We start from the raw sequence: 72,089 nt of genomic DNA on the forward strand, positions 1-72,089 counted from the left end.
TATGATCCATAAACTAACGTTTAAATATACTTTTAAAATACAAAAAATTTGAAATTTAAATATATTAAAATTATGAAATATATTTAATGGTTATTAAGAGATTTGATATTGACAAAAATTACACCATGTAACTTAGGTCTAAGCTGGCCACACATCTTGTAGCTATCAAATATACACACAAAAAAGGACATAGACCTAAGCCTATATAAAGCTTGGTATGTTTGTAATAAATAAATATAAACAAGGTTTTTTTTTTTTTTTGGTACGTTAGATTCTCTAGAGAAAATATAATTAAAATAACATTTTAAGGGCTAGATAGTGTTCTGAAATTGATCACCCAAAATTATTCAATTTCATTTCCAAGCATATTGCATTCCAAAATTTGATACTGATAGATAATTTTTCTGATTCTAATTATAATGAATATAAAAAAAATGATAATCGCCACCTGTAGAGAGGAATTGAGGAAGTTGCCAAAGAAAAGATCAAAAAGACTGTAGCCAATGATCACTTTGACATCAAGAACCTTACAAGAGTATTCTCTTTTTTGTTGTCACATTTTATTGCAAGTGAATTTTATTTGGTTGGAATAAAGCTAAAGTCTAGTAATTGTTTCGCTTGAGAAGGACAAACAATACAATCGATTTATCAGCTTCTGCATTTAAGAAGAAGGAGGACTTTGCAACTTTCTCGGTGTAGCGATTAAACAACTCATCCATGATATCATTTCCAAAATGCTTTTCGAGAACTCCTTCAAATGCGGATCTTAGGAATAAAGAACGCATCGAGGGATTACACAAAGTAAGATACTTTGACTTGTTATTCAAAATTTCCATTCTCTCAAAGTTGAAATGTCGATTTCTTTCAATCAATGCCTTCAATTCTTTTGGGGTTGTGACATAAGCAGGCAAATTGAATGCATCCACTTTTGCTTCACTACCTAATCCCTGCAAGTGAAAACCATGGTCTATAATTACTCTCATGTAAGGAGAGAAGACAATAAGCTAGCTTGTAGTTTGGCTTGGCTAGCTGTTAATGTGCCAAGTTTTTTAGTTTGAATGGAGGATGTTCCATCCCAATCTAATTTTGTACTTCAGGCTAATTTAGCCGGTTTTTCTTAATTATGCAGTTCTGCCTTTCTTCTCAAAAAAAAAAAAAAAAATTGTAGGCAGTTAGCTTAAAATTTGAGACATTTGCAATGCAATCTAAACAATAGAATTTTAAATAAACTCTCTAATTCGAGAGTAATTTGCAATTAATATCCTTCATCATCAACATCAATGTAATATATTAGGGGTAGATTATTGTCAAATCGGGATTTTGATTGTAGAATTTTGTGGTTTAGACTTTAAAGTGTATGTTGCAAATGCTTTTATAATTTAGGAAAGATAAGTATACATTAATTTATTAATTTATATACTGATTTGGATGGCAGAGTGGACATTGGAAATTACTTGTTAATTAGGGTGTTGATCATAAATCTTGAAGTTTCATATGAATGATTGTAATTAATCATTTTTCATTTCTTATTTCAAATTATTGAAAGTTATATCTTGGTTAGAAGTTCCAAACGAAGGTTAATTATAGTATTCTAAACAATAGAATTTTAAATCAACTCTATTGAGCTAGGTATAACATTTTTCAAAACTTTTTTCCACAATTGGGCATGGCTTGTTATGATTATTGAAAGTTATATCTTGGTTAGAAGTTCCAAACGAAGGTTAATTACAGTATTCTAAAAAATAGAATTTTAAATCAACTCTATTGAGCTAGGTATAACATTTTTCAAAACTTTTTTTCACAATTGGGCATGGCTTGTTATGATTGTTGCAATAAAATAAAATAAAAATAAATTAAAAAGCATCAATGGTTAATCCAACTCCAAATGATGTTGCTTCAAATCATTACAAGTCATGTTATTGTAAACTTACCACTTTAGCCATGTCCATTAAGCAAGATCCTAGAAGGTCCAGCTCTGTACCAATAAACGTGTCAGAATTGCTCATCACATCAGGGATTGCAGGTATGAAAAGTGCCAATAGACCTCCAACCACAAGCTCTTGAGCTCTGGCAAATAGGAAGGAGTCGATGTCCTTGGCAAATTGAGTTGCATAGGCCTCCACAACTTCCTTTTGCGCATTTGTGTAGAAAATCCTCCCTTTATTCCAAGCAGGAGACCCTTCATCCATAACTTCTATTGGAGCCTTAGACAGCCACTGTAGTGCAAAAGAAGAGTGAATAAAATGAAGAGATTCCTTGGGAAACAAGCGGCCATGGAAAGAACCCGGTACTCCAGCTGCAATGTATTGCTTGTTGGGAGGAAGAGACTTGAAGAGAGTGTTGAAATCATTGGAGACATGGTCATTGAAGAACACTATAAATTCTGGGATTTCAGTATGTACTCCTTTTGATATGTATTGGAGTTTTATGGCTTCTATTATGTTTTGCACTGAGATAAAGGTATTGGGTCCGGTAGAACAACCCAAGTCTGCCACACATACTGAGTTTAGAGTAGCTGAAAGGGTCTTAATGTCAAAGTGATCGGCTATTGCCTTGTTGATCTTTTCTTTGGCAGCTTCAGCAGCCTCTCTCTACAACACAAGTGGTGATTATAATTTTTTTAATATTCCTCATAATTAGAAGCATGAAAATAATCTAACAATAGTGTTTGGAATGCAATTTTCTTGGAAATAAAATTAAATAATTTTGGATGGTCAGCTTCAAATCACTATCACACCCTCAAATTGTTATTTCAACTATGATTTCTACTACTATTTTTTTTTTAGGATCAATGATTTCTTCGTAGCATAAAAATACTTATCTTCTGCAATTAGTTTTCTTAAAGCATGTCCTTAAAAAAAAAAAAAAAAGCAAGTCCTTCAATTATGATAAATTCAACTATTCTCTTGGAAGCTCTTAAAAATAAAACCTATTTTCTTGGATACTAATTATGATAAATTCAACTATTTACTTGGCAATCTATGGTAGAATCCAAAGATTCCAAACAAGAAAATAGATCAAAATGTAGGCTTGAATATTTAAGAAGACCTGATAGATGGAGTTTTGAGCATAGCTATAAGGGCCCTTTCCTCCATTCATTGAATATGATTCAGGCGATGTATATGTCCTCTTGTCCTCCATCTCTCTCTCTGCATATATCCTCTTGTCTTCCATCTATCTATATCTCTCTCTCTCTCTCTCTCTCTCTCTCTCAAATACATACTCTATATATATGAGTTGAATTCAACCTTCAAGTTACCCATGGTATATTTTAAGCAATATTACACCATTTAAAAACTTTTTCTTGAATTAGTGTTTTAAAATTTCAACTATTGCATTACATGCTCTCTATGTTTTTAACAAGTATGTTATATTTCATACAAATCAGATGTTATTTATTATTTAATTCATAAACTCATATTTTATACAGATTTAAAATTTAAACATTTGATATCTGACATATTTATAATCTTTGATTTGAGCACCTTAAAATTTTGCAAGCATGAAATGTATAAAAAGAAAATGTAATCAACTGTAGATTTGTCAAAATTTGCATCTAATAAAAAAATATTAAGTGGTTTAAAGTTTAAACATTTTTTAAAGTTAAATTAATTGAAAATAATAATAATAACAATAAAGTTAGGTGTAACTCAATCTCACCCTATGTATATTTCCAAGTGCATATCTTCAGATGTGTTGATTTCTTCATCAACTTTATAACATGAAAAATTCAATTTCTGTATTTATCTTGCCCTCCACATTTAAAATTTTTAATTAATATTGTACTAAATACATCTTTAAATTTATATTATTTAATTTGAACCATCCTATTAATTTATTTAAGATTGGGAAGATCATATTCCGTATGTTTCCTTACTTCCTCGATTTGATGCTTTAAGAAATACTATACATTAAGTAGTAACTTTTTAGTGTTTTCAATTTCATGCCGACTTAGACTTGCACAAGCTTGTTGTGTTGTGCTCCAATGATGCTATATTTTAATTGATTTAGACTTGATAAAGTATTCTCTCCATGAAAGCCCCTTGGACCTCACGGGTTTCCATCCTAAATTTTTTCAAATTTGTTGGCTTCTTTGTCGGGAAATGTACTCAAATCCATCTGTTTTTTTCAACACTTAAATCAAGACTTTCGATACTGCACCAAATGGTCCAAATCCAAATGCGAATGTAGCGAATCTATTGAAACACCTTTACATTTTCTTTGCAATTTTCAACTCCATCTTTAATTGGTATCATTTCTATGTCCGCAAATAAGTGCAATATTTCTCATGGTCTTCCTTGGTGATTACTTTATATTTTGCCATCTAGAACTACTTTTTACTTTTGTCATCTAGAACATATGATTAAGACAAAGACACTCTTACACCGAAAGTTGTTTGTTTTTAACAAATAATATACCCTTTACCTTCTATAACTTTGATCAATTGTTATTAAAGACCCCTTTACACCGAAAGTTGTTTGTCTTTAACAAATATACAAATTACATTCTATAACTAATCAACCCCACGCAGTTGATTTAAAAGTAATGACGTTAAAATAAATGAGTAATTGTCCTAAAGTAAGACTTTATGTTTAGAAAGACTTTCACTTAAATTTAGCCGGATTAAAATAAATTGAAATGCTATGTTAATGTGGCTTAACAGGAGTGTAACGATAATAAATGTTTTACTTAATATTTTAGATTTTTTTTTTTGGAGAAATAATTACAACATACTGTTATCCCCGCAGCTCGAACCCTTTCTCCCCTAGACCCCCAAGCACTTTGTACATAGGGAGGTGTCAATTCAGCTACAAGGCCTTTAGATATTAGGAGATTGAGATCTATATATTTTTTAATAAATTTTGATTTAGAAAAGGTGCTTTAAACCCAATCCTTTCTTTTCCCATTATCTCTAACTGCACAAAAATTGACTGAATGCATCGAATGGACCGAAATGGACCAAACTGGACCAAATGGACTGAAGTTAACTGAACGGACGGAAGTGGACTGAATAGAGCGAAGTCAACCGAATGGGACCAAACTGGAACAAATAGAACTGAAGTGGTCAGAATGGACGAAATAGGACCGATGTGGACCAATGTAGACCGTATTGGACCGAATAGAATGAAAGTGGACAGAATAGACCAAATAGGACTGAAGTGGACTGAGGGTGCATTTGGATACCACTTATTTTGCTGAAAACTTTATAAATATATATATATATATTTATATAATTTTTGAATTACTGTTCACACAAAAAATACTACTCATTTTCCTGTTTGCACTGTTCATGTCCTATGAACAGTGCAAGAGGTGCTAGTCCTTAAAAAAAGAAAAAAAAAAAAAAAAAACTAGATGTGGACACGCTGGACATGATCCAAACGGTGCCTGAATAAAACTGAATAGAACCAAATTGCACCAAATGGGACCGAAATCTACCGTATGGGACCGAATAGGTCGAAGTGGACAATATGGATTGAATGGACCGCAACTGATGGATTAAGACCAAATAGGACCAAAGTTGACCGAATAGGACAGAAGTGGACAGAATGGAAGTAATAGGACCGTAGTGGACCAATGTGGACTGCATTGGACTGAAGTGTATCAAATAGAACTGAAGTGGACAAAATGGACCAAATAAGGAAGAATGGACCGAATATGACCAAAGTGGACCGAATAGAACTCAAGTCGAGCAAATGGACCGCATAAGACTGAAATAGAATCATAGTGGATAGAATAGACCAAATAGGACCGAAGTGGACCGAATAAAACCAAAAAGAACCAAAGTGTACTGAATAGGACCGAAGTAGATTGCATAGGACCGAAGTGAACCGAAAAGGGCCAAAGTGGACAATATGGACCGAAGTGGACCGAAGAGGACAAAATGGAAGTAATAGGACTGAAGTGGACCAATGTGGATCGTATAGGACCAAAGTGGACCGAATAGAACCAAAGTGGATAGAATGGACCAAATAAGACTGAATATACTAAATATGACCAAATTGGACGGAATAGAACTAAAGTAGACAGAATGGACCGAATGGACCACGTAGGACTGAAATAGAATCAAAGTGGATGGAATAGACCAAATAGGACCGAATGGACTAAATAAACCAAATAGAACTGAAGTGGACTGAAAATGACCGAAGTGGACTGAATAGAACCAACGTGGACAAACAATATAAACCGAATGGATCGATGTGGACCGATTAAGACCGAATAGGGCCAAAGTAGACTGAATAGGACTGAAGGGGATCGAATAAAACCAAAGTGAACAGAATGGACTAAATAAGACCGAATGGACCGAATATGACCAAATTGGACCAAATAGAACTGAAGTAGACAAAATGGACCAAATAGACTTTATAGGATCGAATAGGACCAAAGTGGACCGTATAGAATAAAAAAAGGCCGAAGTAGACATAATATGTTTGAATGGACCGAATAGATTGAAACGCTAGGGTGATGTGGCTCAGTAGGAGCTTAGTAAAAAGTATTAGACACCTAAAATATAAATATTAGTCTTTACACACCTAAAGTAATTTTTTTTATATGTATTTCCTAAGAAATATAAAAGGGTGGAGCTTGTGTCCAGTGGCCAGTGCCACTGGACACGTTGCGATACGGACACATGTCCAAGACTAGACACGCGTCGTATTATAACGGGTCCAGTGGCAAGCCGGACCAAATATAAAAAGTATTATCAAAGGGTTGGAATTTTATTACATTTTTTTTTTAACCTATGATACTTCTTTTTGTTACACGTTATTTGTATGACACCAGAGCAATATGCAGGATTTTTATTAATAATTAAATTAGACTATATAATAAAATGTAAAAAGCTAATCTTTTGTCTAATTATTCAATACTTTGAAACCAAATGGGTTGAAAAAGTACCTCTCAACTTTGACAATAGTCTTCTATATTAAATTTTAGCTGCTACAAATGTTTTTGGCCAGGAAAATATTTTGCCTAATGACGCTTGTGATTTAATTCAAATGCATGATTATATGAATTTCCATGGATTGGGAGAGATTCTAGGGTTACAATTGAAATAATAAGAATTATGGTTATAGGGTGCAAAATTATTGGTACAACATGGATATAACTCTAAAATACAACACATGCATTCTATCTATTACATAAATTAGTCGCGAACCTTGTGCATTGCACATGGTAATATACATACATATATATATATATATATATATATTTATATATATATTTCAATTTGGACTAATTTAACAAAAAATAATGTAATTCATAATCATATTTTCATTTATTATAGCAACAATCACAAATGTAATATATATAATTTCTGTCATACCAAAAAAAAAAAAAAAATTAATTGATTTTTAAAATTTTTTATGATAGCATTAAGACAATTTCATTTATTATACAATTTTTTTAAAATATGCTTTTATTCTTCATTGATTTCATTTTTTAGTTATAAGCAACCAAAAGTAGAATTCTAAAAAAACACAAATATTCATCAATCTAAGGTAGAAATGCAAGAAAAATAATGATATTAAATGCAAAAAAATGAAAAAAAAAAAATTTGAGAGAGAGAGAGAGAGAGCCTTTTTGTATAAGAAAAATATGCATAGAATGAAAGAGATTGAGTGGCAAATTTATAATAAGAGGATGAGAATAAGAAAAGTCACAATAAAGGAAGATAAAAGGGCAAATTAATATTTAAGTTTAAAACCACCCAAGAGGAATATATGTATACAACACTTTTGTTTTAATTTTCCATTGATTTATTATTTAGTTATAACATCAAAATTAAAGTAAATGAATATGTAAAGTTAAAACCGCCTAAAATGAATTTGTAAAGCTAAAACCTCCTAAAATGAATTTGTAAAGTCAATATATTTATATAGTTAATATTGTAAAAAAATTAAATTTAAAAAATAAATGTGAAAAAGGCTAATGATGTGACGAATGAGGTGACTTAACAGGAGTATAGCAATAATAAATGCTATGTTTTAGCTTTTAGATATATATATATATATATATATATAGATTTATTATTTAGTTATAACATTAACATTAAAGTAGATAAATATGTAAAGTTAGATCACCTAAAATGAATTTGTAAAGCTAAAACTGCCTAAAATAAATTTGTAAAGTTAATATATTTATACAGTTAATATTGTAAAAAAATTAAATCTAAAAAATAAATATGAAAAGGCTAATGATGTGACGGATGAGGTGTCTCAATAGGAGTATAGCAATAATAAATGCTACGTTTTAGCTTTTAGATATATATATATATATATATATATATAGATTTATTATTTAGTTATAACATCAAAATTAAAGTAGATAAATATGTAAAGTTAAATCACCTAAAATGAATTTGTAAAGCTAAAACCGCCTAAAATGAATTTGTAAAGTCAATATATTTATACAATTAATATTGTAAAAAAATTAAATCTAAAAAATAAATATGAAAAGACTAATGATATGACGGATGAGGTAGCTAAACAAGAGTGTAGCAATAATAAATACTACATTTTAGTTTTTAGATATATATATATATATATATATATATATATATATAAAAATTAATGTCAGAATATGCTTGCTAGTCCACTAAAAGTCTTTGTACTTCGTGAAGAAAAATTTGGAGCAGTAGTTCTTATATCTTTACGAAAAAGGAATGATATTCTTTCTAGTTTATTGACAAATTACTTCAAGGTTTTTCAATATATAATCCCTTGGATGATGTATTGAAAGTGACCTTTAAATGGCCAAATTGGATGTATGATGGATTGCCTAAAATGTTGAATGATTTTGTAAGTAAGCTGGCGAGTTTTGCATATACGAGACCCAAACGGACAAATTTGAGTCTTTTACATATATATATATATATAGAAGCCTTAATAATAGCAATGTCCATATTAAACAGTTGCTCTCAGAAACTTATCTGGAACGTGATTGTAGTCATACGAGTGGAGCATTACATTATGCCTTGTCTTATTTGAATGCTTACGAGTAATCATGTGTTCCATTTTATTAGCATATCTATGGGTAGGTAGAAAAAGGGGTGGGTGAGTCAATAGTCGATTTCTGTTTACTATTCTCTGAAAAGTTGATAAAGCGTATACTCAGCTCCCTTGTGGGTTCCAAAAAATATAGCTTAAATAGTAAATATTTCCAAACTCAAATCATTCTAAAATGAGAGTGAAGAAAACAAGAAAGTATACAGTGTAACAATGGCGGAATAGAAAGAACAGAGTAAAATCAATGTGATTGAATATTAGCAACACTAACTGAATAATAAAATGTGTATAGTTCTCTATATATAGAGCAAGAGATAAGCTTAAATCTAATCTAACCACTCTATTTACGCATGTGATTAATGTGCTCTTAACAGAAAATATCTAATTACAAAAAAAATATCTCAGCAGCCCATCCTTCAAAGAAGATGCTAACACTGACTCTGAAGCTCCAAGGCTAAACGATGTCGTATAGCTTGACTGAAAGAATTCTCTTTAAGACCAAAACGTCACCGTTTGTAATAATGAGATACGGTGCCGTTTTTCTGCAGAATTAAAATATGACCTTTAGCTGAAACTAGTCGTTAGGCTCTGAAGTATCTATTCTTCTATCAGAAAGCACAACATCACGACCTGATTTGAAGTCTAAATATTCAAAGTTTCATTTAAATATTTTATATGTTCGCTAATCATCTAACACTTCTATTTGAGCGTCCACATTCTCGTTTTGGATTTATCTGCAAAACAGAAAAAATACAAAAGTTATTTTCTTGTTGAGGAAATTAAAGATTGTGTGAATTTTCAAAAAGAACCAAAAATAATATTTATTTGTGCAATTTTGCTTACTTCTTCAAAAATTTTCTTTTCTTTACTTCAGCACAAATTGTTTCTTTGGATACTTCATTTCCATTCTTAGTCCTTTTTGTTGTTTCCTATAATCAAAGATGAAATATGTCATTATGTATCACTGATAATATTATAACTTCATCAATATATTATAAGTGAACCATTTTTAACTGTAATTGTTCATTTCCTTCAATTTCAAAGACTCTAGTTACCGTAAAGCTTTGGTTGCAAACAAAGAGACTGTATGCAGTAAATTTCACTTGGAAGATGTAGGTTTTCCAATAATGCATTGATACTATTTGGAATAACATTGTCACCATCTACATCCTATTATTTAAAAAAAGAAAAAAAGATTTCAGTTAGTGCAACGTAACAAAATTAATTTAATTAAACAAATAACCTATTTCTTTCATTTTTACCTTTTCTTCCACATTGGAGAGTTTCGTATCAAGAACTTTAAATAACTTCTCTGCTTCTTTGTCAAATACTACAAAATTTGCATGTTGTATTATATCACCAACTTGCATGTCAAGCTTGTATCTGAAATATTGTTTTTAATTTACATTAGCATTCATATATATGGTTGTCATTACATAGAGTTCGTCATTCACCTAGAAAAAACGTTATGCATTTATTATGATCATTGATGACAAAACGTAACTGACGGACCAACGGTCACAGAATGAGCTATGGCCTCTACACAAAGATTCTGTAACGCACTAGCCGTTGAGCATAAATGCAGCACATCATTGCCCATTAATGAGGCATACAACTATAAAAGAGAAGACAACAAAAACCAAAGGTACGCCTAAAATTACACACAAATACTCTTCGAAATCACTCTTAACTTGTTTTCTCTCTAGAATCTTTCTCCCTTACTGACTTAAGCATTGGAGGCAGTTTGGCGATGCCACACTGGCATATTACTCTTCCCCTCAATTCATTTTGCAGGATTCTCACCTACAAAGATGACCCCATTCACAACATCATCCATCTGCTACAATGAGGAGCTCAATTGTTGATTTTTTGTATCATCAGTTTGGCGCCGTCTGTGGGAAACACTAATCAATCAAGTCATCTTTCCCAGTGACAAAAGAGTTCCTCGAAGTACGAGATGGAAGCAGAAACTGGACCTTAGCCAGATGCTGTGCAACAACAACAAATCCAAGCCCTCTTGGCTAATGTGGAAGAGTTGACTCGCCTGAGTGAAGAATTACAAAAGACGATGAAGTCTCAAAATGCAGAACGTCGGCGAACAGGTGAAAACCAAAATGAAGAAGAATCGAATTCTCAAGCCAATAGGCAAGATAGAACTTCAAGAGAAGATTCCACTAAAATGGAGAATGAGCTTCGCAACATGAGGAAGGAGGTGGACGAACTAAAAAGTTCTATGAAGGACAAAGGTGGAGAAAATCTGGATGGGATGATTCAAATGACAAACTCACCCTTCACTACTGAAGTACTGAATCGTCCCCTCCCACCAAAATTTTGTCTCCCACAATTGGAGTCATATGATGGTTCCAAAGATCCCTTGGATCACATTGAATCATTCAAGACGCTGATGCTATTACAGATGACCCTAGACGAAGTGATGTGTAAGGCATTCCCGACAACACTAAAGGGAGTAGCAGTTAGAGTACAGTTCAACAAAATACCCCCAAGAACCATTGCTGACTTTAAATAGCTAAGCAAGGGTTTTGTTCGTCATTTCATTGGTGGGCAGAGACACAAAAAGCCAACTAGCCATCTTCTCAACATTTAGCAAGCAAAAGGAGAATCATTAAGGCAATACGTCACTCGGTTCAACAAGGAGCTGTTGCAGGTAAATGAAGTTGAAGATCAAGTCATCCTAACAACCTTCCAAGCAAGATTGCTACCAGGAGATTTCTTCTTCTCAATTACTAAAAGTCCACCAAAAACAATAGCGGAGTTGCTCCGTAAAGCCCAGAAGTACATGAATGCAGAGGATGCAGTGCTCGTAAAGGAGATGAAGGCGAAAAGGAAGAGAGACGAAGGAACAAACAACGATTGGGATAAGAAGGAGACACAAAGTGGCGGACAGACTACAGGGAAAAAGAAGGAGCTTCCAGATAAGAAACCCAGGTTTACCAACTTCACTCCTCTAATAATGCCAATTAAGCAGGTCCTTATGCAAATAAGAGATGATCCTTCCCTGCAATGGCCAAAGCCAATTAGCACTCTAGTAAAAGAAGAGACAAGAGCAAGTACTGTAGATTCCACCAGGACCACAGGCATTGTATTGATGAGTGTAGGCACTTGAAAGACCAGGTGGAAACTTTAATTTGGCAAGGGAAGTTGTAGGAATATGTTAGAAAGACAGAGCCATACAGGTACGAACGGAAGGACGACCAAGACAAAACTTCGAAGATGGGGGACACCAAACCCCCTGCAGGAGAAATAAAGACGATCTCGAGAGGAATAACAGTAGGTGGAACATTGAAATCCCTGAAAAAGGCGCAGGGAAGGGAGATAAATAGCGTCCATACACGACTCCCTCCAATGAAAATGCCAAGGAATGACGAACCCGATATTGTCTTCTTAAAAAGAGATGGTTGTGGCATTTGGCAACCCCATGAAGATCCACTTGTAATCATGCTTAGGGTAGAAGAGTTCAACATTTACCATGTGCTTATTGACAACGGAAGCTTAGTAGATATCATCTACTTGCCTGCATTTCAGCAAATAAAGCTGGATAAAAAGAAGATCAAACATTTTACCTCACCTTTAGTAAGCTTCAGGGGGGATAGAATCATCCTTAGAGGCATCGTCACTCTAACTATGATTGCAGGAACTTATCTGGCACAAGTCATCAAGGAAATTCATTTCCTTATATTTGATTGCCCTTCAACGTACAACATCATCTTGAGAAGACCTGCACTCAATAGACTAAGAGCCATAATGTCAACATATTACTTGAAAGTGAAGTTTCCAATAGCCCATAGGGTAGGCGAAATTAAAGGTGATCAAGTTTCGGCAAGAGAGTGCTATCAAGCTGCCTTAGCGTCTGGAGAGAATCACACATGGATGATCAACAAACCAGACCCCATTCCTGAACCATTAGAAACACCACAAGAAATGGAGATCGTCCCAGGAGACTCGACGAAGATATTGAAGATCGAAATGGCACTTCCAACCATTGAAAAAGAGAAAATGATCTCCTCCTTAAGGGAAAACCAAGATGTTTTCGCTTGGAAACACGAGGATATGCCCAGGATTGATAGGAAGATCAGACAACATCATCTTAATGTCAACTCGGAATGCAAACTTGTATAGCAAAAGCAGAGGGTGTTTGCACTAAAATGCAACAAAGGCGTAACTGAAGAAGTGGAGAAACTACTAGAAGCTGATTTCTTTAGAGAAGTCTTCTATCCAGATTGGCTTGTAAACATGGTTATGGTAAAGAAGAGCAATGGCAAGTGAAGGATGTGTGACGACTTCACAGATCTAAATAATACTTGCCTAAAGGAGGGCTTCCCCTTGCCAAGGATTGACCAACTAGTAGACTCGATTGCTGGACACAAGCTCTTGAGTTTCATGGACGCATTTTCTGGATACAACCAGATTCTCATGGACAAAGATGATCAAGAGAAGACCTTATTCATTACTAGTCAAGGGTTGTACTACTACAAAGTTATGCCCTTTGGACTGAAGAATGTAGGAGCCATCTACCAAAGGTTGGTGAACCGCATGTTCTCTCATCAGATTGGAAGGAATGTGGAGTTGTATGTAGACGATATGCTGGTAAAAAGCAAGGACGAAGCCAACCACTTGGACGATCTCAAAGAAACCTTCAGCACACTACGTAAGTACAATATGAAATTAAACCCTACAAAATGTGTTTTTGCTATTGCTTCAGGAAAATTCTTGGGATTCATGGTGTCCTAACAAGGAATAGAGGCAAATCTAGATAAAGTAAAAGCTATAATCAAGGTCAAATCACCAAAGACAGTGAAGGAGGTGCAAAGCCTGACAGGAAAGGTTGCAGCCCTAAATAGATTTGTCTCTAGGGCAATAGACAAATGCATGCCATTTTTCAAAGTATTGAAGAAGGCCTTCCAACGACTTACGAATGTGAAAAAGCTCTTGCCAAATTGAAAGAGTACTTGACGAAGCCACCACTGTTAAGTCCCTTAGTGATGGGAGAAAAGTTGTATCTCTACCTAGCAGTATCCAACATTGTAGTAAGTTCGGTATTGATCAGAGAAGAAGGGAGTGTCTAGAAGTCAGTTTATTATACCAGCCAGGCATTCCAAGGAGCAGAGGTAAGTTACCCAATGATGGAAAAGATAGTTTTCGCATTATTGATTGCCTCCATAAAGCTCCATCCTTATTTCCAAGCACACCCCATCGTCGTCATGACGGACAAACCCATAAGAAAGACGATGAACAAGATAGATGCAACAGGACGACTCGTTCAATGGGCAATTGAATTGGGCCAATTTGACATCGAATATCAGCCTTGAGTAGCAATCAAAGCCCAAGTACTGGCAGACTTCATTGCAGAATTCATTTATCCCTATAAGGAAGAAGAATCCCCTATGGAAATATGGACAATCCAAATTGATGGGTCAATCACGAAGAAAGTGGGAAGAGCAGGAGTAGTTCTTATATATCCAGAAGGAGAAACGTTGAAATATGCAGTCAGATTGTAGTTCCTAGCAACCAACAACGAGACAAAGTACGAGGCATTGCTGACTGAACTAAGCGTAGCAAAAGCTCTAGGAGCAAAGAGTCTCTTCGTTTAAGCTGATTCTTAGCTAATAATAGGACAAGTCAAGTGAGATTATGAAGCCAAAGAAGAAAGGATGCAAAAGTACTTGAAGATCATCCAATGACTCTCATAGCACTTTGAAAGTTTAAACTTTGTGCAAATCCCTCAATCCAAAAATGTAGAAGCTGATTTTCTAGTAAGATTGGCCTCGTCAGATGATTATGATGTGACCACCAAACTATGTGTAGAAATAAGGGGGCAGCCAAGTATAGAAGGTGAACAAGTCCTGATGATAAAGGAACAAGACGAGTGGATGGTTCCCATTGTCTGTTATCTAAAAGAAGGATGGCTCCCTGAAGATAAAACAGAAGCCAGGAAGATACAAATCAGAGCAGCTCGCTTCATCATTATTGACGACGTACTATACAGATGAGGATATTTTCTCCCATATCTAAGATACGCCAGCTCAGAAGAAGTAGATTATGTGCTCCGCGAGATACATGAAGGAGCTTGTGGAAACCACGCTGGGGCAAGATCCTTAGCAGTAAAGGCGCTCAGAGCAGGATATTACTGGCCAACCTTACAGAAAGACACATACAACATCGTCAGAGCATGCGACAAGTGCTAACGCTTCGCAAATGTCCAGACGAAACCAGGAGAGACAATGACACCCATCTCCTCACCATGGCCCTTCGCCCAATGGGGAATTGATATTATGGGTCCATTCCCTCTAAGGAAGAAGCAACTTAGATTTCTAATAGTCGCAATTGATTACTTCACAAAATGGGTAGAAACAGAGCTAGTAACGACGATAACAGAGGCTAAAGTCACAAGCTTTGTGTAGAAAAACATCATTTGCAGGTTTGGAGTCACACATGTCATAATATTAGACAATGGAAAGAAACTTGCTCAAAATTATCAAAACTAGGCTTGAGGGGGCATGGCCTGAAGAACTACAAAATGTCCTTTGGGCATATAGGATGACCATAAGAGTTCCAATAGGAGAAACACCATTCAGATTGACATTTGGCATTGAGGTCGTTATACTGGTGGAAGTAGGACTGATGAGCTATCGAGTCAAAACATATGAAGACCAGAGGAATCAGCAAGAGCTTAACAGCAACCAGGACTTAATTGACGAAGTCAGAGAAGAAGCTATCAAGCGAATGACCAAGCACAAGTAAGCAATGGCCAGATACTATAACAAAAAGGTTAAGATAAGAAGATTCAACACAGGGGACCTCGTCCTTAGGAAGGTGTCACAGGCAACAAAGGACCCATCCTAAGGAAAACTGGGACCAGCCTGGAAAGGCCCCTATGAGGTAATCTGTCATTCTAGAGAAGACTCCTACTATTTGAAGTCCTTAGACGCCTCGACCATGGAACATAGAACACTTGAAGAAATACTACCAATAAGGAACGCTTTACATTTTCAATTTGCTTAAACTTCATATTAGTATGTATGACAACCATTATTTTCGTCATTCATAAAACCAATAATACATGAAAGAATTATCCATGCGTATTTGTCAATGATTACCCGTGATCTATTACTATCAAAATGTGCGCAATGCTTAGGAGCCGTCCTTGGGAGACGTCTCAAGGACCTCTATCATTGAAATTTCAAATTAAAAGCTAGTCACACACAGCCAACGTAATCATAGCCATTGAAGTTGTTGATATGCAACTAACAAAGTCGACTAAATTAGAGTTGTTCAAATGCAACCAATATAATCGTCATCCAAGACAAAAAAAAAAAGTGGTTAACCTAGAAGATGCTCCAATACCACGACTTTAAGTTATGAGTAGAGCGCAAAATCGTCATTCAAACATGACTCAATAAAAAGCTGTTCAAACACAGCTAAAAATACTAAGTTGTTCAAACACAACTAAAATCTTCATTCGAACATGATTTAATAAAAAGTTGTTCAAAGTTCAAACACAGCCAAAAATACTAAGTTGTTCAAACACAACTATCATCATTCAAACATGACTCAATAAAAAGCTGTTAGAACACAACTAGCATCGTCATTCAAACATTACTCAATAAAAAGCTGTTCAAACATAGTAAAAAATACTAGGTTGTTCAAACATGACTCAATAAAAAGCTGTTCAAACACAGCTAAAAAAACTAAGTCATTCAAACACAATTAAGATCGTCATTCAAACATGACTCAATGTAAAGCTGTTCAAACACAGCTAAATAATACAACTAAGGTCGTCATTCAAACATGACTCAATAAAAAGCTGTTCAAACACAGCTAAAAATAATTAAGTTATTCAAATACAACTAAGATCGTCATTCAAACATGACTCAATGTAAAGTTGTTCAAACACGGCTAAAGAATACAACTAAGGTCGTCATTCAAACATGACTCAATAAAAGCTGTTCAGACACGGCTAAAAACACTAAGTTGTTCAAACACAATCAAAGATCATCGCTAAGCTAGTCAAATATTACTACTCATCAGGGACAGGGTTTACAGGGGTTACAACAGTGGCCTCCTTCATTCCTTTAGCAATGTCTATGGCTCCCTTCGTCAGATTCTCCGCAGTAGCCTCAGAGGACAGGAGCTCTTTCTCGACATCATCCATGGCCAAACTAGAAAGGTCCAAGCCAGGGTGGCACTTTGCCATCCACTTCACGAGAAGATCAAAGCCCTCCACGTAGTACTTGCACAATTCATTAGAGTATTCAACAAAGTCTTTAAAATCCTGTACCGTCGTGGCCTCGACGTTCTCCAACTTCAACTCCAAGTCACCAATCTGCTTGTCCTTCAACTTGAATAAGTCCTTCTCCACTTGCAAGCTCTTCTCCAAAGTTGCCACGTGCTCCTTGTCATTCTTAGCCTCGGCAGTGAAAATAACAACTTTGTTTCTAAGTATCTCATTCTTAGCAGATAAACACTTGACCAAAGGCTCAGACGTGGCCACCTTCTTCTCTAAATCCAAGAGCTTCCCAGAGCCGAATAGGGACTCCCCCAAAGCCTACAAGGAAATTTACTCTCAGCAGAAGTAAAGTAAATGAAAAAGAAGAAGCAAATACGACCAACAACACATACCTACACAAGCTTTTGGATATGAGACGATATCACCTCACTGGATGACTTCACCATCAAAGGACTCAGATCATCCACAAAAAGTGCCTCATGGACCTTCAAAGCTGTTGCATCAGCATCATCCCAGAAGGGGAAAGCAACTGAAAAGACGAGAAAAATCCACCAGACATGGGAACTCCCCAACTACGAAAGAATTTGGGGGCATCGTCCAAGTCCTCACTTGGGATGAACTCTAAACCACTTCCAGAGATAAAAAAGAAATTTGGCTTCCAATTTCAGAGAGATGAGGGGTAATAGATGATTAAACTAGAAGCCCTATCCCACGGCTTAAACTCATAATAGCCAGAGTCCTTAGATTTCCTCAGACGATAAAAATGGAGAAACTTCTCCCTCTTAATGACATCACCATCATTAGCGGACATCCACACCACCATGCAAGAAATCAGGATCTGCCAAGAGTTAGGCACTAGTTGTGCCAGGGCTAGATGCAAATAAGAAAAAAGTTCCTTAATGAAGGAATGAACAAGGAAATGAAAGCCATTGGTAAAATCGGCCTCGTAAAAACAAACCTCATCGGCATAAGAGTAAAAAGCCCTCTCTTCATCACTTGGGATCCTAAATTTTACAAAATCAGGGGACTGGAACCTATCCCTAATTCACTGCTTGTCTTTTCCCATAAAGGAACACGAGATGTTCCAGCATTTATAAGGGGCGGAAACAAAAGTGGCCTCCGAGACCACACGATCATCAGACAAGGATAACGTTGTCTCCAGGTTGCTAGACCTTACCTCAGACATCCTCAGCAACTTAGCTACCTCAGCAGAATGAGAGACCAAAGGAAACAAAGAAGAAAGGACAAAAGTATACGAACAGTCCTTCCCTACAAAGGAACTGACCTTTTCAAGATGCTCCCTCTCTACGGACTCTACCATGGAAGAATAAAAAAAGAAGAAGAAGCACGAAGGACTTGCCAGGAAACACAGATCAGAGAAAGGAAGCTCGGAGAAACAAACCCTAGAATGGAGATTTGAATAAGGAAAAACACAAGAGAAAGGAAAGAGGAGAGAAAAATGCAAAACAAGTTCCCAAAATTCATGTGGGAAAACCAAGACATGTTCATATGTCAAAAACATCATGGCCGTACATGAGGCGTTCAACCACCCAGACATCAAATCTTCATAAATGCGTAGCACACAGAATACAAAGCGTTAGACAAATTTGTTCTTATCTCATCTAAAAGATGAGATAACGAACAAGGGGGCAATTGATGAACCAGAAATTTATAGTCGTCATTACATAGACTTTGTCATTCACCCAGAGAAGATGTTACGCATTTATTACGATCATTGATGACAAAATGTAATTGATGGACCAATAGTCACAGAATGAGTTGTGGCCTCCAGACAAAGATTCTGTAACGCACTAGTCGTTGAGCATAAATGCAGCACATCATTGCCCATTTATGAGGCATACAACTATAAAAGAGAAGACAATAGAAACCCAAGGTACGCCCAAAATTACACACAAATACTCTACGAAATCACTCTCAACTCGTTTTCTCTCTAGAATCTTTCTCCCTTACTGATTTAAGCATCAAAGGCAGTTTGGCTGATGCCACACCGGCGTGTTACTCTTCTCCTCAATTCATTTTGCAGGATTCTCACCTACAGAGATGACCCCCTTCACAACATCGTCCATCTACTACGACGAGGAGCACAACCTTTGATTTTTTGCATCATCAATATATATATATATATATATTCAAAATTAACCAATAGTAAATACATAGAATTACATACCTATTTTTTGGAAATTCACATGCTTTCATACATGTGTCACACCCTAGTTTTAATTCATGTTTTTTCAACTTATTAGGACACTCATCACAAGAGACATAAACTGTGTCACATTCTACTAGAAGTGTGATATAAGATCGCCCGCTAAAAAACAAAGCAAAGCCATAGGGCGATAGACTAACCACTCATCAATCAATACAAACCACTTAAGCCAAAAAAAGTATAAGGTGATCGATAAATATCACTAGACTATGCAACCATAAAGTAGGATTGCAAAGATACCAACCACTCAGACAAAAAAAGTATTAGGAGATCGATGAATATCACCAAACTACCAATTGAAACCATCTTGAGAACCTCCTTCTGAAATGTTGGCATGCCCATGACAACCCCATGTGCATGCTGTCAAGGCCAAGGCGTGGCCATGTGCATGTTGCCAAGGTCATGGCAGCCCAACATGATCATGTAGCGAAGGCCATAGCATGCTCGTGTGTATGCTGCCTAGATATCCAAGAGAGGCCAAGTAAATTTGTATACAACCGATGTATGCAAATTAAGTGCATTATGGTAGCTCAATTCTGCCAAAATGATGGCCTAAGAAGTGTTATGGATCAAATAACCAAATCCTCTATTGGTCATCAAGGTCACGCAGGCGATATAATCAATATCCCCTCACTGTAATCTCTCTTTCTAAGTTCGATCTTGATCTAAACACCTCCATCTCTCTTCGATCTCTCCAATCTAAAAGAATTGAAGCATCCATGCTCCTCTGCGGTAAACCCCAGGCACCACTCTCTCTCTCTCTCTCTCTCTCTGAGCATAAAGCCACTATGTGGACCTGATCTTTCCAAACCCTAATAGAATTTTGAGAAGCATGGAGACAAGGGCGCAACCATTGAGATATGTTTAGACTACAAGCTAAGTGACAGAGGGGTGGTTCAAATGGAGTATAAGGTGATAGACTATATCAAACTTTGCTAGCTATTATGGGGGGACAACATGTGTGAATATCTATAGAGCAGATCCGTCTTGGCACTAGTGTAATCTCTTAGAAAACTAACCACAAGTTTTTTCAAAGTACGTTGAAAAAACATGTCTATACCATGATACATCACATTAACCATTGCTAGTACAGAAAAAATATAAAAACAATGGAAGGGGCAGAAGGCAGAGTCTTGATTCATTATTATATAATATCATCCTCTATATGTTCTCAATGCTTCCACTTTTTTGTGTCTTCAAATTGAAGTGTGTGTCTGTAAGGCATGGCATGTGTTAGTATTAGTGCCAAACATTTTTTTTTTTTTTTGATAAGTATTAGTGCCAAACTTTTGTAAAAGTAACTTTTATAGATGATACCTTCTAAACCTAATGAATAATCCCAAAGAGGGTGGGTGAACTTTCCCCCCCAAACATAAAGAAACTATTATTGTTAAAACAAAGTTTAGCACAAAAAAAGTTATAGCCTAAGGCTACAACCTTACATTTTCTTCTTATAGAGATGAGAATGGATGACCTTGGTGGTTAGCCATGGAGGTTCAAAGAGAAGGGGAGAGAGAGAGAGGTTTCTAGAAAATTGGGCATACAGCTAGGGTTTTAAGTGGTTTAAGTAGTAGTGGACAAGCAACCTCAGCCAACTCTTCAAAGAATCATTTCTTTAAGCCTCATAATATGAGAAGAAGGACATTTGAATAATAGCAAGTGGAAAGCATTATCACGCTTCTATTATGCTTGAAAGGCATAGTAACTCACTTGAAACAGAAGCCAACCTATCAGACATTGTCGCTTTTCCCAATTAATATTTCCTATTTTCCTTTGATTTTGTGATTTCTATAGAGAAATTTTATTATGTAATGTCTAGTTACAGGAGTTGTAGTGCTTTTGAGTAAACTTCCTTATAGAAGGAATAGTTAAACACACCTTTAGCACTTCTATTCCATCATTGAGTCAATTCCCAAGAGTTTTTAACATATTGATGGTTTGTTGAAGAACACATTTTTCACATACAGACGTGAACTTTGTATTTCTTTTTGGTATCAGATCACAGTATGTTTATGTGTGTAATTGTGAATGATAGAAAAGTGGGTTCAAGTAAACAAAAGTGAGCACAAAGTATTCACCATTAACTTCAGCACATATCAACATATTAGTGAAATTGATAGTAAAATTGAGTGGGTCACTTATTTGAGGGCTAAGGCATATAAAAAACTAGAGATGGGTGATCTGCTTCACCTAGGGATGGGAAGGTGTTAGGCACCAAACCCCCCCCCCCCCTCCCCCCGGTCCTTAACTTTCATGTGTTTGGTTAATAACTTGTGTTAGGTTGTGATGCTTAAGGTTTCTACATTGATTCTATGTGGTGAAGCCTAGGGTTTTTTGTTTATCCCTGCATTCTTATCCTTATTTTTCTACACTATTTTACATCAAGCACAAAATATGTTTAAATTGTTAAAAGAAAGTATCAATCATCAAATAAGAAACAAAAATACTTGACGTCTTTATAATTTCAAAATTACCTGAACTTAATATATAAGAAATGGACAATGCTGAAAGCCCCCTTCCGACTAGAATGTGCACAAAAGACTTGAGTTTAGAAAATCCCCTGTAGAGAGAAACATAATTTTGCAGTGGTCATATGAATCTAATACTATAGTGACATAACAGCGCACAAAAAACAAAAAAAAAATTATGGGACTCTTTCCTCATGAAAATTTCAAATCAAGTTGTGACATAATCGAGAACAAGGTAGCTAGATATGTTTCATCAACACCTCCAAAAGAAAAATAGAAAGGAAAACACAGCAAAAAGAAGAGAAATAGAAATACTCCTCTAGAAAGGACTCCATATCCCAGCAATCAGGATCACTAATTAGGAATCCTAATTATTTAAGAGATGTAGTCTTTGTGAACCCCACTCCATTCTAGTGGAAGTAAGTTTTTTGCAGTCCTCAATTGCTAAAGAAATTAGATTGGATAGCAGACCACCTTCTGGAAAAGACTCAAGCTATGGACAATTTATGATTTGCAAAAATTGAAGGGAATGTTTTATATTTTCAATTTCAAACATTCAGTTGTATGTTTGTAATTTTTTTTTTCCCGATGTACAACTAAAAATAAATATAAGTAAAATCAAGATTGAAACTTAGCTGCTCAAGTAGAATTAATACCTGATTTGGGTTTGGGCATCCATTTTTATGCAATAGATGTGACCAATCTTTCCCCCCTATTTTCCCTTCTTCCTTGGCAATTGTTTTGTTAACTACTCTTCTGGAATGTATTTGACCAAGCCTTTTGTGGCACTTACTACTGACAAATGGAAATAATTTTACAAAAGAACCCATAAAAACTAGAGAACACCAGCTTTGGACTAACAATCTTAGAAGAAATCCTTTTATTTTTTCCATTTTTTATTGGATTAACCAATTTTTCAAATTTAATTATCCATAAACAACGTAAGTAAGAAGCATAAATAAAATCAAATGGAGGCTTAGAGGGTTGAGTGGAACAAGTACCTTATTGTCAAGTGGTTTTTGATCTCATCTACACTTTTGGCTCAGATAATGAGACTTCATCATTGATTTGTATGATAGAGATGTGAGCAATCCTGCGCCACCCTTTTTTTTTTTTTTTTTTTTGGAAAATTTTTATCTAGGCAAAACATTGACAAAACTGTAGCTTAGAATGGAAACAAGAAATCCCATCTTCTAGCATCTACTTTAGTCTGGGGCAGTTTGAGATAGACAATACTTGAAGAGAGGTAAGGAGTTGAAGGCCCTTCTTGTCTAGGGATCTCAGATTTTGAAATTCCTTTATATGAAAAGTGCTAAGACTTGTGGAAGTCCTCTCCAGGAATGCACTTCTCTTCCCTGCAGTCATGACAAGACAATAATAATTGATTAAGAGAGGGCAATCTTTGCAAACCCCACTGCTTCCTTTTGGCAATGAGTTTCTCAGAAGCATCGATGGCAAGACAATTCATATTGGTTGGTAGACGTTCTAGAAAAGACTCAACTTGTTGACAATTTGTGATATCCAAAATTTGAAGAGATGGGAGGAGCGTATCCATGTTTTAAAGTGACTTGAGACATAGGCAATCATGAACTTTTAACAGTGTAAGGTTGGGGGCTGGCAATCCCCCACTGGGAGAATCTATAAAATTAAGGCATTCCTTGATTCCAAAGCTAGGATAACAAGTTCATGTCCCTCCCAAACTGAAAGAGACTTGATGTTGCCACACATGTTGATTTTGGGACTACAAAACTTTGGAAAGATATCCAAACCAAATGATGATAGAGAATTATATCTATTGGATCAAGGGAAGAGTGACATGGGCATGAAGGAAATTTTAATTCCCTACATTTAAAGATACCTTTGAAGATTTTTTAGTGTAGTCAGTGAGCCTCAACCTGAGCAATATAGGGCCAGCCGCTGGATTTCCCTCTCTCCACACCTCTGGCCCCTTGTTAATGTTGTTGATGGTAAGATGGGAGTTGGGCAAATCCTACTGGTGTGCACAAAAAGGACAGAAGGAGTAGTGACATGTTGAGCCTTTGGAGCTGTCTAGAGTTAGGAAGACAATCTGCACCCACAGAGAGGTAATAACCAAAAGCAAACCTATCATCTTGAGATGCTTAATGCAAATTCCAAAATGTAAAGAGAGGTAGTCTTAGCCATCCAATCTGCACTCACAGGTAGTTTGTAGCATCAGATGATGTAACTTGAATTAAACTAAGGAACATATATAAGATATACAAAATATCCTTCTCTATGTGGTAATATATATCCTTTATGTTTTGATAAGCAGAAAGCATTATGAAAAAATGAAAACTAGAAATACATATCCATTACGTAGGACCAAAGAAATAAAATTCTAAAAGATTGAGCTACTAATCTAAACCCCACCATAAAAATTAAAAAGCTCCCTTTCACTTTCTTAAATGCTTCAACTTTTCCTTGTTATGAATTTACTCCGAATGATGAATATCTACTTTCAAACGTCATAAAAATCAGCAAAAAGGAATTATGTTTGATAAGGACTGAAGAATTCTTATTTTTAGCAACAAAGGATGTGTTTAAAAATTCGGTGTTTTGAAAATTTGCAGGATCCATACAACATGGATTTTTATTGTTTGCGATTAATTTAATTAGGCAAGAACATTTAATTAGGCAAGAAAATCATTTAATTCATTAACTATTTATAGAGCGTATATGATCACATGTGATTATTTAAGCCAGTACATATTATTTCCATGAGCTACCAACAAATGGAGAATCATTCAACATCATGGAACATCCCTAGTTGGACTGTAATGAACCCAAAAGCCAGTGAAATAGAATCCTTAGTAACGAAATTATATTGGCTCGACAAATCATTGAAAATATAAGTATGCAACTAGGAATATATTCAAAATTTCCAGTAATGAATGAAATTTTTTTGGTGTAGGTGTAGGTGGTCTTTTTATGTTTTGGGTCAAAGCCAATGTTTACAGTGAGGTGGGGTAGGGGGAAATAGATATTGACTCCTTAGTCACATGTGTATTCTACACTAATCTCATCTAAGAGATTTCATTACTTGAATCTTGAAGAGCAAACAAAATCCTGAAAACATTTAACGTTTTCAATTCCAATTTCTTTCATATATGATAAATTCTGTTTAATTTCACATTTAAAAAAATAATGAATAAAAGGATGGCAATCATAATCATAGTGAAACACTGACATGCATCGCTCAATCAAAACATTGCCTCCCACAAAATAGTCACTGACACTTGCCATTCTTTTTTTTCTTCTTTTTTTTTTTTAATCAATCCTACCCTCCTTTCCAACAGCCACGGAATTTTCAAGAAACTAAGGTCATCTGCATATTTTACAAGGCAAATGTGAGAATTACTCCCTATACCATAAATTTGATTAAATGAATCTATTTAGACTCCTTAGTCACATGTATTCAACACTGATCTCATCTACAAGATTTCATTACTTGAATCTTGAAAAGCAAAAAAAATCATAAAATGTTTAACATTTTCAATTCCAATTTCATTCATATATGGTAAATTATGTTAAATTTTCCATTTAAAACAATAATGAATAAAAGGACGGAAATCAAAATCACAGTGAAACGCTGACCTGCATTGCTCAATCAAAACATTGCCTCCCACAAAAAGTCATTGGCACTTTCCATTCTCAAATTGTTTTCTATCAATTTTGCCCTACTTTCCAATAGCCATGCAATTTCCAAGAAACTAAGGTCGTCTGCATATTTCACAAGGTAAATGTGAGAATTACTCCTTCTACTATAAATTTGATTAAATGAATCTGTTTACACTCCTTAGTCACCTACATTCAACAGTGATCTGAACTAAGCGATTTCATTTATTTTTATCTTGAAAAGAAAAAAAAAAAAAATCCTGAAAACGTTTAACATTTTCAATTCCAACTCCTTTCACATATGGTAAATTTTGTTTAATTTCCCATTTAAAGCAATAATGAATAAAAGGATGGCAATCTGAATCACAATGAAACCCTGACCTGCATTGCTCAATCAAAACATTACCTCCCACAAATAGTCATTGGCACTTTCTACTCTCAATTTTTTTAATCAATTCTACCCTACTTTCCAACAGTCACGAAGTTTCCAAGAAACTAAGGTTGTCTACATATTTCACAGGACATATGTGAGAATTACTCTCTAAACTATAAATTTGATTAAATGAATCTGTTTAGACTCCTAAGTCATATGTGTATTTAACACTGAATCCAATACTAGAGTGACATAGCAAAAATAAATAAATAAATAAAAATTCATGGTACTCTTTCCTGGTAAAAATTTCAAATCCAGTTGTGACATAGTTGAGAACAAGGTAGCTAGATATGTTTCATCTACACCTCCAAAAGAAAAATAGGAAGGCAAAATGGCAAAAAGAAGAGAAACTGAAATACTTGTCTAGAAAGGACTCCTCATCCCAGCAATCAAGATCACTATTTAGAAAATCCTAATTATTCAAGAGACCGCAGTCTTTGCAAACCCCACTCCACTCTAGTGGAAATAAGTTTTTTGCTATCGTCGATTGCTAAAGAAATTAGATTGGATGGCAGGTCACCTTCTAGAAAAGACTAAGCTGTGGACATTCTATGATTTTCAAAAATTCAAGAGAATGTTTTATATTTTCAATTTCAATTACAAACAATTGGTTGTATGTATATATATATATATATATATTCTGTTGTACAATTAAAAAGAAATATAAATAAAAAAAAGATTGAAACTTAGTTGCTCAAGTATAATAAAATAAACACCTGACTTAAGGCATCCATTTTTTTTGCAGCAGATGTGACCAATCTTTTGCCAATATTCTCCCTTCTTCCTAGGCAATTTTTTTTGTTAACTGCTCTTCTGGCATGTGTTTGACCAAGCTTTTTGTGGCACTTGCTATTGACAAATGGAAATAATTTTACAAAAGAACCCATAAAAACTTAAGAACTCCAGCTTTGGACTAACAATCTTAGAAGAAATCCTTTTATTTTTCCATCTTTTTATCATATTTTAACAAAATTTTCAAATTTATTTATCCATAAAAAAAGTTAGAAAGAAGCATAAATAAAATCAAATGGAGGCTTAGAGGGTTGAGTGGAACAAGTACCTTATTGTGAAGTGGGATTTGATCTCGTCTACACTTTTGGCTCAAATAATGAGACTTCATCATTAAATAGTTTAATACAGATGCAAGAAATATTGCACTACACATTTATTCTTTCTTTTTTTGGTATTGTTTTGTCAAGAAATCCCATCTACTGGCATCTGCTTTAGTCTGAGGCGTCTGAGACAGACAATAGTTCTTTTGATAAATACTAAGATAGACAATAGTTGAAGAGAGGTAATGAGTTGAAGGCCCTACTTGTCTAGGGATCTTAGATTTTGAAATTCCTTTATAAAAAGAGTGCTAAAACTTGTGGACATCCTCCTCAGGAAAGCACTTCTCTTCCCTACAATCATCACAAGACAATAATTAATTTTTTTTTTTTTATACGAAGACAATAATAATTGATTAAGAGAGTGCAGTCTTTGCAAACCCCACTGCTTCCTATTGGCAATGAGTTTCTCAAAAGCATCGATGGCAAGACAATTCATATTGGTTGGCAAACCTCCTTCTGGAAAAGACTCAACTTGTTAGCAGTTTGCGATATCCAAAATTTGAAGAGATGGGAGGCACGTATCCATATTTTCAAGAAGTGACTTGAGATGAAGGCAATCATGGACTTTCAACAGTGAAAGGTTGGGAGCTGGCAATCCCCCACTGGGAGAATTTGCAAAATTAAGGCACTCCTTGATTTCAAAAGCTAGGATAACAAGTTCATGTCCCTCCCAAATAGAGAGAGACTTGATGTTGCTACACATGTTGATTTTGAGACTAAAAAACTTTGGAAAGATATCCAAACCAAATGATGATAGAGAATTATATCTATCAAATATGACAAAAGACTGAAGGGAAGAGTGACATGGCATACATTTAAAGATACCTTTGAAGATTTTATAGTGTAGTCAGTGAGCCTTAACCTAAGCAATATTGAACTAGCAGCTGGTTTTCCACTCTCTGTGCCTCTGGACCCTTGTCTTAGCATAGTTAAATTTTATGTTCTTGATGGTAAGAAAGGAGTTGGGCAGATCCTACTGTTGTGGATAAAAAGGACAGAAGGAGCAATGACATGCTGAGTCTTTTGAGCTGTCTAGAGTTAGGAAGACAATCTGCACCCACAGAGAGGTAATAACCCAAAGTAGACATATCCTCTGGAGAGGCTTCATGTCAATTCCAAAATGTAAAATGAGGTAGCCTTAGCCAGCCAATCTGCAACAACAAGTAGTTTGTGGCATCAGATGATGTAACTTGAATTAAACGTGGGAACATAATAAATACAAAATATCCTTCTCTATGTGGTAATATATATCCTTATGTTTTGATAAACAGAATGCATTATCAGAAAAATGAAAACTAGAGATATATATCCTTTGTGGAGGACAAAGCATTAAATTCTATAAGATTGAGCTACTAATCTAAACTCCGCCTTAAAAATTAAAAAGCTCCCTTTCACTTTCTTAACTACTTCAACTTTTCCTGGCAATAAATTTACTCTAAATGATGAATGTCTACTTTCGAATGTTTAATGTTTTCAATTTCAATATCTTTCATATAAATATGGTAAATTCTGTCTTATTTCCCATTTAAAACAATAATGAATAAAAGGGTGGCAATTAGAATCACAATGCAACACTAACCTGCATTACTCAATCAAAACGTTGCCTCCCAAAAATAGTCATTGGCAGTTTCCATTTAATTTTTTTTTTATCAATTCTGCCCTACTTATAGACGGTCATGGAGTATCCAAGAAACTTAGGTTGTTTACATATTTCACAGGACAAATGTGAGAATTAGGGCCCGTTTGGTTTAAAGGTGTCTCAATTTTCAAAACCCATAACTCAAACTCATAACTCATAACTCCGTACTCAAACCTCACCTTCACTTAAAAATTGCAAAACACATGTTTGGACTCAGTTCTCAGTTACGTATCTCTACAACGTTTCCCCAAAATCATGGACCCCATCACTGGTGTCGCCTACTGTTGCTACCCGCATCTCATTACTTCTCCGTGGAAGCCCATCTTCTTCTTTACTTCTCCCAAAAGAATGCACAGGAAACCCACAACCAAATCCCACATTGCCAAACAAGAAGAAGAAGAACACAGAGCAAAAAAAACTGAAGCCAAGAAATGGAGCTCCGACCCACCTGTCTCACGATCTCAAGGTCCATGAGTCTCACGATCCGGCCTGGGCTCAGTTCGACATCGTTTCTCGAATCCCCTGTCGCCAGCGAAGCTTTCAATCTCAAGGTCCGCGTGTCTCACAATCTAGCCTGGGCTCAGTCCGTCGTCATTTCTTGAATCCCTTATCGTCGGCGTAGCTTCCGATCTCGAGGTTCACATGTCTCACGATTCGGCCTGGGCTCAGTCCGACGTCATTTCTCGAATCCCCTGTCGCCGACAAAGCTTCCGATTATAGAGAGAGCTCTATGAGTTTTGGTTCAACTCTCTCACTCAGTGAGAAGAGAAAGCTCTGGGTAAAAGAAAAAAAAAAAATGAAGAAGGAGAAGTGACAGAGAAGAACGGATTGGAGAGAGACGTTACTAAAAGGGACAAGTCACATGGTGGGTCCCATTCTTTGCTTAATTTTACAAAAATGCCAGTGAAACTCAATTCTCAAAATTTGAAAACACCTATTTCTTCTTTCTTGTTTCCGTCACTCTAACTCAAAATTTTTGAGTTTTAAGTGATGGAAACACAATGTGAAAATCAAGCCAAACAAAAAAATTTGTGTGGGTCCCACGTGTTTTGATAACTAAATTATGAGTTTTGAGTGATATAATCCAAAACAGCTCTAAACCAAACAAGCCCTTACTCTCTACACTATAAATTTGATTAAATGAATCTTTTTAGACTCCTTAGTCATATGTGTATTCAACAGTGATCACGAGATTTCATTACTTGAATCTTGAAAAGCAAAAAAAATCTTGAAAAAGTTTAACGTTTTCAACTCCAATTTCTTTTGTATATGGTAAATTTTGTTTAATTTCTCATCACATTTAAAACAATAACAAATAAAAAGATGGCAATCAGAATCAAATTGAAACACTGACCTGCATTGTTCAATCAAAACATTGCCACCCAAAAATAGTCATTGGCACTTTCCATTCTCAATTTTCTTTTATCAGTTCAGCCTTACTTTCCAACAGCCACCGAGTTTTCAAGAAACTAAGGTCGTCTGCATATTTGACAAGGCAAATGTGAGAATTACTCTCAATACTAGAAATTTGATTAAATGAATCTGTTTAGACTCTTTAGTGACATGTATATTCAACATTGATCTCATCTAAGAGATTTCATTAATTGAATCTTGAAAAGCAGAAAAAATCCTGAAAATATTTAACGTTTTCAATTCCAATTTCTTCCAAATATGGTAAATTCTATTTGATTTCCCATTTAACACAATAATGAATAAAAAGATGGCAATCAAAATCATAGTGAAACACTAACATGCATTTCTCAATCTAAACATTGCCACCCACTAATAGTCACTGGCACTTTCCATTCTCAAATTTTTTTATCAATTCTACACTACTTCCAACAGCCAGAGTTTTCAAGAAACTAAGGTCATCTGCATATTTCACAGGGCAAATATGAGAACTACTCTCTATAAAATAAATTTGATTAGATGAATTTGTTTAGACTCCTTAGTCACATGTAGTCAACACTGATTTCATCTAAGAGATTTCATTACGTGAATCTTGAAAAGCAAAAAATATTCTGAAAACGTTTATTATTTTCAATTCCAATTTCTTTCATATATGGTAAATTCTATTTAATTTCCCATTTAAAACATTAACGAATAAACAGTTGGCAACCAGAATCACAGTGAAACACTGACCTGCATTGCTCAATCTAACGGGTTAGAGAGAGACGTTAATTGATGGGACAAGTCATATCCCATTCTTTCTTGTTTCTTGTTTCCATCACTCTAACTCAAAATTTTTTGAGTTTTGAGCGATGGAAACACAATGTGAAAATCAAGCCAAACAAAAATATTTGTGTGGGTCCCATGTGTTTTGATAACTCAGTTATGAGTTTTAAGTGATATAATCCAAAATAGCTCGAAACCATATAGGCCCTTACTCTTTATACTATAAATTTGATTAAATGAATCTTTTTAGACTCCTTAGTCATATGTGTATTCAACAGTGATCTCGAGATTTCATTACTTGAATCTTGAAAAGCAAAAAAAATCCTGAAAATGTTTAACATTTTCAACTCCAATTTCTTTCGTACATGGTAAATTTTGTTTAATTTTTCATCACATTTAAAACAATAATGAATAAAGGATGGCAATCAGAGTCACATTGAAAAATTGACCTGCATTGTTCAATCAAAACATTGCCACCCAGAAATTAGTTCAGCCTTACTTTCCAACAGCCATGAAGCTTTCAAGAAACTAAGGTCGTCTGCATATTTGACAAGGCAAATGTGAGAATTACTTTTCAATACTATAAATTTGATTAAATGAATCTATTTAGACTCTTTAGTCACATGTGTATTCAACACTGATCTCATCTAAGAGATTTCATTAATTGAATCTTGACAAGCATAAAAAATCTTGAAAATGTTTAATGTTTCCAATTCCAATTTCTTCATATATGATAAATTTTGTTTGATTTCCCATTTAACACAATAATGAATAAAAGGATGGCAATCAGAATCATAGTGAAACAGTGACCTACATTTCTCAATCTAAACATTGCCACCCACAAATAGTCACTGGCACTTTCCATTCTCAAATTTTTTATCAATTCTGCACTACTTCCAACAACCAGAGTTTTCAAGAAACTAAGGTCATCTGCATCTCTCATAGGGCAAATGTGAGAACTTCTCTCTATGCAATAAAATGAATCTGTTTGGACTTCTTAGTCATGTGTATTCAACATTGATTTCATCTAAGAGATTTCATTACTTGAATTTTGAAAAGCAAAAACAATTCTGAAAACGTTTAACTTTTTTAATTCCAATTTCTTTCATATATGGTCCATTCTAATTAATTTCCCATTTAAAACAATAATGAATAAAAGGATGGCAACAAAAATCACACTGAAACACTGACCTGCATTGCTCAATCTAAATATTCCTCCCACAAATAGTTATTGGCGCTTTCTGTTCTCAAAATTTTTTTATCAATTCTGCCCTACTTTCCAACAGCCACAAAGTTTTCATGAAATTAAGGTTGTTTGCATATTTCAAAGGGCAAATGTGAGAATTATGCCCTATACTATAAATTTGATTAAATAAATCTGTTTGTCATCAAGAGCCCCTTTGGCCTTGTGATTTTTTTCAAGAAAAAGGAACATAATAATAATAAAATATAGGCCTTTGGCTTCTGTTTTTTTTTTTTGTTTTTGTTTTTTTTAAAGAAAATTGCATTTTAAAACTAGGGAATATCTGCTTCCTCAAATTGTGAGCCATGGGGAGTGGGTGTTTTTTAAAATTGGCACTTTTAAAGAAAATTGTTTTTTCATACTACAGATTTTCACAGCAGCAACACTTTTCACAGATTTTACCAAACCCCCAATTAAGATTTTAAAAATCATGCTTTCAAAACCAAATGGACACCAATCATCAAGCATTTGGGTAAAAGATGAACCTTACCAAGTGGTGAAATTAACCTTGCATAGAGGGGATCTACATCAGTCAAATAAACATCAATTTAACAAATGTTCAAGCAATTTTTCTTATTTTCTAATTAAGCAAATCATTAAATCATATGGGTACTTAACTGGTTCGCTAGAACAGGTAGCAATGCATGAAGTATGAGTTGCGCACTTTTCCATTTTCACTTTGAAAGCATTTTTGTAACAAAGAACAGGTAACTGAGCATGAATCCTGTCATACTTTTGGCAGCTTCTTCACAGAAATCAAGAGAGAAATGTTCTTATCGATTCACCATTGATGGACAACTTCATGAGCCCAACATTGTAAAAAAGCGAATCAGACAAAGAATTAACAAGAGTCAAAGAAATCGTTCATTATTAGTAGTATTTTTTCATTCATATATAATTAATAGACAATTTATAGGAAAAAAAATAATAAAATAAATAAATTAATTAATTAATTAAAAAGAATGCAAGTAAAATCAAGAGCGGGGCAAGTAAACGAATACCTGATTTGCTTTATTTGATGTGTTGCGCTCAATGATTTCTATGAAGGGGGTGTGAGCAATGTTGCGCCACTCTTTTCCCTTTTTCCTTCGCAATCATTTCGTCAACAAAGGACATGTAATGATCTTTACGTTCGAGATTGTGACAGGCAGCCCCTCTCCTGGCATGTGCTTGAGCTTCGGGCAGTCTTCCAAGGACAAATATTGAAGAGAGGTAAGGTGTTGAAACCCCTCGTTGTCCAATGTTCTCAAATTTCCAAATCCTACTAGTGTGGACAAAAAGGATAGAAGGAGCAATGACATGCTGAGTCTTTTGAGCTGCCTGGAGTTAGGAAGACAATCTGCACCCACAGAGAGGTAATAACCCAAAGTAGACATATCCTCAGGAAAGGCTTCATGTCAATTCCAAAATGTAAAAGAGAGGTAGTCTTAGCCAGCCAATCTGCAACCACAGGTAGTTTGTGGCATCAGATGATGTAACTTGAATTAAACTAGGGAACGTAAGATATACAAAATATCCTTCTCTATGTGGTAATATATATCCTTATGTTTTGATAAACAGAATGCATTATCAGAAAAATGAAAACTAGAGATATATATATCCTTTATGTAGGACAAAGCATGAAATTCTAAAAGATTGAGCTACTATTCTAACTCCACCTTAAAAATTAAAAAGCTCTCTTTCACTTTCTTAAATGCTTCAACTTTTCCTTGTAATAAATTTACTCTAAATGATGAAAATCTACTTTCAAACATTCAACGTTTTCAATTCCAATTTCTTTCATATATGGTAAATTTTGTTTAATTTCCCATTTAAAACAATAATGAATAAAAGGGTAGCAATTATAATCAAAATGAAACACTGACTTGCATTGCTCAATCAAAATATTGCCTCCCAAAAATAGTCTTTGGCGCTTTCCATTTTAAATTTTTTTATCAATTCTGCCGTACTTTCTGACAGTCATGGAGTATCCAAGAAACTAAGGTCATCTGCATATTTCATAGGACAAATGTGAGAATTACTCTTTATACTATAAATTTGATTAAATGAATCTTTTTAAACTCCTTAGTCATATGTGTATCCAATAGTGATCTTGAGTTTTCATTACTTGAATCTTGAAAAGCAAAAAAAATCCTAAAAATATACGTTTTCAACTCCAATTTCTTTCATATATGGTAATTTTTTTTAAATTTCTCATCACATTTAAAACAATAATGAATAAAAGGATGGCAATTAGAATCACATTGAAACACTGACCTGCATTGTTCAATCAAAACATTGCCACCCAGAAATAGTCACAAGCGCTTTCCATTCTGAATTTTCTTTTATTAGTTTAGCCTTACTTTCCAACAGCCATGGAGCTTTCAAGAAACTAAGGTCGTCTGCATATTTGACAAGGCAAATGTGAGAATTACTCTTAATACTACAAATTTGATTAAATGAATCTGTTTAGACTCTTTAGTCACATGTGTATTCAACACTGATCTCATCTAAGAGATTTCATTAATTGAATCTTGAAAAGCAGAAAAAATCCTGAAAATGTTTAACGTTTCCAATTCCAATTTCTTCATATATGGTAAATTTTGTTTGATTTCTCATTTAACACAATAATGAATAAAAGGATGGAAATCAAAATCATAGTGAAACAGTGACCTGCATTTCTCAATCTAAACATTGCCACCCATAAATAGTCATTGGCACTTTCCATTCTCAAATTTTTTATCAATTCTGCACTACTTCCAATGGCCAGAGTTTTCAAGAAACTAAGGTCGTCTACATATTTCACAGGGCAAATGTGAGAACTACTCACTATACAACAAATTTGATTAGATAAATCTATTTGGACTCCTTAGTCACATGTATTCAACATTGATTTCATCTGAGAGATTTCATTACTTGAATCTTGAAAAGCAAAAAAACATTCTGAAAACGTTTAACGTTTTCAATTCCAATTTCTTTCATATATGGTAAATTCTATTTAATTTCCCATTTAAAACAATAATGAATAAAAGGATGGCAACCAGAATCACAGTGAAACACTGACCTGCATTGCTCAATCTAAATATTCCTCTCACAAATTGTTATTGGCGCTTTCCTTTCTCAATATATATATATATTTTTTTGTCAATTCTACCCTACTTTCCAATAGCAACAAATTTTTCATGAAATTAAGGTCGACTGCATATTTCACAGGGAAAATTTGAGAATTACGCCCTATACTATAAATTTAATTAAATAAATCTATTTGTCATCAAGAGCCCCCTTTGGCCTTGTGATTTTTTTCAAGAAAAAGGAAAATAATAATAAATAAATATTGGCCTTTGGCTTTTGTTTTTTGTTTTTTGTTTTGTTTTGTTTTGTTTTTTTGCTTTTTTGTTTTTTTAAGAAAAATGCATTTTAAAACTAGGGAATATCTGCATCCTCAAATTGTGAGCCATGGGGAGGGGGTGTTTTTTAAAATTGCCACTTTTAAAGAAAATTGTTTTTTCGTACGACAGATTTTCACAGCAACAACACTTATCACAGATTTTACCAAACCCTCAATTAAGATTTTAAAAATCATGCTTTCAAAACCAAATGGACACCAATCATGAAGCATTTGGGTAAAAGAAGAATCTTACCAAGTGGTGAAATTAACCTTGCATACAGGGGATCTACATCAGTCAAATAAACATCATTTAACAAATGTTCAAGAAATTTTTCTTATTTTCTAATTGAGCAAATCATTAAATCATATGGGTACTTAACTGGTTCGCTAGAACAGGCAGCAATGCATGAATTTTGAGTTGCGCACTTTTCCATTTTCACTTTGAAAGCATTTGTTTAACAAAGAACAGGTAACTGAGCATGAATCCTGTCATACTTTTGGCAGCTTCTTCACAGAAATCAAGAGAGAAATGTTCTTCTCGATTCACCATCGATGGACAACTTCATGAGCCCAACATTGTAAAAAAGCGAATCAGACAAAGAATTAACAAGAGTCAAAGAAATCGTTTATGATTAGTAGTATTTTTTCATTCATATATAATTAATAGACAATTTATAGAAAAAAAAAGAAAAAAAAGCCAATAAATAAATTAAAAAGAATGCAAGTAAAATCAAGAGCGGGGCAAGTAAAATGAATACCTGATTGCGCTCAATGATTTCTATGAAGGGGGTGTGAGCAATGTTGCTCCACTCTTTTCCCTTCTTCCTTTGTAATCGTTTCGTCAACAAAGGACATGTAATGATCTTTACGTTCGAGATTGTGACAGGCAGCCCCTCTTCTGGCATGTGCTTGAGCTTCGGGCAGTCTTCCAAGGACAAATATTGAAGAGAGTTAAGGTGTTGAAACCCGTTGTTGTCCAACGTTCTCAAATTTCCAAATCCAGTGATGTAAAGATGGGTAACAGTTGTGGGCAGTAAATACTCCTCCGGAAAGGACTCCACATCCCAGCAATCATGATCATAATTTATGAATGCTAATCTTTTAAGAGACTGCAGTCTTTGCAAGCCCCACTCCATTCTATTGCAAATTAGTTTTTTGCAGTCGCTGATTCTTAAAGAAATTAGATTGGATGACAGACCACCTTTCGGAAAAGACTCAATTTGTGGACAATTAATGATATCCAAAAATTGAAGAGACGGGAGAAACGCGTGCATGTTTTCTGGGAGTGAATTGAGAAGAGAGCAATTACTGACTTCTAATTCTGAGAGATTGGGGGCCGACAATCCTCCACTGGGAAAAGCTACAAAATGAGGGCAATTTTTTATTTTCAACCGTAGGAGATCAGTTAGGTGATGTCCCTCCGAAACTGAAAGGGACTCCATGTTCCTACACCCTTCGATTATGAGATAACGAAGCTTCGGGAAGATGTCCAATGGAAATGACTTCAGAGGATTACAGCTATATTCTATAATCAGTCCGACAAGGGAAGAATAGCAGGGGTACATCGGGAATTCCAATTCCTTACAATTACGGATAAAAAGATATTTTAGTGTAGTGGGACTGGATAGACCACCACGAGGAAGAGACTTGAGCACAGGAAATTCAGAGATAAATAACCTTTCAACAGAGTGGTTGTGGTCCATCACTCCCTCTGGCAGAGACTCCAGGTTTTCGAATCCGATTATTGTGAGGTCGTGCAACGTGGGTGGCAATTTTTTCAACAACTCAACATTACAATTCCTTACTACTAATTTACGAATAAAAGGAGCAGTAGGGAGAGAAGTCTCAAGCTGTTCACATTCCTCAATCCCAAGTTCGGTTAAAGAAGGTAGGTGCTTGGGCAAGCTTCCACTTAGTTTTGGACATTTTTCAAGATAAAGCTCTTGGAGACTCGGAAAAGCTTCTTCATCTTTGCCTTCTTTGTGATAAGGAGACCATTCCTCCCACTTCGACATTGCCTTAAATCTCAATATTTTCAGTGATTGAAATGGTGTAGCAGTATAAGAACCGCTACCATAAAAGTTAGCATCCACAGTAACAACTTCATCAAACCCAAAAACGAAGAGGTCAAGAAGAGAGGGGAGTTGTCCAAGTGATGGCAAACTAGAGCAATTTCTACAAGAGTTTAGATGAACAACTGTTATATTTGAAAATGAACTATCTCCAACCCAATTTGGAAAGCTTGTGTCATTGTAATTCTTGATAACAAGCATTGTTAAGCTCGTATGAGGCTGCAGATTGTTGAGTACGTCTCTTTCACTTCGAGAAATAACATCATTGGCAGCATCCCACTCCAATGTTAGCTCCTTAAGGTGCTCCTTATCCTTCAACTTTGCTTCCAAAGCATTAGTTGAGTTTATCACATTCTGGAGATTCGATATCACAATGACTCCTCGAAGATTTGAAAGTTTTCCTAACTCTTCAATTCGGAATCCAATGTCCTTGCCGACAACAAATTTGGTCAAAGTCTGAAGACATTGTAACCGACCCATATGTATTGGCATATTTTTAATGCTAGTTCCACTAATATAAAGATGACGCAAATTAATGAGATTTCTCATATTTCTTGGCAACTTAACTAGAAATTTGCATCCTGATAAATTCAACGTTTGTAAGTTGGGCAACATACATGTAGACTTAGGCAATTTCTCAATCCCAGTAAAAGAGACATCTAAATAGCGTAGATGTTTGAAATCTCCAATTAACTCTGGCAACTCTATATTACAATAATGTGAAAGAGAGAGCACACGTAAGAATCTTAGTGTCAATAATAGATCATGTTGTACCTTTTTTGTTAAGTAGAACTTCAAAACCTTATTATCTTCATCTTTGTCTTCTTTTTTCATTTCTAACGCAATGAAGGTGCGTAAATTTTTAGCTTTGCACAAAGCCGTAAACTTCTCTGGGATGTCATACGTGGTTCTTAAGTAGGAAAAATGACGAGTTTTTTCTATAATTTTGTTTGTGTTATCCCCTTCTGATCTAAAACAAAATTTGCCAGATACAGATTTAGCTAAATCATGGACTAGGTCATGCATTAGAAAGCACAATTTGCTTCCATTTGATCGTTGTAAAAGTGACCTTGATACTAAATCAAGGAAGTACTCAGCACCTATATCTTCCATTTCTTCATTCTTGTTGTGTTGTTGCAAGAAGCCCTCTCCCATCCACAACTGAACAAGTTCTTCCATTTTGAATAGATAATTCTTTGGGAAGATCGAACAATATGCAAAACATCGCTTTAAATGTGAGGGTAGGTAATTGTAACTTAATCTTAAAGCTGGAAGAACATTACCCCCATCGTTAGGCAGACTCCAAATTTCGCTTTTCAAAATTTTATTCCATTCCTCTACATCTAATTTAGAGTGCAATAGACAACCAAGTGCTTTTGCTGCCAATGGCAGACCGTCACACTTCTTAATGATTTCTTCACCAATTCTTTCTAATTCAGGATATGCATTAGATTTTCCATTTTCAAAGGCATGATTTGCAAATAATAGCCAACAATCTTCTTCTGATAATTTATTAAGATTAAAAATTTGAATAGGGCGCATGATCAATGCAACACTTCTGTTGCGTGTTGTCACAATAATTCTACTTCCCGATGTTCCATATTTAAAGGGAATACTCAAGAGAGCCCAATCATCATAATTTTCATTCCATACATCATCAAGAATCAGTAAACATTTCTTTCCCATCAAATAATTCTTCAATTCAGTTTGGATCTTATTGAAGTCAGTGTGATCATGTTTTTGTGGACTGACAGCCTCAAGAATTTTTTTAGTTATCTTAGGAACGTCAAATTCTTCTGAAACACAAACCCATGCTTTAAGGCTGAAATGTTCTATAATTTTTTGGTTGTTGTAGATTTGCCGAGCAAGGGTTGTCTTTCCAACCCCACCCATGCCCACAATGGGAATCACACCAGTTGAGTGGTTGTTGCTTGCTACATCGTTTGAGAGCAGCAAGTTGACTATTGCCTTTTCATCATCATCCCTACCGTAAATTATAGTTTCTGGATCTACCAGAGAAGTTGTGGGCACTCTTTGGGAAGATCTCCCTTCAACACCTTCTCTCAGACCTATAGCATTTATTTGTGAATCTAGATTTTCCAGCTTATCTACGACTACTTGTATCTTTGATTCTAGTTTTCTCCCAAACTGATCAAATGAAGTAGAGATGAAGTTACGTACCTTACTCGTACGGGTTACAAAATCAGCTTCCACTTGGCACCGCAAAGCTTCAGTAGCGATCTCATCCAAAAGGTCCTCTGCGTGACAGACAGCATCCTTAAGCTCATCAACCCACTCTTTGACATTTGTGTCTGTGATTTCCTTTTCCTCTGCGTCATTGAGCACTTTGTTGAGGGTAAGACACCATGTCTTCAGCTTTGTTAGTAGTGTAGCAGGGACTTTTCTTCCTCGGATGAACTTCACGACCTCCTGAGATGCCATCCTGTCAAATAACACTTGAAGGGTTGCAGACAGAAATGCTCCTCCTACTAGGGCAGCAGCCATGATTTTCTTTTTTGCAATGGAAATAAATTGACAAAGTGAGTAACTCCAGGAAACTAAAAGAGATTGGTTTTTGCTTGTGGTGTGAAAGCCTGTGCAGTTCTTAGTTCTTATAACACATTTAGGGTATGTTTGGTTGGGATGAAAACAAGGAGGATGGAAGGAAGCTAGGAAGGAAGCTATGAATGAAGAAATGAAGTCACTTCGAAAGAACTCAACTTGGAAAGTTGTTGAGCTGCCTAAAGGAAAGAAACCTGTTGGATGTAGGTGGTTTTTCACGGTCAAATTCTAGGCAAATGGAACTATTGAACGATTCAAAACTAGACTAGTTGCTAAGGAGTACACTCAAACTTATGGAATTGACTACATGGAGACATTCGCACCAGTAGCAAAAATCTATATTGTCCGTATTCTTATATCCTTGGCGGTGAATCTTGACTGGCCATTGCACCAATTTAATGTGAAGAATGCATGTTTGGTTGAGAGGAGGAGGGGAAGAGAAAAATGATGGGGTCCACAAGTTTTCTCTCATCCCCTTTCAAAATACAATCTCTCCAAATTGGAGTGAAAATTGGGAAAAATATTTTAACAAAACTACCCCCACCTCTTTTAGCGTTTCTGGCTCTTTTTTTTTTTTTTTTGACTTTTCCTTTGTATGTAGGTGGGTTTTCACAGTCAAATACAAGGCAGATAGAACCATTGAACGATTCAAAGCTACACTAGTCGCCAAGGGGTACACTCAAACTTATGGAATTGACTACATGGAGACATTCGCACCAGTAGCAAAAATCAATGTTGTCCGTATTCATATATCCTTGACAGTGAATCTTGATTGGCCATTGCACTAATTTGATGTGAAGAATGCCTGTCTGGTTGAGAGGAGGGGGAGAGAAAAGTGGTGGGACCCACAAGTTTTCTCTCCTCCCCCTTCAAAATACAATCTCTCCAAATTGGAGAGAAAATTGGATTGAAAAGTGGGGAAAATATTTGGACAAAACTGCCCCACCTTTTTTAACATCTCTGGCTTTTTTTTTTTTTTTTTTTTCCTCTCTCTTTTGACTTTTCCTCTGTATGTAGGTGGGTTTTCACAGTCAAATACATGGCAAATGGAACCATTGAACGATTCAAAACTAGACTAGTCGCCAAAGGGTATACTCAAACTTATGTAATTGACTACATGGAGACATTCGCACCAGTAGCAAAAATCTCAATAGTTTCAGTTTGGATCTTATTGAAGTAAGTGTTATAATGTTTTTGTGGACTGACAGCCTCAAGAAGAATTTTTTTGGTTATCTTAGGAACGTCAAATTCTTCTGAAACACAAACCTATGCTTTAAGGCTGAAATGTTCTATGATTTTTTGGTTGTTGTAGATTTGCCGAGCAAGGGTTGTCTTTCCAACCCCACCCATGCCCACAATGGGAATCACACCAGTTGAGTGGTTGTTGCTTGCTACATCGTTTGAGAGCAGGAAGTTGACTATTGCCTTTTCATCATCATCCCTACCGTAAATTATAGTCTCTGGATCTACCAGAGAAGTTGTGGGCACTCTTTGGGAAGATCTCCCTTCAACACCTTCTCTCAGACCTTTAGCATTTATTTGTAAAGCTAGATTTTCCAGCTTATCTACGACTTCTAGTATCTTTGATTCTAGTTTTCTCCCAAACTGATCAAATGAAGTAGAGATGAAGTTACTTACTTACTCGTAGAGGTTACAAAATCAGCTTCCACTTGGCACCGCAAAGCTTCAGTAGCGATCTCATCCAAAAGGTCCTCTGCGTGATAGAGAGCATCCTTCAGCTCATCAAGCCATTCTTTGACAATTGTGTCTGTGGTTTCCTTTTCCTCTGCGTCATTGAGCACTTTGCTGAGGGTAAGACACCATGTCTTCAGCTTTGTTAGTAGTGTAGCAGAGACTTTTCTTCCCCGGATGAACTTCACGACCTCCTGAGATGCCATCCTGTCAAATAACACTTGAAGGGTTGCAGACAGAAATGCTCCTCCTACTAGGGCAGCAGCCATGATTTTCCTTTTTGCAATGGAAATAAATTGACAAAGTGAGTAACTCCAGGAAACTAAAAGAGATTGGTTTTTGCTTGTGGTGTGAAAGCCTGTGCAGTTCTTAGTTCTTATACCACATTTAAGTAGATGCAGTTCTAGCCATTAGATTAGAGATGCAAGAAAAATAAAAATAAAAATCCACCAAAAATTTGAGGGAGAAAGAGTAGGAAATAACCACATTTTTGTGAGAGAAAATTATGTAAAGAATGGAAGAGTGAATGACAAATTTATACTAAGAGGATGATAATAAAAAGAAACAAAATAAAGGAAGATAAAAGGAAGAGTGATATCAAGGTAGAATGTTTGGGGAGATGAAAATGTAAAGAGAAGGAGAAAGGTTGGAGAAAGTGTAAATGTTAAAAAAAAATGAGTAAATTTGATAAGCACAATAAAAAATAACATTTTTTATTTTTTTAAACAAAAAGAGAGAGAGAAAATATAAATAATTTAATGATAAGGAGGATGTGGTTGAATTTCAATATTGAGTAAAATAGAAGAGAAGAAAAAAAAAATTAAAAGATATAACAACAAACAATAAATTATCCAAATTATGGTATGTAATGGAATACTATTTTTTTTTTTATCTACTATCTTTAATTTTTTATAATGTAATCAAATAAAATTTAACAGTCAAATAGCAAAATAATAATAATAATAACTTAAAACATGAAACTAAATTGTATCAACCTAAATTAGAGTTCTTAAAATACAAAAATTTATCAATCTAAAGCGGAGATGCAATAAAAAATAAAAATCCACCAAAACATTGAGAGAGAGAGAGAGAGAGAGAAAGAACCTTTTTGTGAGAGAAAACTATATAAAGAATGGACAAGAGTGACAAATTTATAGTAAGAGAGAAGGGATAAAAAGAGACAAATAAAGGAAGATGAAGGAAAAAATGAATAGCAATATTAAAGTAGAGGGTAGTGGGGAGATGAAAAAGTAAGGGAAGAAGAAAGGTTGAAGAAAGTGTAAATATTTAAAAAAATAAGTGAATGTAAATAAAATTATTAGAAAATTGGAAATAAAAAAGAAATATATATATATAAATGTTAAAACCGACAAAAATGAATATGTAAAGTCAATAATCTATATATATATATATATATATATTCATAAAAAAATATGAATAAATAATAATTAATAATTATGTGACGAATATCGTGGCGATGAGGTGACGTAATAGGAGCTCAGCAGTAATAAATGTTTCGTTTCAGCTTTTAGAAATATATAGATGTAAATATAGATTACACGTATTTTCACATACTTTTTCATCCACATCCACACGTATTTTCAAAAAATATAAACAATATTACTAGAACAATATTACGAAATGCCCTAGATTGCTTTGCCCTCGGAATCAATATATGCTTCAATAATTGAGAGTAATTTAAACCAAATCTACATTTATTTTTTTTACTGGGGGTAAGCTTTAGAGAAAAATTGATGTTAATTGTATTTTTATTCTTCAAAATCAAAAGCTTGCTTTTAGATAGCAATAAGAAACTCACACGCCTCTGGCTAGTAGTAGGCCATCATTGCCAACAAATTTAGGCCCCACGGTTGTTTTAATTGTATTTTCGTTTTCAAAAGTTTGCTTCTTTTTTCTTTTTCTAAAGTAAATTCTTTATATTTTTTGGATTTAGTCTGAGCAAATATCATGAGATACCCTTCCAACCACCGTTTTGTTTTTGTTTTTTCCTTTGAATACCTGGCCCTCCTCATAGCCACAAATTCCACTAGAATCTGCCTAGCTATTGCTCAATACTGACTGGCTGACATTAACTTACCAACCACCTTCCTAGCTAATCTTCTTTTGCTTTTGTTTCCGTTTGTGTTTGTTTCACATGGTTACTCAAAATCCGGAGCAAGACAATCCAATAATGCTATAGGCAAGCATGGCAAAATTGGTCAGAATTTTCTGACCCGACCCAATTAACCTGTAATCCAATTGACCTGCAACCTTATTGACCTGTTTAAAAATAACCCATTTTGACCCGCGACCCAATTGACTCAACCCGAACCCAACCCGACTCGCCCATTTTGCCACGTCTACCAACGTTGAGTAGATTGAGATTGAGGTGTAATTCTTATAAAATATTTACTTATTCTTCTTTACTTAATATGTTATGTACTCCATTATTGTTTGTCATTCTTTACTTGTCACCTTCATTTTCTCTTCCTACTTTAAACAGATCGAAGATTATACCAAGATTAGCTTATAGAAAGCTGGAACAAGAGTTGCACCAAATTTGGGTATCAAGTGATTAGTGGTAATTGGTAAGTGGTAACAGTACCACCAGTGAGAATCTAATCACAATTAATGAACTCAAGAACAATTGACAAATTGCATCTATTTCAAAAAAAAAAAAAAAAACTTGTTTGAAAAATACGAGTCAACTCGACCCGCGACCCAATTGACCTGCAAACCCGATTGACCAGACCCGAACCCAACCTGACTCACTCGTTTTGCCATGTCTAGCTATAGGTCTTTTCTTTTCTTTTTTTCTTTTTTTGTGTGGATAATCTGCTATAGGTCATAAAATAACAAACTGAAATTTTCTTATATGTATCACAACAAATGGATCACAAATAAGATAAGAGGTCAAAACAAAAATAAAAAATAATTAAAGGTAAAGATTCCATGGTTTTAAAAACCGAACTGTCCAGTTTAATCATAAATCAACTGTCACCTTCATTTTCTCTTCCTACTTTAAACAGATCGAAGATTATACCAAGATTAGCTTATAGAAAGCTGGAACAAGAGTTGCACCAAATTTGGGTATCAAGTGATTAGTGGTAATTGGTAAGTGGTAACAGTACCACCAGTGAGAATCTAATCACAATTAATGAACTCAAGAACAATTGACAAATTGCATCTATTTCAAAAAAAAAAAAAAAAACTTGTTTGAAAAATACGAGTCAACTCGACCCGCGACCCAATTGACCTGCAAACCCGATTGACCAGACCCGAACCCAACCTGACTCACTCGTTTTGCCATGTCTAGCTATAGGTCTTTTCTTTTCTTTTTTTCTTTTTTTGTGTGGATAATCTGCTATAGGTCATAAAATAACAAACTGAAATTTTCTTATTTGTATCACAACAAATGGATCACAAATAAGATAAGAGGTCAAAACAAAAATAAAAAATAATTAAAGGTAAAGATTCCATGGTTTTAAAAACCGAACTGTCCAGTTTAATCATAAATCAAGTATCAATTCGGTCTGATTATACCTAAAAACCAAAAATTACATAAAAAGTAGAGATAATCGAAAAACCAGTTGTTTAATAAAAAATAAAAAATAAAAACCAAAAACCAGTACAGTTGGACCAGTTTTAGAACAGTTCAGTTAAATGTAAAAAACACTGTGTTTTCTATAATTAAAAAAAAAAATATATATATATATATATATAATAAAATAAAATAAAATAAAAAACCCACATATGTTTGTACAGAGATTGAGGTAAAGATTAGCCGGTGATTTTGATAAATTTTTTTTACGGTGGATTACCTTTACCTGCCTATTTTCAACTTCACTTGTTCTTGAAATTTTCAAGGAAGAAAGAGTGCTTGAGAGATGGAGAAGAAGAAGCAAATTCAGAATTTAAGAGAGAATAAATAGAAGGATTAAAGAAGTGGGGACTGGACTCATTGGGATTTTTTTGCCATTTAACATGATTTTGCTAACAATTTCATTAGTTGGCAAGTTCTTGAAACTAAATTTTAAAGTAGCATCTCAAGTCTCTCTGACTTGAGTTTCAAGTTCTGAAACAACTGACATGTTATTTTCAATCTACGTGAAATTTTTTATTCACTCCTCTTTTGCACTAAATTGGCTGTCGAAGGTCCCCAAAGAAGTTATGGATGAAGGTTCTCCTGCATGGACTAAAGGGAGGATTTTCTACACAAATGCCCCAAAGGAAGTTGTGGACGAATATGCAACTCAATTTGCAAAGGACATGGAGTCATTCCTTTTTCCTAGAGAGCACAAGAGCTTGTCATTGGAGGGCTACTAGCAGTTATCATACCTGCTGCCCCTAATGCCATGAGCAACTGAGACATTTACTGGTACAGAATTGGACCTTCTGGGATATTGCCTAATGGATATGGCCAAAGTGGTGAGAAAATGAATTTTCAATTCTTCCTCCTTGACCCTTTTTGGGGAAATTCTGGATAAACTAGGTGTGACTTTCAATCAGTTGAAATAGAAATGAAAAAAAAAATATATATATATATATATATATATATCAGGATTTATTACAACCATTCATCATAAACTTCAAAATTCTACAATCAACAACTTAATTTGAAATTAATTTGTAGTGTCTAACTTGCCATCCAAATTTAGATTATTGTACACTTATCCACCCTAAATTATGAGGACATTTGTGATCTATACTCTAAAATACAAAATTCAACAAACCCACTCAGATTTGGTGATATGCTGCCCAGATATGATAACTAATGTGGACGATTTAAGGACTATGCAAATTAATGTTGAACTAGAGAGTTTATTTAACATTCTATACTCTAGGGTGGTTGCAAATGTCACAATGTTTAATTTGAAAAAGTTGAATAATCGCAAATAAATCTTGAACTAGAGGTGCCATCTTTTACCAACTATAAGGTTGGATAGGTCATTTGTGAAAAATCTCATATATAAACAAGAAAATACCTAGAGAATGGATAATTTGAATACCCAGAAAAAGCATATTTTCTTGCAAACGCCTTCAATATGCGTTCTTTGTTCCTGAGAGCCTTATTAGAAGGATTACTTGAAAAACAATTTGGAAATGATATGATGGATGAGTTGTTTGATCGTTACTCTGAAAAAATTAAAAGGTCCTCCTATTTCTTGAATCCAGAAACTGATAAAACAATTGAATTGTTTGCCCTTTTGAAACGTAAAAATTAAATTTCAGTTATATTCAGACCAAAAAAATCATCACTTACAATGTAAAAGAGAATATTATGTATAAGCAATTATCTTAAATCATACATCTATATAATTATTTTGAGAATCTCAATGTTTATATATATATATATATATATATATATATATAAATAAATAAAAGATAGAAATTCTACTCTAATCTAATAGTGTATATGTGTGTGAAACTTCCTCCTGAAAACTTGAACCCATTTTTTTTATTTCCATGAATCTATGAATGTCCCTAGATCTAATGGTTTCCACTTTTCATGCTTTATTTATTTTAAATGTTTTTTTTTTTTTTTTTCCTCAAGGAACTATTCCCATAAAGTTAAATCGTACTCATATAGTAATTTCAACAAACAAACAAAATTTTAATTTTATACCATACTTTTTATAAACCGATTTTGAAAAAATTGGCAAATTGAATAAATAAAATTTAAATGATATTCTATCCAAAAAAAAAATTAATTAATATTTATATATTAAAAACTCTACTAAAATTTATCACATTAAACCTTAAAATATAATGAGCCTACGCCTATGTACCCACCTTTTTCATTTGTTCCAACAACACTCTTTTAAAATTTCTTCCTCCTCTAGGTTCTTATTTAAGGGTTCCCCTTCTGACATATTAACTTCTCAAACTTACGATAAATACATTTTGGATAGAATCACATGTTGAAAAATTATATGAAAATTGGTGTATATGTGATATTACTTTTTAGAAAAATTATAAATAAAGAATGAATGAAAGAGTGTACCACCTTAAATTAATCAGTAATTACGTATCCTACAAATTTTATCTGACCTTCCTCTAGGACTTTGATGCGATCAGTCCAGTCAAAAGTTGGTACATTTTGGTCCATTTTGGTCTATCCAATTCACTTCGGTGATTCTTTGAAAGGAGAGGTTTGTGTTGAAAGAAAAGCTACTTCATTGACAATTATGTCACATTCTTAGTGTAATGTTGATAGATTCTTGATAAAATTATATTTTTCTTATATTATTAAAGTCTTGTATTTTTCCTTATATAAATAATATATTTACTTATATTTGCTTCCTCTTTAGGCCATTCAAAAAGTATAGAGGAAGAACCGTTTGTAAGGAACATTATAAATAAATCTGTCCCTGGTTGTGATGAATAATAGAATGCTTCTGCATGACTACATTTGGTGGCAAGTAAGAGGTGAATGGGAACGAGTGATGATGGTTCCATTATCACATTAAGTAGTACCAACATCACATATGACAGTATTTTTTCTACATTCGGTTGTACTCATATTTTTTTCTAACATTTGATAGTACCATCTTCAAATTGTGCAGTACCAAAATCACATGTAACTGTACTTTTGTCACGTTTGATGGTTCTATTGTCACATTAGGCAGTACCAACATCACATTTGACAGTACTTTTCTCACAGTTGGTTGTACTTTAATTTTTTCTCACATTTGACGATACCATCCTCACATTGTACAGTACAAACATCACATGAGATTGTACTTTTATCAAATTTGGTGCTCCCCTTATTTCTTTATCACATTTGATGGTTCTATTGTCACATTAGGCAATACCAACATCATATTAGACCATATATTTCTCACACTCAGTGGTACTTTTGAAACATTCAATGGTTCCCTTTTTCTTTTCTCGCCAATTACCATAATACCCCCGAAACCTAAAAAATGACTAAAATACTCTTAGAACCTAAAAAATGACAAAATCACCCTAAAACTCAAAAAAAAAATGCCAAAATTACTATAAAACCCAAAAACATGACCGAAATAACTATAAAACCCAAAAACATGACCAAAATACCCTTAGAACAAAAAAAAATTGACCAAATGACCTTGAAACTTAAAAAAATAAAAAAATAATAATAATAATAATAAAAAAACCAAAATTACCATAAATCTAAAAAAATGACTGAAATAACAATGAAATCTAAAAAATTGACAAAATACCCTTAGGAAAAAAAAATGATCACATGACCTTGAAACATAGAAATTGACCGAAATGATCTTGAAACCAAAAAAATGACTAAAATGACCTCATAACCTAAAAAGTGACTGAAAAATCCTTAGGACCTAAAAAATTACTTAAATATTTATAATCCACTTAATAATATAAAATTTACAAAAAAAAAAAAAAATTACCCAATACTTGATTTCTTGAATGTAAATTACCATAAAAAAAGGAAAAAAAAAAAAAAAGATAAAGATAAATCACTCCACATTCCACACTCTAAATACTAATTACTATTTTAAATAATAAATAATCCACTTAATAATATAAAATTTACAAAGGAAAAAAAAAAGTGAAACAAAATTTACCTAGTATTTGATTTCTTAAAATTAAAGTACCGTACCAAAAAAAAAAAAAAAAGGTGAAGATAAATCACTCCATAGTCTACAATCTAAATACTAATTACAATCTTAAATATTTATAATCCACTTAATAATATAAAATTTACAAAGGAAAAAAAGTGAAAAAAGGAATTTACCCAGTACTTGATTTCTTGAAACTAAATTCGTATACAAAAAGAAAAAAAAAAGATGAAGATAAATCACTCTACAGACCACAATCTAAATCTAATTTCTATCTTAAATATTTATAATCCACTTAATAATATAGAATTTACAACAACAAAAAAAAAGTTAAAAAAAATTACCCAGTACTTGATTTCTTGAAAGTAAAATACCATACAAAAAGAAGAAGAAACATAAAAGATAAATCACTCCGCAGTTCACACTTTCAATACTAATTATTATCTTAAATATTTATAATCCACTTAATAATATAAAATTTACAAAAGAAAAAAAAAAGTGAAAAAAAAATTACCCAATACTTGTTTTATTGAAAGTAAAGTACCATACAAAAAAAGAAAGTAAAGATAAATCACTCTACAGTCCACAATCTAAATATTAATTACTATTTTAAATATTTATAATCTACTAATAAAACTTACAAATAAAAAAAAGTGAAAAAAACACTTTACCCAATACTTGATTTCTGGAAAGTAAATTACCATGCAAAAAGAAAAAGAAAAAAAATTAAGATAAAGATAAATCACTCTACATTCTACACTCTAAATACTAACTAATATCTTAAATATTTATAATCAACTTAATAATATAAAATTTATAAAAGAAAAAAAAGTGAAAAAAAAAAATTTTTACCCAATATTTGATTTCTTAAGATTAAAGTACCATACAAAAAACAGGAAAAAAAGAAAGAAAAAAAAAAAGGTAAAAACAAATCACTCTATAGTCCACAATTTAAATACTAATTACTATTTTAAATATTTATATTCCACTTAATAATATAAAATTTACAAAAAAAAAAAAAAAAAAAAAACCAAAAGAAAAACTTACCCAGTGCTTGATTTCTTGAAGTAAAGTCCTATACAAAAAGAAAAAGAAAAAAAAAAAAGATAAATCACTCCACAATCCACAATCTAAATACTAATTATGATCTTAAATATTCATAATCCACATAATAATATAAAATTTACAACAGAAAAAGAAAAAGTAAAAAAACAATTATCTAGTATTTGATTTTTTAAAAGTAAAGTACCATACAAAAAGAAAAAGAAAAGATAAATCACTCTGCAGTCCACACTCTAAATATTAATTGTTATCTTAAATATTTATAATCAACTTAATAGTATGAAATTTACAAAAGAAAAAAAAGTGAATTTTTTTTTTATACACAGTATTGAATTTCTTGAAAGTAAAGTACCATACAAAGAGAAAAAGAAAAAAGAAAAAAAAAAAGATAAAGATAAATCACTATACAGTCCACACTCTAAATATTAATTACTATCTCAAATATTTATAATCCACATAATAATATAAAATTTACAAAAGAAAAAAAAAGTGAAAAAAAAATTACCCAGTACTTTAATTTTTGAAAGTAAAGTACTAAACAAAAAGAAAAAGAAAAAAGAATGATAAAGGTAAATCACTCCGCATTCCACAATCGAAATATTAATTTCTATCTTAAATATTTACAACCCACTTAATAATAGAAAATTTACAAAAGAAAAAAAAAGTGAAAAAAAGATTACCCAGTACTTTATTTCTTGAAAGTAAAGTACCGTACAAAAAGAAAAAGAAAAAGAAAAGATAAATTACTCTATAATCCACGGTCTAAATACTAATTACTATCTTAAATGTGAGTAATTCTACTGTACACTCCTTTTTTTTTACGATACCCACTAGTAGGCAACCTGCTATACCAGGTTTCCAAAACATCACATTTGACGATTTCATTCTCATATTGTGTAGTTCCAACATTAATATGTGATTGTTCTTTTGTCACATTTGATGGTTCCCTTATTTTTTTCTCACATTTGACAATTCAATCCTCGCATTGTGCAGTTTCAACATCACATGTGACAGTTCTTTTGTCATATTTGGTGGTTCCCTTATCTCTTTTCTCACATTTGACGATTACATTCTCACATTGTGCCGTTTCAACATCACATGTGACAGTTCTTTTGTCACATTTGATGGTTGTCTTATTTTTTTCTCACATTTGACAATTTTATCCTCATACTGTGCTATTCTAACATCACATGTGATAGTTCTTTTATTACATATAATGATTCCCTAATTTTTTTCTCGCATTTGAAGGTTCCGTCCTCACATTATGTAGTTCCAACATCACATGTGACAGTTCTTTTGTCACATTTGGTGGTTCCCTTATTTTTTTTCTAACATCTAACGATTTCATTCTCACATTATACAATTCCAACATTACATGTGATAGTTCTTTTGTCACATTTGTTAGTTCCCTTATTTTTTCTTACATTTGACACTTTCATCCTTACATTGTGCAGTTTCAACATCACATGTGATAGTTCTTTTATCACATTTGATGGTTCCTTTATTTTTTTTCTCATTTGATGGTTTCATCCTTACATTGTGCAGTTTAAACATCACATGTGATATTTCGTTTGTCACATTTAATGGTTCCTTTATTTTTTCTCACATTTGACGGTTCCATCTTCACATTGTGCAATTCCAACATCACATGTAATAGTTCTTTTGACACATTTGATGGTTCCCTTATTTTTTTTCTTACATTTGACGGTTTCATCCTTATATTGTGCAGTTCCAACATCACATGTGACAGTTCTTTTGTCACATTTAGTGGTTCCTTTATTTTTTTCTCACATTTTATGGTTTCATTCTCATATTGTGCAGTTCCAACATCACATATAATAGTTCTTTTATCACATTTGATAGTTCCCTTATTTTTTTTTCCTCACATTTGATGGTTTCATTCTCACACTGTGTAGTTCCAATATCAAATGTGATAGTTCTTTTGTCACATTTGTTGGTTCCCTTTTTTTTTTTTCTCACATTTGATGGTTTCATCCTCACACTGTGCAGTTCCAATATCAAATGTGATAGTTTTTTTGTCATATTTGTTGGTTTCCTTTTTTTTTTTCTCACATTTGATGATTTCATTCTCATATTGTGCAGTTCCAACATCACATTCCAATATCACATGTGACAGTTCTTTGTCACATTTGGTGGTTCTTTTTTTTTTTTTTTTTTTCCTCATATTATGCAGTTCCAACATCACATGTGATAGTTCTTTTGTCACATTTGATGTTTCTTTTTCTTTTTTTCTCATATTTGACGATTCTATTCTCACACTGTGTAATTCCAACATTACATGTGACTGTTCTTTTATCACATTTGGTGGTTCTCTTATTTTTTTTCTCACATTTAATGGTTCCATTGTCAAATTCGACAGTACCAATATCACATTGGATAGTACTTTTGTCACATTTAGTGGTTCTCCTTTTTTTTTTTCCTCATATTTGATGATTCTATCCTCACATTATGCAGTATCAACATTAAATGTGACTATACTTTTGTCATGTTCGGTGGTTCCCTTTTTTTTTTTCTCACATTTGATAATTTCATTGTCACACTCACATTAGGCAGTACTAACATCACATTTAACCGTACTTTTCTCACATTTGACCGAAATGGCCCTGTAACCTAAAAAAATACTGAAATATGCTTAGAACCTAAAAAATGACCATAATGCCCCCTCAGAACCTAAAAATTATTGAAATACCCCTAACACCTAAAAAATGACCGAAGGACCCTTGAAATTTAAAATTGACCACAAAATACCCCTTGAAACCTCTATTTACAAGGTCAAAATGACAATAAAAATGTTATACAACCACTCTATTTGCTTGATTTGAAACTCAATGATTTTAAAATTAATAGATTTTAAAAGCTTGATTTGAAATCAATGGATTTAAAAAGCCATTGATTTTTAAATTCCTTGTTTTGGTATTTTTATACAATGAAGGACTCGAAATTCCATTGTTTGGATACCTAAATTTGGATTTGGATTTAGATTTAGATTTAAGATAAATAAAATAATTTTTCCAATTATTATTTTTCTTAAACTTTCTACATTTTAATTTTAGTAACAGTTTTTTAATAAATATATGAGGTAATGAAAAAAACCATTTGATGGTTTTTAGATCCCTTAAACAATTGATTAAACCTAGGTAATTAGCCAAGTTGTTACTTAGTCCAATTAAACAAGTCTAGGTTATCACAATATAAAAGATCAAATCATGCAAAGTAACGGAAAATAAATAACACAAGATATGATCACCAAGGAAACCAAACCGGTAAAAACCTGGGGAGGATTTGACCTAGCTATCCTCAAGGTAAATTTAAATCCACTATCTTGAAAGAATCGAAGTTCATACAATAAGACTTACAAGCTCCCACGCTCGACTTCTTATTGCTACCAACAAGTAGAACTTACTAACACAACAACGTGCAAGCTCCGAATCCACAGACTCCTTCTTTCTTGGATTCACCACCAGATACAAGCACACCCGTTTGTGTTTTCTTTAAGCTTCAATGGTAGCAACTGAATTGATCATCAAGGTGTAGATAAATCTTCTCCTTGAAAACCCTAAGTTTGTGTAAAGGAAAGCTCCTCTAGATCTCACAAGAAACTTACATAAACCGCAAATATGAGCAACACTAAAATGTGGCTAGGGTTTGTCTTTTATACTTGGGACAAATAAGAAAGCCTAAAAACGTTTTAAAACACTTAGGGCTGAGTTGGACGAATCTGCAGAAAAACATTCTGCTCGAGTTTCGATCGTTCGAGCTTGTCTTTCGATCGATCGAGCCAGGCCAAAAGACACAATCCTTTCCTGCTTTAACTCGATTCCAACTTTACATAGACGCACAACTTTAAGCTAGACTTAAACACTTCTAAACACATTGTTTTGATCATGGTTTGCCAACAATACAAATTAGAGTTCTAAATACATAAAATCCTAAACTTTAGAACCTAACAAACTTCTCTCCTTTGGCAATCCGTAACAAAACACAACTAGAAGCTCACAATTTACAAAATAAAAAGCCCTTTACAAAATAATGCTCATAAAACAAATTCAACCCTAACTACTATCCATCAGTTGCAAGTGTAGACAGCAGCTCAATTGAATCATCCTGTATATTTCCTGAAACACTAAACAAAATGCATAACCGCATGTGTGGAAACAATATAAGTAAACAAAATAACTTCTTGATTTCAAACAACACACAAATAAAGACATATATCAATGAATAACTCATAAATATAAATCAATAAGCAGCTTGAAACAAGAAACATATAAAGTACCAACAAAACATAAAACTCCCCCTAAGAGCATTCACAGCGGTGGAGCTAAAAATTTAGCTTTTTAGCTCCACCAAAAGTTACTTTATCTATTTTAGCTACATACATGCTACAGCAGTGGATCTATTTTAGCTTTTAACATAATAAAATAATATATCCATTACAATAAAATAATATATTCATTACAATAAAATAATATATCCTATACAATAAACAAAAATCACAACCACCTTCAACTGCCACCGTTACCGCCACCGCCGCCGCCACTATCGCCACCGCCACCACCGCTGCCGTCGCCGCCGCCGCCACCATGCGACTCCACAAAATTAGAAAAAAAAATATATAAATTTTCCTGCATACAGAAAATTCTCAAACTAACATTTATATCAAAACTTGACATGTAACTTAATCTCATTAAAATGACCACAAGAAATCCTTTGTGTGCTTCTCTTTGTGGTTTTGTGCAACACAACAAATTACAGAGACAACAAAAAATGTAAACTTCGCTGCACAAATTACAGAGAATACAAGCACTTCTATTATAAGAAAACTACACAACAAATTCCTGCAAATAGAAAATTCCCAATACATTCCAATACAAATACATTCTGTCCATTCCAATACAAATACATTCTGTCCATTCCAATACAAATACAATTTGTCCATTTAGATGTTATACCCAGCAAAAACAGCAAAAAAATCCCATAGTGCCAAATCAAAAATCACATTCCTCACACAGTTCAACATCCTTGCAAACAATCCAAAATAGTGCCAACTGCCAACACGCCATATCACATAGCTATATTTTTCACATAACACCAAGTTTAGCCGACAACACACCATTTTTCACCACAAAATAACACCATGACACAAAACCAGAAAAATTAAGCCAAAACAACGAACACCCGAATGAAAAAATTCACCGATTCATCAAAAAAAAAAAAAAAAAATTCACTGACCCGACAACAAACCATTTTTCACCACAAAATAACACCATAAATGATGACACAAACCCAGAAAAATTAAGCCAAAACAACGAACACCCAAATGAAAAAATTCACTAATTCATCAAAAAAAAAAAAAATGAAAAAATTCACTAACCCGACAACACAGCATTTTTCACCACAAAATAACACAAAAAATGATGACACAAACCCATAAAAATTAAGCCAAAACAACGAACACCCAAATGAAAAAATTCACTAATTCATAAAAAGAGATGGGCGGCTGGGACGACGAGGTCTGAGGCGATCGGCGGCTGGAACGGCGGTGGGTCGAGCTTCGGCTGGGACGAAGGTGGGTAAAGCCTTGGCTGGGACGGCGTCGGTCAACTTGAGAGATGGTGAGATGGTAAGAGTGAACCGGATCCGGCGCCGGTCAGCTTGAGAGATGGTGAGATGGTGAGACGGTGAGAGTGAACCGGGGAGTTTCAGAGAGGTGAGATGGAGAGGTGGGAGCTTGAGAGTGATGAGAGAGAGGGCGCTGAGATGAATAAAAGAATGAGAAAAAATAAACAACCAAACATTATTTTAATCGGGGTGCTGAATAAAGAATGATTATTTTTTTTAGATGATTGCTACAGTGCACATCTATAGATAGATGTGCACTGTAGCGATTCATCTAAAAATTATTGCTTTACCTCCTCTGCTGCGTGACCCTTTTTGGTATTTTTGTGGAGCTAAAATAGCATTATAGCTATTTAGCTCCACTGCTACAAATGCTCTAACATGAATATCCCATCAAAAATAAGGTAAGAGCTAAACAAGTTAAGTACAAAGTGAAGCACCTAGATACAATCTAAACTCCACAAACTCCAACCAAAAACAAATAAACTCCCCCTGAAAGAAAAAACTCTACAAAGTACTCCCCCTTTTTGTGACGGAATGCCAAAGGGCAAACAAGATATCCATCATCAAAAGGGAGGTGGTCTAAACTGTGCCAACTCCGCACGTAAGGCACGGATCTCATCGAGCACGTCCACCAAAATCTATCCTTAAGCCGCCTGAACGGTTAAGACATGATCCAACATGCGACGAATGTCTGAATCATCCAAAGCAGTCGGTGGAGGAACATCAGCATCAATAGCAGCACCTGAAGTCTCAGCAGCAGTAGTACCTGTAGAAGAGGGAGGAGGGGGAACACCACTAGATGACGCACCTCTAGGACGAGAATGAGCAACTCTCAACTGAGCAGCCCTCTGATGAAGAAAGGTGACACCTATGGGAGCAATCACATGAACAGGCTCACCAAACGGAAAACCATCTAGACCTAAGAAGAGCAAAAACCTATGAATGAAAATAGGATAAATCAGCGCATGCCCTACGGCAGAACTCCTATGAACCTCGTTCAAAGAACGAAGGAACAAGTAAGGAAAACTAATATATGCTCCAGAAATAAAGGCATACAAAAACACACATTGCTCTAAAGGAATGGTGTGGAAGTGAAAGATAGGCCACAAGGAATGATACGCTATCCTAAAGAAAAGATAGGCAGTCTCGGTAAGCTCAACGGACGTGATCCGAGAATCAGAACCCCACTGGATAGATGACCCAGTAATGTAAGACATGACAACATCTAATGAGGGTGACTCATCATAGGGATAGTCAGCATTCCGAACAACCAGCACCCCAAGAGCTTCAGCCACTACCCGAGGGGTAATGGTGAACTCTACACCTCGTATCCAACTCCTAACAAGGGTGTTGGAATCATAGATGTGGCAAGAGAGGTTCGAGAAGAACTCTCTAATCAGGGCGGTCGGGGGTGGATGATCTATCTCTAAGAGAAGCAACCAACCTCTAGACTCAAAATTGGCCCTAATGGCCGGATCAAGTTCATCCAACACAACAGCTCGCTCAACCCATATCTTACGCTTACAGTTCAAGGAGTCAAAGGCTTCTCTACACTTATCATTCTTAAACTCCTCAACCCTAAAGAGAGACACAGAGGAAGTGGAAGTGGTCCTATGGGCTCTAGTTTTCCTAGGCATGGTGCTAGGATAAGGACCAACACACAGAGAGAAAAAAAAAAATCAAAACCAAGGGTAGACTGCAAGTTAGCACAAAAACAGAATATAGAATAAAAATCTATATGATGCATGAACAAGTTAAATGACATGATGCATGTTCTAATGCAGTGACTTAAGTCCAAAAGGTTCAAATTTACAAAATTGGCTTGAACATTAAGGTTTTAACACAAAAACCCCAAAATTTGGAAAACCACTTGATCAATTTGAAAAAATATTGACGAATTGATCATCATACATGATAGAATAACAAAAATAATGATCAAATACATCAATTTGATAAGCCAATTTCATCAATTTAACCCAATTAGACAAAATCCCCAATTCAGATCAAATTCAAAACCCTAGAATTTCCAATTTTTCAAAAACTACAAAATTGATCAAATTAAACTATAAGGAACATCATTATAGCATCATAGAACAAAAACCCATTGATCAATTTCACCCTAATATTTTGAAAGTGCTGAAAATATCCATTATAATGCATGAAAAATGCATGAAATCATGAAATAAAATGGAAAAGGAAGGGCAAAAGGGATTTACCGGCCTTCAAGGACAAAAACCTTGCAAAAATCTTGAAGGAAAACGAAAAAAAATTGATGGTGGAGCCTAGAGCCAACGCGGAGAGAGAGAAAAGTTGAAAAACTATTTGAAAAAGTGACTTTGAAAAGTCCAATCTGTCTTTTTAAAAAACCTGATTCACGAGTTTTGATCGATCGAAAATCAGCCTCAATCGGTCGAAACAGACAGAGACTCTTTCTCTCAAATTTAAAAATTTTCGATCGATCGAAAAATAGAATGGATCGATCGAAATAGGTAGAGGCTCACCAAATTTTGAGGAAAAAACACAGTTTTGAAAAGCATTTAGAATTAACTCAAATCATTGAAATTTAAGAACAAAAATGCATGAGTATGTGATGATATGATTTTCAAAACAAGAATTTTAAGTCCAAGTTCCCCAAAAACGAAATTTCTTGCATTCTCCACAAATTTTCGAGCAACAAATTAATTTTGCACAAAATTCGAAGTATTTGCAAAACTTCGTTGGTCAGATCATAAACACACACAATAACATGTACAATGTTTAGCAAAGAGTAACTCGTGTAGTGTGTGCAACTAGCAAAAACTTGAGATACATGTGAGGTGATATGTGAATAGTAATCAATCACAAAGTCTACAAAATTCATCACACAGAATTTAAAAGAGACTATCACCTAAAGAGTTGCATCATATAACTCCCACATCTCCTAGATTATAAGCTTGCAATCATGTAAGTTTCTTGTATTTATGCCTCATAATATACATACCAATTTTAAGTTATGTGAGTTTGGCATCAAGCCTAATAGTACACACCAATTTTGATTTTAAGAATTAAGCAATTTAACCCGAGGCTTCACCTTATGTTCTTTTTGTGCATGTGCTATACTTTCTCGAGCACAAAATCTTATGATATGTACTAAGGTGTTCATGATTGGCTAGTGAACAGTGGTGAGATGGTTATTTATGCCTTTCTCTAAAAGTTCAAGTCAAACATTTAAAAGCATGTGACTTCAAGATTAAGACATAGTAATCAAAAGCCAAAAACATCTTTCCCACACAACATGCACTACAAAGCTTCAACTAGTAAAGTGCAATAAATAAGCTCATCAAAGCTAAACAAGGTACAAAAGACATGTTATGTGAAAATAAATTGACCAACCTTGTTCTCAAAAACCCAGAAGAATAGTGCAAAACAAAATGTGCTTCCTTTTTCTTCCTTTTTTTTTTATTTTTTTTTATTAAAAATAAAAAAACACCTAGAATGAAATGCATGAATGTTATGCTATGCAAATCCTAGAAACAAAAAAAAAAAAAAAAAAACAAAACAAAACAAAACCAAAGAACAATGGTCACAAAGGGTAGAGTAATGAAGCACAAGGACCATGTCAAAAAGACTCAGTTAGGTCGAGTCTTTTGCATCCAAAACCTTTTAGATGCACCACGAGCATTGGAGTTCTTATTCACATGAGAATGATTACCAACTCCAGGATTGGAATAAAGGTTTAAAGTCTTTACCAAATCACCAATAAGTACCATAGGATCAAGTGCTTGAGGCACAGGTACTTTTGGTTTGTTTGCTCTCTTAGCAGCTTGCAGCTTGTAGCAGTTTGGACGGATGTGTCCAGACTTTCCACAAAAGTGACAAACCCATGCAGGCTTATCATGTGTCTTGTCCTTAGATAGAGTAGGCTTCTTAGACTTAGACTCTTTCAGATCAACCCTAATCTTCCTAGATGATGAACCTTCTAAGGGTTTAACAACCTCACTCACAGGGGGTTTGATAGTTTCACTCACTATCTCACTCACTGAAGGTTCAGAAGAAGAAGATGAAGTTTGTGGAATGGGGAGCAAACACAGAGATGCTATCAACATAACTTAATCCAGTTTTGTCAGAAGTAGACTTTTGAACACTCAGCATTTGATCAAGTTTAGAACTAGCAGATCTAGCAACAGATAAATCAAGTTCCAAAGATTTAACTTTATTAAGCAAAAGCATATTTTCAGTTTTCACATTGTTCAAAAGATCATTAGCATCAAATAGTTTAACAAGCAAATTTTTCTTTTCAAGCTCAAGAGATTCAATTTTCTTCAGGCCAAGTTCAACATTCATAGCATCCTTTGCAGCAACTTTGCAAAGTTTATTATAGGCCTCTTGAAGATCTGCATCTTCAGAGAGTTCCCCATCAGAAGGGTTCTCTTCAACAGATATGCTCTCATCAACTACAGCAGTAACGGTGAAAGCAAAGAGTAACTCGTGTAGTGTGTGCAACTAGCAAAACTTGAGATACATGTGAGGTGATATGTGAATAGTAATCAATCACAAAGTCTACAAAATTCATCACATAGAATTTAAAAGAGACTGTCACCTAAAGAGTTGCATCATATAACTCCCACATCTCCTAGATTATAAACTTGCAATCATGTAAGTTTCTTGTATTTATGCCTCATAATATACATACCAATTTTAAGTTATGTGAGTTTGGCATCAAGCCTAATAGTACACACCAATTTTGATTTTAAGAATTAAGCAATTTAACCTGAGGCTTCACCTTATGTTCTTTTTGTGCATGTGCTATACTTTCTCAAGTACAAAATCTTATGATATGTACTAAGGTGTTCATGATTGGCTAGTGAACAGTGGTGAGATGGTTATTTATGCCTTTCTCTAAAAGTTCAAGTCAAACATTTAAAAACATGTGACTTCAAGATTAAGACATAGTAATCAAAAGCCAAAAACATCTTTCCCACACAACATGCACTACAAAGTTTCAACTAGTAAAGTGCAATAAATAAGCTCATCAAAGCTAAACAAGGTACAAAAGACATGTTATGTGAAATAAATTGACCAACCTTGTTCTCAAAAACCAAGAAGAATAGTGCAAAACAAAATGTGCTTCCTTTTTCTTCCTTTTTTTTTATTTTTTTTTAATTAAAAATGAAAAACACCTAGAATGAAATGCATGAATGTTATGCTATGCAAATCCTAGAAACAAAAAAAAAACAAAACAAAACAAAACCAAAGAACAATGGTCACAAAGGGTAGAGTAATGAAGCACAAGGACCATGTCAGAAAAGACTCAGTTAGGTCGAGTCTTTTGCATCCAAAACCTTTTAGATGCACCACGAGCATTGGAGTTCTTATTCACATGAGAATGATTACCAACTCCAGGATTGGAATAAAGGTTTAAAGTCTTTACCAAATCACCAATAAGTACCATAGGATTAAGTGCTTGAGGCACAGGTACTTTTGGTTTGTTTGCTCTCTTAGCAGTTTGCAGCTTGTAGCAGTTTGGACGGATGTGTCCAAACTTTCCATAAAAGTGACAAACCCATGCAGGCTTATCATGTGTCTTGTCCTTAGATAGAGTAGGCTTCTTAGACTTAGACTCTTTCAGATCAACCCTAATCTTCCTAGATGATGAACCTTCTAAGGGTTTAACAACCTCACTCACAGGGGGTTTGATAGTTTCACTCACTATCTCACTCACTGAAGGTTCAAAAGAAGAAGATGAAGTTTGTGGAATGGGGAGCAAACACAGAGATGCTATCAACATAACTTAATCCAGTTTTGTCAGAAGTAGACTTTTGAACACTCAGCATTTGATCAAGTTTAGAACTAGCAGATCTAGCAACAGATAAATCAAGTTCCAAAGATTTAACTTTATTAAGCAAAAGCATATTTTCAGTTTTCACATTGTTCAAAAGATCATTAGCATCAAATAGTTTAACAAGCAAATTTTTCTTTTCAAGCTCAAGAGATTCAATTTTCTTCAGGCCAAGTTCAACATTCATAGCATCCTTTGCAGCAACTTTGCAAAGTTTATTATAGGCCTCTTGAAGATCTGCATCTTCAGAGAGTTCCCCATCAGAAGGGTTCTCTTCAACAGATATGCTCTCATCAACTACAGCAGTAGCAGTGAAAGCAATGAAGTTTCCATCTTCATCACAATCAGACTCATTATCAGAAACTTCACCATCACTAAGGGTTATAGCCATAGCCTTACCCTTAGACTTCAAATAAGTTGGACATTCAGATTTCATGTGTCCATACCCTTGACATCTAAAACATTGAGAACCCAAGGAATTGTTGGAAGATTGACCTACTATTTCTCTAGGTTTATCATTGTTGTTAACCTTAGTAGGATCATGCTTCCTAAAATTTCTAGGTTCAACAGTGTTTGTGCCTCTTGCCTTTCTATTACTATTCCTGAGAAAGTTTCTAAAGTTCTTGGCAAAGTAGGCAATCTTTGTAGCAGAGAGCTCATCATCAAATCCACCACCTTCAACATCATCAACTGACTTAAGAGCCATTGATTTGGATTTGGTAGTTTTGGGTAGATCCAACTCATAGGATTGAAGAGATCCTACAAGTTTATCAACAGGGATGGAGTCCACATCCTTACTTTCAGTAATGGCAGTCACCTTGGGTCTAAAGTCTTCAGTCAAAGATCTAAGAATCTTCCTAACAATTTTAGGTTGATCATAGATTTCACCCAAGTTAAAAGCAGAATTAATAATATCATTCAATTTAGCATAGAATTCATATAAAGATTCATCATCAGACATCCTAATGCTTTCAAATTTAGAAGTCAATTGCTGCAATTTATTTATTTTGACAGCCTTTGTGCCTTCATGCACAGTCTGGAGGATATTCAAAGCAGTATGAGTGATCTCAACATTAGAGATTCTCTTAAATTCCTCCATAGAAACAGCGTTAAAGATCGCATTCATAGCCTTGCTATTAAATGAAGCTGCTTCTCCCATCCGTATTCAATGGAGTTCCACACCCTCTCATCAATGGATTTTAGGAATGCTTTCATCCTTACTTTCCAGTAAGCATAATTATTCCCATCAAAGTGAGGAGGAATAACTAGAGAGTTTCCGTGTTCCATGACAACAGGGGTCAAGGATCAGCTTAGTGATCAAAGGACCAACAACAAAAGAGCTACCCGCTCTGATACCACTTGATGGTTTTTAAACCCTTTAAACAATTGATTAAACCTAGGTAATTAGCCAAGTTGTTACTTAGTCCCAATTAAACAAGTCTAGGTTATCACAATATAAAAGATCAAATCATGCAAAGCAGCGAAAAATAAATAACACAAGATATGATCACCCAGGAAACCAAACCGATAAAAACCTGTGGAGGATTTGACCTAGCTATCCTCAAGGTAAACTTGAATCTACTATCTTGAAAGAATCGAAGTTCATACAATAAGACTTACAAACCCCCACGCTCGACTTCTTATTGCTACCAACCAGTAGAACTTACTGACACGACCACGTGCAAGCTCCGAATCCATGGACTCCTTCTTTCTTGGATTCTCCACCAGATACAAGCACACCCGCTTGTGTTTTCTTTAAATTTCAATGGCAGCAACTGAATTGATCATCAAGGCGTAGATAAATCTTCTCCTTGAAAACCCTAAGTTTGTGTAAAGGAAAGCTCCTCTAGATCTCACAAGAGATTTACATAAACCGCAAATATGAGCAACACTAAAACGTGGCTAGGGTTTGCCTTTTATACTTAGGACAAATAAGAAACCCTAAAAACGTTTTAAAACACTTAGGGCTGAGTTGGACGAATCTGCAGAAAAACATTCTGCCCGAGCTTCGATCGATCGAGCCTGTCTTTCAATCGATCGAGCCAGGCCGAAAGACACAATCCTTTCCTGCTTTAACTCGATTCCAACTTTACATAGACGCACAAATTTGAGCTAGATTTAAACACTTCTAAACACATTGTTTTGATCATGGTTTGCCAACAATACAAATTAGAGTTCTAAATACATAAAATCCTAAACTTTAGAACCTAACACCATTGATAATCCAATTAACAAGATAATGACTAAAAATCTATCATCTTAGCCAACTAAAATTTTTTTTGCCAACTATTGATCACTAAAATGTTCTATATCTACATAAAGAGAGAACCCAAATGCATGAGTTTTTTCACAACATTTAAAACTCAAACTAAAATTTGTTTTCAAAGTTCTTAATAGCTAACAAGTTCTATATCAAGAGAGACGAGAAAGTATCCAAAATATGTATTTTTTACACAAAATTCAAAACAAAGAGGCCATTGATACACCAATTGACAAGATAATGACTAAATATCATCCATCATAGCCAACTAAAAAAATGTCTTGCCAACTCTTTCCAACTAAAATATTTTAGAGAGAGTACCCAAAATACATGGTTTTATTTTTTTATTTTTTTATAACAACATTCAAAATCTCAAACTAAAAAATTGTTTTGAAGTGGATCTTTTCTACTCTTTTTTCTTTGGCAAGGCTCAATTGCATAACTTATTGATACCAAATGTTGACCTGTTGTTGTGCAATAGGAGAATTCATCACTTTTCTCCTTCCTCAGTCATAATTTCAACTACATCCTCCATATATTTTGCACCAATACCAATAGCTCTATTCCTCCCACACAAGATCTCAATGTCCTCCAACTGTAGCAAGACTGACGACTGCTTTCGTCAAAATGGCTTTCAAAAGAGAAAGTGTGAGCCATTGCTTTATGTTAGCATGAAGGTACTAGAGTTTTTTGTAAAATGTGTGATTGGCAGTAATCAATAGCCATGTAGTGTTTACCAAATGCCAACCCTTCCCAAGCTCATCTGGCCCTCACATATACTTCCTTTAACCTATACAAACTCATATAGACATTTTCATGCAGTACTTCAATCAAACATAAATTTTTCTTTGACAAACAAAACAAATTGATTAGTAGGAGTTTCAACAAGACCAAACATACCACATTAGACATGTCGCAGTGAAGCTTAGTGACAGATTCTCAATGGCCAAGCTCCTAAGAAACTCCATACGCAATATAAGTCTTGGGACCTATATCTGATTTTTTGGGCAATTGGAGAGCAATGTTTAAAATACCCTTGTGTGGATGTGTATATTCCTTAAATGGCAAGCAACAAATAAACTCATCACCATGATGTGGCAAGTGTTCAAATAAAGTAGACGGAGGCCAATCTTTTAGCTTTAGTATCAAGGGCCATGAACGACAATCAAGTTGACCTTCTGTATTCCCAGTAAAAAATTGGTGGATGTTGATTTTAGTCTACGATTCATCACAACAATTAGTATCACAAAGCAAAATTATCAAGGACTATTTGCATATCATTTTATTATGCCTGAGTAGACAAGTGGAAAGTAAAAACACTTTAAATAAGAAGGGAAAAGTAAAAGGAAAAACAATGACAAGAACTCCAAAAAGGAAAATTGGTCTTAACAATCACTAGTGTGAATGAAGAACTACCAGAAAGTGCGGTCCTCCAATTTTTCATGGGGCTTTTTATTATATATTAATTTGAGATTGACAGGCAAGGGATAAGAAGGCAATCATCTCACCTTGAAATCAATTGGAAGGAGTACATATAGCTACTAATTCTCAAGTGAGGAGTATTTAAAGCACTTATTTTTTGTAAATGACCCGGAACACTAATGAAAAAGTTGCAAGATAGCATCTCCCTTTTTCCCTTACTCGGATTGAGTAAGATAACCATACTAAAACTCTATTCCTATTTCTTCTAGATTGAAAAACTATTATCAGTGGTCTTCAAAGGTTGGGAATTGAATTACTGTGTTCAGAACTAAAAGGAACCTTCCTGAGAATAAAATAAATTGAAAATTCCAAGAAAGAAAACCTTGGCTCTTTTTTTTTTTTTCCTTCTTCTTTTGACTTTTCCTTTGTATGTAGGTGGGTTTTCACAGTCAAATACAAGGCAGATGAAACCATTGAACGATTCAAAGCTAGACTAGTCGCCAAGGGGTACACTCAAACTTATGGAATTGACTACATGGAGACATTCGCACTAGTAGCAAAAATCAATATTGTCCATTGCACTAGTTTGATGTGAAGAATGCCTGTTTGGTTGAGAGGAGGAGGGGGAGAGAAAAGTGGCGGGGCCCACAAGTTTTCTCTCCTCCCCCTTCAAAATACAATTTCTCCAAATTGGAGTGAAAAGTGGGAAAAATATTTGGACAAAACTGCCCCCACCTCTTTTAGCATTTCTGGCTCTTTTTTTTTTCTTTTTTCTTTTTTCTTTTGACTTTTCCTTTGTAACGCTGGCATTTTGTTTTTTTTTTTTTTTGGTTTTTGTTTTCTTTTTCTTTTTCTTTCTTTGGTTTTGTTAGGTGGTGGGTTCTTCTTCTTTTTTCTTAATTTTTATTTTTATTATTTTTTTAAGAAAACATTTTTGGATGATTTCTTATGCTATTTTTGAAATGTCCACTTTCATTTATACACAATTTTTTTAAAAAGTATAATGTATTATTTTTTGTTTTATTTAAGAGGGACATGATGGTAAATTTATACAAACCTTATTTTCAACAAAACCAAAAAAGTTTTCCATCCCTCCACTTTTCCACCATCTCAACCAAACACAAATGAGGAAAACTAAAAACTTTTCTATCCTCCCACTTTTCCATCCTCCTTTACTTTCTATCCTCTCACTTTTCCATCCTCCCAACCAAACGGACCCTTAAGTAGATGCAATTCTAGTCATTAGATTAGGTTCATGCATTCATAGTTGCACATGGGACCACCTTACCGCGTGGTTGACTTGACCCTGCATTGCCAATAATTCAACAATTGTTGAGTGCATCATAGCACTGTGGGTCCAGCCCACACTTGATAAAACACCTCATTAAAGAGGTAGTTGGACAAGCCACAAAAGTCAACCTTTTTTCTTCTTGGGCAGTGACTTAGGCGTGTTGGACACGCTGAGGAGAAAAAGAAGAAAAGAAATGGGTTGATGCATTAAGGCAATTTGGCCTAAAGGAGAGCTAAAGAAAAAGAAACTGGTTGAACCAAAAGTTAAGGCTTGTGTGCTTGCATTTATTGTGAATTGATGAAATGAAGAAAAGAGGAGAAAGATGAAGAATTGTGTGAGTGAGAGCAAGCAAAAGAGAAGAGAAAAATAGAGCGAGTAAGAGAAAATTGTGAAAAATAAATAGGGAGGAAGAGAGCAGTGAGTGAAAAGAAAAAGAAAGTTTTTTTTGCTCAAGTTATATCTCTAAGTGTTGTAATCTCTATTTAATATAGTGAAATTATTCGGAGTTTGTCCCGTGATTTTTGTCTTCAAGGAGAAAGAGTTTCTATGTAAATCTTTGTGTTCTTGTGTGGTTGTGCTTTCGCTGTGCTTGCTAAAATTTATTCACAGTTATATAGAATTTTTGCCAACAACAATGTCTTTATTACTTTAACTCTACAAGGAATGCTTTTTGACAAAATGTAATATTTTTTACCCCACATTGTTAATAATTCAACAATGTGAAAGCCCCAGCCATGCTTTCTTGTTAAACCAAAAAAAAAAAACAAACAGTGGGTTTCAGAAGTGGGAAGGAGGATATATTAGATTGTTTTGCTCTTTGAATCAATATATGCTTCAATGATTGAGAGTATTTTAAACCAAATCCACATTTTTTTACCCAGGTAAGCTTTAGAGAAAAATTTATGTTTGTTAGAAATACTAAATGATTGTACTGTATTTCTCAAGTAATAGAATATACATGAGTACCTTTATATAGGAGACATAGTGTGCAGTACAAGTAAACAAGGTGGGCCTAAAGCCCACATACCTTAATACACATTAACAACCCCCTTCAAACTCAAGGTGGATGTGAGACCAACTTGAGATTGTCAACCAAAGTACAAAGGCATCCCTTAGGATGTGACCTAGTGAAGATATCTGCAAGTTGATCTTTAGAGGAGACTGAGATCAGCTTGAGAGCACCATGGACAAGATGATAATGGATAAAATGACAATCAATCTTGATGTATTTAGTCCGTTCATGGAAGACATCATTGTAAGCAATATGAATGGCACTCTGGTTGTCATAATGAAGAGGAGTAGCAAAGGATGTGGACACGCCTAAGTCTTTGAGAAACCATCATAGCTAAAGGAGCTCAGATGTGGTATCAACAAGGGCACGACATTCTACTTTAGTATTGGAGTGGGCCACATGAGTTTGTTTCTTGCTTCACCAAGAAATTAGAGAAAAACCAAGAAGAAAGCAATAACCAGTGGTGGATCTGCAATCAGTGGGATCTCCTGCCCAATCAGCATCAGAAAATGCACAAAGAATAAGAGGAGACTGAGTAGAGTAGAAAAGATCATGGAAGAGAGTGCCCTTTAGATATCGAAGAATGCACAAAACAGTAGTATAGTGAGTCGATCGTGGTGCAAACAAATACTAGCTCACCTAGTGAACAACATAGGAAATGTCTGGATGAGTGACAATGAGATACACTAGGCTGCCAACCAAGAGTCTTTAAAGAAAGGGATTAAACAATGGTTTGCCCCCCTAGGGGAGTCAGATGTGCATTAAGCTCAATTGGAGTGTCCACAATCTTGCTATCAATGAGTTTAACTCGAGACAAGAGTTCAGAGGCATACTTGGCTTGAGTAATATAAAGTCCATCTGTAGAATGGGTGATTTCAAAACCCAAGAAGTAGCTAAGATGTTTAAAATCTTTCATCTCAAACTGCTGACTGAGAAAATCCTTGAGTTCTTGAATGCCACTGAGGTCATCACCAATTATGATCATATCATTCACATATAGGAGAAGTAAAATAGTGCCTTTGTCAGTGCGACGAAGAAATAAGGCAGAATCATAATGATTGGCCATGTAACCCAAGTGAGAGATGGTAGAGCTGAATTTGGCAAACGAAACTCAAGGAGTTTATTTAAGGCCATAAAGTACACGTCGAAGGTGACAAACCTTATTTGATTCAATAAAGAGACCAGGAGGAGGTTGCATATAAACTTCTTCACTTAAATCCCTATTAAGGAATGCATTTTTGACATCCATTTGAAAAAGGTCCCATTTACTAGTAGCAGCAACAACTAAGAGGGCGTGAACAAATGAGATATAAGCAACCGGAGTAAATGTCTCTTCATAATCAATCTCATACTCCTGTGTAAAACCTTTTGCAACAAAACGAGCTTTGTAGCACTCAATGGACCCATCATAGCGAGTCTTAATCTTGTAGATCCACTTACAACCAACCACAGATTTCCCAGGGAGGAGAGCTACCAAATCCCAAGTATGGTTTTAAGATAATGCATCAAGTTCCTCTTTCATTGCAATGTGCCATAAAGGGTCAGTGGAAGACTCACGATAGGTGTGAGACTCGTGCAGTGTAGCAAGGGCAGTGTAACAATGATAGTCAAGTAAATGTGCAAGAATGAATCTTACTCGAGTTTAGTGACAAGGTGGAATGTTTTGTGCAAGATCTTCAAGCGGAGTAGGAGCAGGGGACCCAAGCTCAAGGTTGGGTAGCTCATCTTCGACTTGTTCATTTTCCACTTGTCCATTAAAGGATGAACTAGGAAAGGGATTAGAGATATTTGGTGGTTCGACAAAGAAGTCTATAGGAGAATTAGGAGCAACTACAGGAGGATCAAGAACAGTTATAGAAGGAATATGTGCCTATGTGCCTCATCTAGAAAAAGATCTAAGACAAAGGAGGAAGATAAGGAGGTACGAAAGAGAGGTAGCTCGACAAAGGAGTGATGTTCCCAAAAGACAACATTATGGGAGATACGAAGACGATGAGAGACAGGATCATAACACCGGTACCCTTTTTGAGTTTCACCATAGCTAAGAAAACAACAAAGTCTTGACCAAGGCTCAAGTTTGTTATGCTCATGTGGCTGAAGAAGAATGAAATAGGCAGAACCGAAGGAGCGAAGGTGATGATAATCTGGAGTTGACCCAAAAAGGCGCTCGTATGGAGTTTGATTTTGGATGACGAGACTGGGAATGCAATTAATAGCATGAAGTGCAGCTTCACTCCAAAAAGGAGCAAGAAATTCGGCAAAGAGAAGGAGAGGACGAATAGTGTCAAGAATATGACGAAGTTTTCGTTCAGCTCTACCATTTTGCTTAGAGGTACCTGGACAAGTTAGTTAATGAATAGTGCCATAGGAATGCAAAACAGTTTGGAAAGTATATTGAGTGTATTCAAGAGCATTATCAGATCAAAAATTTTTGATGCGTTTGAAAAACTGAGTTTCAACCATTTTTGCAAAATTACAATATACTTGCAATAATTCAGAACAATGTTTCAAATGAAAAATCCAGCTATAGCGAGAGTAATTATTAACAAAGACAACAAAATATCGAGATCCACCAATAAAGATAGAGGAAGGCCTCTAAACATCAGGATGAATAAGGTTAAAGATATCAGTGGATATTGATTCACTAGTATTAAAAGGCAAAGCTGGTTGTTTTCCTAATTGACATGAAACACAGTCATAATTTTTTATAGAGACTGAACCTAACAAACCTCTAGAAGCCAATTGTTGTACCTGAGAGGAAGATGCGTGACCAAGTCGAGCATGCCAAAGTGCAAGGGAAGGAATAGAAGAAACTGCAGCAACTGTAGTAATAGAAACAGGAGTAACAAGTGGAAGACGAAGGTTGTTTACGGGAAACATACGCCCAACTCTGGGACCGGTCCCAAGCTCCTGTCTCGTCCTCAGATCTTGCATAATACACCTAGAATAATAAAAAATAATGCGATAACCCAACTTAGCTAATTGTCCCATAGAAAATAAATTGTAAGAAAGGTCAGGAACATTAAAGACCCCAAGAACCGAGAGGTTGGAGGTCGAAACGAAACCTATATTATGACCAAACATTGTGGAAACATTTGCTATGCAAATATTAAGAGAGTGTGGTGCAGGTTTAAGTTCAGAAAATAAGGACGAATGAGGTGTCATGTGATTGCAACAAGCAGAATTCATAAGCCAAGAGGAAGGAGACATACCCAATAAAACTGAGAGAGAAGAGGAATAAAATGCATTACCAACCATACGAATGACATTAGTGATAATGTTTTGAAGGTCAACTGTGAAAATGGTGATAGTGGATCCAAAAGATGTTGACTTAGCAAAGAAAAGAGTCATTGGTTGGACACTCTCAATGTTAGCAATAGTAGCAGTAGAAATTGAAATAGCTGATTTGTTGCAATGATAGCAAGTCTCAATAATGTGGCTAAGACGTTTGCAAAAATTGCAAAAACGTTTGCTGGATTGTCGGCGATGATTATTGCAACAAGAAGAAGATCTGTTCCTATTCTTCATTTAGAAGCAAAATATGCAAAAATGGCCTGTAAAAATGAAATTTACTTGAAAAACTGAGCAAGGAGCACCTGGATTGCAAAAAGTCAACTCTGGCAAAAAGCCAATGATCAACGCAGTTGAAAGTCAACGGTCAACCACGATCCAAGTCAACTGAAGATGACATTAGCAATCAGCAAATAACATCAGCAGGTGAGTCAACTAGGGTTGACGTGGCTGATGACGATGCTAGATGACGTCAGCAGTGAACTCAGTGGCACGTGAGCATGTGACGTAAACGAACAAAAACTTCAGGCTGCGCGTGGAGGCGCGTGAGATGTCCGATAAGGCCGATTCTTTTCCGATGATGTAGATCGAAAAAATATGATTTTGATGGTGGTGGTAGCAACAAGATCAGAACAACATTGGTGGTGCTTGAAGAGCGTGGAAGGATTTGGCCAAAACTTTGACCGGTGCATGGCAGCACGTGAAATCTCTGATGGCTGTGAGAGTTCCATGGATGAGTAGATCGAGGCAAGACAATCATAGTGGTACTTGCAAAAATGTAGTCGGAGCAAGATGCACAGCGGTAACGGGAAGGCAGTGGTCTTTGTGGTGCAAGACGGCGGC

The 72,089-nt window shown here is 34.7% G+C and overlaps 2 protein-coding genes across 29 annotated transcripts; both read right to left on the reverse strand.

Moving 5' to 3' along the window:
- Window positions 1-532: 532 nt before the first annotated feature.
- Window positions 533-3,263, reverse strand: LOC115994454 (loganic acid O-methyltransferase-like). Its single transcript, XM_031118943.1, has 3 exons — window positions 3,049-3,263; window positions 1,932-2,591; window positions 533-947 (listed from the first exon to the last, which is right to left on the reverse strand). The coding sequence occupies exons 1-3, from the start codon at window positions 3,172-3,174 to the stop codon at window positions 603-605; spliced, it is 1,131 nt and encodes a 376-aa protein (XP_030974803.1). The 5' UTR covers window positions 3,175-3,263; the 3' UTR covers window positions 533-602.
- Window positions 3,264-9,244: 5,981 nt separating this feature from the next.
- Window positions 9,245-42,358, reverse strand: LOC115974288 (putative disease resistance RPP13-like protein 1). 28 transcript variants are annotated; one of them, XM_031094683.1, is made up of 25 exons: window positions 41,826-42,358; window positions 36,312-40,068; window positions 35,934-36,113; window positions 35,807-35,839; window positions 34,443-34,567; window positions 34,052-34,174; window positions 33,188-33,626; window positions 32,805-32,984; window positions 32,677-32,709; window positions 31,393-31,481; window positions 30,520-30,640; window positions 30,123-30,247; window positions 29,217-29,542; window positions 27,955-28,280; window positions 27,078-27,420; window positions 26,734-26,866; window positions 25,564-25,689; window positions 23,807-24,116; window positions 22,950-23,303; window positions 22,605-22,743; window positions 21,955-22,040; window positions 10,271-10,391; window positions 10,064-10,178; window positions 9,852-9,937; window positions 9,245-9,742 (listed from the first exon to the last, which is right to left on the reverse strand). In XM_031094683.1, exons 1-3 carry the CDS (start codon window positions 42,146-42,148, stop codon window positions 36,072-36,074), a joined length of 4,122 nt encoding a protein of 1,373 aa, XP_030950543.1. In that variant the 5' UTR covers window positions 42,149-42,358; the 3' UTR covers window positions 9,245-9,742; window positions 9,852-9,937; window positions 10,064-10,178; window positions 10,271-10,391; window positions 21,955-22,040; window positions 22,605-22,743; window positions 22,950-23,303; window positions 23,807-24,116; window positions 25,564-25,689; window positions 26,734-26,866; window positions 27,078-27,420; window positions 27,955-28,280; window positions 29,217-29,542; window positions 30,123-30,247; window positions 30,520-30,640; window positions 31,393-31,481; window positions 32,677-32,709; window positions 32,805-32,984; window positions 33,188-33,626; window positions 34,052-34,174; window positions 34,443-34,567; window positions 35,807-35,839; window positions 35,934-36,071. The 28 variants fall into 28 exon arrangements, with proteins under 28 accessions (XP_030950543.1, XP_030950520.1, XP_030950477.1 ...); XM_031094660.1 differs by having other exon boundaries at window positions 27,078-27,585; XM_031094617.1 differs by having other exon boundaries at window positions 27,078-27,254; window positions 27,333-28,280.
- Between the last annotated feature and the right edge of the window lie 29,731 nt (window positions 42,359-72,089).

This window comes from Quercus lobata, chromosome 1, assembly GCF_001633185.2.
Source record: "Quercus lobata isolate SW786 chromosome 1, ValleyOak3.0 Primary Assembly, whole genome shotgun sequence".
NCBI lineage: Eukaryota > Viridiplantae > Streptophyta > Magnoliopsida > Fagales > Fagaceae > Quercus > Quercus lobata.

Excerpts from the sequence above, each read along its gene's own strand:
- LOC115994454 (XM_031118943.1), bottom strand. The coding sequence starts at position 3,174 with ATGGAAGACAAGAGGATATATGCAGAGAGAGAGATGGAGGACAAGAGG. Across the intron at positions 2,592-3,048 it reads CTCAAAACTCCATCTATCAG|AGAGAGGCTGCTGAAGCTGC; the intron begins GTCTTCTTAAAT and ends CTTGTGTTGTAG. Across the intron at positions 948-1,931 it reads TAATGGACATGGCTAAAGTG|GGATTAGGTAGTGAAGCAAA; the intron begins GTAAGTTTACAA and ends TTTCACTTGCAG.
- LOC115974288 (XM_031094772.1), bottom strand. The coding sequence starts at position 42,148 with ATGGCTGCTGCCCTAGTAGGAGGAGCATTTCTGTCTGCAACCCTTCAA. Across the intron at positions 40,069-41,825 it reads TTTGTAACCTCTACGAGTAA|GATGGCATCTCAGGAGGTCG; the intron begins GTAAGTAACTTC and ends GTTATTTGACAG. Across the intron at positions 36,114-36,311 it reads AAATCATTGAGCGCAATCAG|TTGTCCATCGATGGTGAATC; the intron begins GTATTCATTTTA and ends GGGCTCATGAAG.